The sequence below is a fragment of the Glandiceps talaboti genome, chromosome 4 (genome assembly GCF_964340395.1).
Source record: "Glandiceps talaboti chromosome 4, keGlaTala1.1, whole genome shotgun sequence".
In the NCBI taxonomy this organism is placed as follows: Eukaryota; Metazoa; Hemichordata; class Enteropneusta; family Spengelidae; genus Glandiceps; species Glandiceps talaboti.
In genome coordinates this window covers 15,984,132-16,039,693 of record NC_135552.1, presented here as the reverse complement: position 1 = coordinate 16,039,693, position 55,562 = coordinate 15,984,132, and the positions used below count along the sequence as shown (strand labels likewise).

General features: G+C 36.5%; 2 protein-coding genes and 4 non-coding genes across 6 annotated transcripts; all 6 read right to left on the bottom strand.

Annotated features, from left to right (window-relative positions):
* Positions 1–2,346: 2,346 nt before the first annotated feature.
* On the bottom strand, positions 2,347–3,698 carry LOC144434226 (carbohydrate sulfotransferase 9-like). The gene is made up of 2 exons (XM_078122681.1): positions 3,639–3,698; positions 2,347–3,258 (listed from the first exon to the last, which is right to left on the bottom strand). Exons 1-2 carry the CDS (start codon positions 3,696–3,698, stop codon positions 2,347–2,349), a joined length of 972 nt encoding a protein of 323 aa, XP_077978807.1.
* Positions 3,699–16,470: 12,772 nt separating this feature from the next.
* LOC144434737 (U1 spliceosomal RNA) lies at positions 16,471–16,634 on the bottom strand. Its single transcript, XR_013480855.1, has one exon. It is a non-coding gene; the product is annotated as a U1 spliceosomal RNA (small nuclear RNA).
* A 1,504-nt stretch (positions 16,635–18,138) lies between these two features.
* LOC144434735 (U1 spliceosomal RNA) lies at positions 18,139–18,302 on the bottom strand. Its single transcript, XR_013480853.1, has one exon. It is a non-coding gene; the product is annotated as a U1 spliceosomal RNA (small nuclear RNA).
* A 1,558-nt stretch (positions 18,303–19,860) lies between these two features.
* Positions 19,861–20,025, bottom strand: LOC144434738 (U1 spliceosomal RNA). The gene has a single exon (XR_013480856.1). It is a non-coding gene; the product is annotated as a U1 spliceosomal RNA (small nuclear RNA).
* A 2,032-nt stretch (positions 20,026–22,057) lies between these two features.
* LOC144434723 (U1 spliceosomal RNA) lies at positions 22,058–22,221 on the bottom strand. Its single transcript, XR_013480842.1, has one exon. It is a non-coding gene; the product is annotated as a U1 spliceosomal RNA (small nuclear RNA).
* Positions 22,222–23,206: 985 nt separating this feature from the next.
* LOC144434225 (coagulation factor IX-like) lies at positions 23,207–35,337 on the bottom strand. Its single transcript, XM_078122680.1, has 7 exons — positions 35,200–35,337; positions 27,936–28,092; positions 27,359–27,493; positions 25,863–26,231; positions 25,521–25,633; positions 23,805–23,951; positions 23,207–23,344 (listed from the first exon to the last, which is right to left on the bottom strand). Exons 1-7 carry the CDS (start codon positions 35,335–35,337, stop codon positions 23,207–23,209), a joined length of 1,197 nt encoding a protein of 398 aa, XP_077978806.1.
* Between the last annotated feature and the right edge of the window lie 20,225 nt (positions 35,338–55,562).

The window sequence follows — 55,562 nt, the reverse complement described above, 5'->3', positions numbered from 1 at the left end:
ACTTCCATCAATTCACCTGTCTGTCTTTGTTTGTCTGTCTGTCTTTGTCTGTCTGTCTGTCTGTCTGTCTGTCTGTCTGTATGCCAAGTGATGAGGGACAAGTGCGTTTAGTAACACCCGTGAATGTTTAACCATTAACCATTAATGTAAGGGGTCAGACTTGATTAGCAAAGCTATTTTCTGACTCCCATTGCCTGTATAAATTGTGTATATATATCTGTAATTATTTCTTGTACAGGTAATAAAAATCAATCAATCAATCAATCAATCAATGTCGACGGAACTCGAAAGACCATCCTTACCCATGCCACTCTTCATACAGTTATTATAGAAATCAAACCGAAAATCGAAATATTTCGTCGTAAGTAAATAACGCCTCACTGCAAATAAAATAGACAAGTCGAGTTGTTCGAATTCAGTGGCGTTGCCTTATAGAACTATTTTAAAAAATCATTAATGGTACATGACAAACAGTTGATTCTGTATAATCCGTATGGCTCCAATGATATAGAAAATCATGGGCCTATAAATTTTCAATTGAAAAATCCCATATGTAGACATTTTATTAAAACCATCTAATCTCCCTCTAACGACTCCATTATATCCAATCTGATGGTCTCGTAATTACTGACATTCTATACTAGTACGTCACGTGGGTTTCGTATAAGTCGGTATTAAGCGAGACTTTGATGTTCGTTGTTGTGTGCACTCCTATATTTAGCTAATAGGTTTAACAGATAGAAGCGCCAACAACGATGAGTCTTTTCGTGTAGTCGGTATGCATATTTCATCGTCATAGATACATATGCCAACAGACATAGTATACCTAGCAGCCAACAAAAGTACAGCCCGTTTCGTCGTAAAGTCACATGATAAAAACCGCGGCAATAGTAGCGCAAGACCGAGCCTCACTTTTTACTTGGATAAAACACATATTTTCTACTTGCTTCTACTCGTTGCATTTCTAGTCACATTTGCAACTATAAAATGATGTAGGCTTGGTGCTTCACTCGTGTGATACGACATTTAATGCACACATCAGACAACTTCTAATGCAAAAGAAACAATAACATAGGTTCCTTGCACAGTGGGGATGTAGAAGTAATCAAGTTGATATGTTGATTATCAGTTAGGAAATAAACAATTGAAGGCATTAAAATCATCAAGTCCATATGGAATGTTTTCATTAGAAGCCAGTTTTTTACTGCACTGTGAAAGAATAGCAATGCTTATCAGTGTTCAATGTGATCAGGCAAAGGATCCTGCTGTGTTTATTGTGTCTCTATTAATTGTTAGTAGTCTAGAGTGTCAAAAACGTAATGTCCCGTAAGTGAAACACCAAGCCAACATCATTTTAGCTGTACATCAAAAGTGTATCCAAATGATGCAATGCAAAAAAAAAATGCTTGAAGAGGAAGGTAAATTTTATGAATTACCATTAAAAATGTATTGAATAATTAGTATAGATGGATAATGGAAATGTTGTACTCTTCAATATCACGTAGTGACCAGCTTGGGTAGTCTTGATCGATAAAACGTGCCAATTAATGACCCAGCAAGTTATGTTTTGCGCATGTTCAAAGTCATAATAGGTGCGACTCTTTTGCAATCGTTTCTCAAATACTATATTCTTATCTGTATGGCTTTCAACAAGGTCAATTGAAACATTTTTTTAAATCATAATGTAATCTCTTTACAAAAGCAAATGATGAAAATTTATAGACGCAAATACTATCTACAGCTGTAAGTGCCTTGTACACATTCCACATGCATACCTGCGAGATTTGTCTAGCGAGTCAACTTCAGAAAGCATACGCGAGATATTCAGCTTTTAAATGTACATGTGTTGCGTTACAATTTTGATTGGCACCTGGTGACTACATTTTGGTGACAGCATCATTTCAAGTGTCAGAGTAGCCAGTGGGAAACCTCAACATGTGTGTCAGTTTGTACATGATGCAAGTTTAGCCTATTTAGGCAGTCTGTCCTGTTACTATTTTGAGACAAGTGCTGGTAACCAGCATGTATATATATATACAAACTCAACATCAAATATGCTATTCACGTATATATTACAAGTACACCTATTTCGATGCATGGTCGACCAGGAGCTAATTACAAACACGTTCATCATTATGCATACAGCTTACTAATCGATATATAGGTGAAGGAGCAGACGACAGATGCCAAAACAAGATAGCAAACACAGACATGTTGGCCTTGGAAAGATAAGGAAAATATAGTATGATTATTTTTTACACATGTTTGTAACTAAAAAATTAATTTTTATTTGAAAACAAATTGCCCTTCAGTAAAAACATGATATGATAATAAGATTGATATGTTTCAAGTCATTTGATAACCAAACAAATCAAAATCAAGTTCGTAAGTCTGTTTTAAATTTTTCAATTGTGTGTCTGATAGTTTTGCTAAGTAGTTTTCTAATGAGTTGACTGAGGTATGAGTGTTGTGATCGTTCAGTCGCATCGACGGGAAGTGAATTTTTTGAGCGGCGTTCACCTGTTCTAATACATAGTTTGAATCTCGTTCTATAGTCTCGTATTTGCCGATAATATCGTATTCTATTTCGCAAGGACGACAAAGTTTGTGATACTGCTCCCAGTGCATATCTATTCTCTTCGTATTTGCAAAAGCAGTCACGTATCCGATAAACTCGTCAAATGTGACCTTAGTTTTTTGCGCTGATAACTCTCTCCCTGACATCTCTGGATGTGCCCACTTTTTTATAGGGATGCCAAAAGTTTCCATATACCACCATTCTGCATGTTTCACTCCCATCTCAAACTTATCCCGAAACGCAGACAACAATCTTTCGTAGGGATGTCTCACAAACATAAATTTCTTGTAAGTATTCAGTCGGTGAATGCGTTCTTTAGGTGTGTATTTCCTGAGAGGTCTGTGTTTTGAGGTATACGCGAAATAGTGGCTCGTACCGACCAAACTCTCATTTTTAACGTCCCCTGCAAGAACCATGAGAACTCTCCTCCAGTTGGCAGTGGCGACTTTGTGGATCGGACAGTACAGAAATTTGTACTTGTCGTCCACGTAAATCGTCGTGGATCCTGTGATTTGTTCTAAAGTTGCCTGGTCTTGTTTTATGTCGGGAAATCTCGCGCAAACTCCATGAACACGTTCTTTTGTTGCTTCTAATTCATCTTGTAAAGTTATTGGGGCTGTTGCTACCACGGCTGCAGCTGCTATCGTCTCATTCAAAGGAGTGTTATTGTATGCGATATCCTGCAAAAATGAAAGTGGACAAATAACAAAGTTTAGCACTCAAATAAAACCTACCATAATCCCCCCCCCCTCCAACCATCAACCACTCACCCACCTTTCGTTCGAAGGTCAATATGTACATTGTGTAATGGAAGTGCGTTTTTCTTTCGAATAAACTTACTATACGTCAGTCGACAGTCGTGGGTGTATTTCCATGCTGTTTTCGTCCTCGTTTTCGGCTATACAATCGGGTCCATACTTGCTTCTTGTTCATATTTGTCTAGTTCTCGACGACCGTATTCCGGTGTTACACTACGTTATATTCAAATCACACATTGCCGTGTGAAGACAACCGTAGTGTAAAACCGGAATACGGTCGTCAGGAACTAGACTAGGGATACTAGACCTTTGAATTGATCATGTGGATAACTGTCGATGACGTAACCTGTTTTGCAAGACATTCCTATATTACTTGTCTGTGCTATAGTATAATGCAGTCAACGTTTCATGTAGCAATAACCTTGAATTTTAACCCAGCTTTAGCCTTAGACTTTGGCTAGTAGGTCAGTCAGTCAATCAGTCAGTCAGTCAGTCAGTCAGCTAGCCAGCCAGCCAACCAAGCGACAATCTAATTATATTAGTCTAGTTTCCTATGCGCGTTACGACCACCACGAAAACGTCGAGCGACATGCATAGGACCTTGATAGTCTGGATGCCAACGTGGTCTCTCTATCTAACCCATATGGTCTCTAAACCACCTGCAAGATTCAATGAGGGATATTCACTAGGCTACGGCCACGAGTTGGCAATTTTTAGCAGGCCGAAGTGCATGAAGTAGACAACCTTGTAATCGATACTATTACCTAATCTTACAAGTAATCTTCATCACATCATTTCTTTATGCAACAACGGAAAACAGCACATTGTATTTTTTCCGTCGCAATTACTGGTGACGATATTTGGAATGTTGTCAAATGGCTAATTCATACGCAAATATTGTGCACTTAGTAGGATATCCATGCAGTGACTCTTAAGCTCACAATGACTATAAAACTGCACTTTTTTTTACTATTATAGCGTTTCTACTCCAATTATATTGATGACCGTTAATAAAGCGAAAGGTATGTATTGGATACCGTTGTACCTACAGATATAAGTACAGCCGAAAAGAGATAAATGTCTTTGGCGGAAATAATCACATTATGTCAATTATAGTTGCCGAGGGTTTTTTTCAAATACCACTGACCAGATTTTTCACAAGCAAATTAGGCAGCTTTCACATAAACTTGTTAGGGGGGTCGGGAGATTTTAGGGGGAGGGGACTTGAAAATATACGGATAGTGTGTGTGTGTGGGGGGGGGTACCTCAAAAAAATGTTATGGGTTGTAGGGGGGGGACCTGAAAATAAATTGACACCATGACTTTTCAAACATGGGAAAATAAGCTTTTAAAATGTTGGTCTTCCTTTTTCAACAACAACAACAACAACAACAACAACAACAACAACAACAACAAAAACAGCGGCTACAAACAACAGTTGCTCACAAGTTAGTAAAATGAAAAACAAAAACAGTCAAATTTTAATTTTCTTTTAATAAACTGTTAATGTAATGATAAATTGAAATGGGCGAATTGAGTGGTACAGATTGTTTTTTGTCTGAAAATACCAGTGTCTTTCATGTACACTACTATCTACTGAAATTTGGTTCATTTAATTTGTGAAATTACCTTTACACTGTACTGAAAATATTCTTTGTGACATGACTGTGTTTTGGTTTGTGGTTATCACAATGATATGTAACTTTTTCATGTAATTCTTACTAGTATTAAATGACAGACAAATATGACAGCATTTTACATTTGCAGCTCTTGGAAGTGAAAAAAAAAGAGTTGGAAAAGGTTCATCTCAGCCTGCCATCAAAATGTAAAAGATGCACCTGCACTAAAACATACTTGACAAGTATCAAAAACTTCTGTGCAAGGTATTTTTTCAGCCTATAGATATGACTATAATTTTTAACACAAACTTTTAATAACACATTCTAAATATTTTCTAAAATTAGCATATTGGCAACGTCTGCTACATGTGAAACAGAAGACAATATCTCACAAGCTGAGTTAACAGAGAAAAAGTAAAATAAGATTTTTGCACATACTTTTCAACTTTGCATGAATATACTATTACTTGTAAATATAAAGATAAATAAATAAAACTTTGACACTATATATATGGATGCACATCGGGCAACCCCTACCATGTGAGAGGAGTCCAGTGAGGGCAGAACGTTACGACGTATCTTACAGGCTAGTATCTCACAAGTTATTCTACATTTAGTTTTAGTAATACTATGAACAAGTCACCCATGGTGACCCTGTATCTCGCAAGTACATTAGTTTCAGGAACACTTTGAGCAAGTTCTCCCTATTTCTACTAAATTGTATTCACAGGTGTACATTTACATGTTGTAGTAGTACATAAACAAATCCTATAATCTACTGTGAATACTAAATATATGGATAGGTTCTTTTTTATACATGTTTTGTACATGTTACATTTGTATGTGGAATAAATGATACAAAAACTAGTAAAATATGGCTTTATGGAATGCCATACTTTCAACCACATGTTAGCACATCTATCTATCTAATAAATTTATATAGCGCCAAATATCCAAAGAAAACAATGTTCAGTGGCGCTTAGAGTTAGAAAGGAGATGAAAAAGCTCTCTGAAATATGTGGGTTTTCAAGCGTCTTTTGAAAATGTTAACATTGGGAGAGGTTTTAATGTCCAGGGGTAGAGAGTTCCAAAGTTCAGGGGCTGCTGAAGAGAAGGAGCGGCGACCATAGGAAACCAGATTCCATTTGGGTGTATGCAGAAGGCATTTATCCGATGAACGAAGAGTGCGTAATGAAGAACGAGGTGTAATTAAGTTCTTGAGATATTGTGGAGATATTCCATTTAGGGCTTTATAAGTGAAGAGCAGAAGTTTGAAAACAATACGATGAGATACTGGAAGCCAATGAAGTTGTTTTAGAATAGGGGTTATGTGTTCGAATTTCCTGGTGCGCGTAATAATCCTAGCTGCCGTATTTTGGGCACGTTGTAAGCGCTGTAAGTGAACGTCAGGCAGACCATATAGTAAGGAATTACAATAGTCCAGCTTCGATGATATGACAGCATGGACGAGGGTGGCACAAGAATCCTGAGAGAGGTATTTCCTGATGTGTTCAATTTTACGAAGGAGGAAGTGAATGGTGCGGCAGGTGGTAATTATGTGTTGTTGAAATGTATAATTGTCATCAAATATGACACCAATGTTTCTCGCAGATGAAGTAGTTTCAATAACACTTGAACATATGTTGATGGAAGTGAGTGGCAACGGCGAATGATCAAATTTGGAACGAATTAAAATGACTTCTGTCTTAGAATCATTTAACATATGTACCATACTATCAAAACTGGTGACACATAATACATACAGCTATTCTTAAATTATAAATGAATGGAATATACATACTTAGATTGGAACAGCATAGATCATATGTCACATTGTGTTTATTTACTGGATTTAATTATCATGTAAATTACATGTCAGGGGTTGAAAGGAGTGGTGGTATATCGTATGACCATATTTTAGAGACTGAAAGGGCAATAGATTTACAACAGTTGTGACCAGAGAAAAGACAAGGGTCCAATACTGCTTCAGCACTAGGTTTTGATAGAATATCACACCTGAGTTCTCCAGAGTTCAGGAATATCAACCAGTCAGGGATATTTGTGGACATCAAACTTGCATGTAATATTACCGATACATGTACTTGATAAACTAATGAACAAGAATGTTCTTAAATGTTCAGCTCCAGAAAGGAGCTGACATCTGTGAAAGACCACCAGATGACTTCCAACCCCGTGCACAACTAAAACACCTGTATAGTAAAGGGTTAGTGTCAAGTAAAAATGTTGAGAAACTTGACGAATTGAGGAAGAAACTGTGTGTCAAGAAAGAGATATTAAAGGGAGCAATCCTTCATTTAGAACAACAGAGAACACTTGCCTCTATGAGGGAAAGAAAAAGAATGAAAGAAAGGGAGCAACGTGCGTGCTGAAAAAAATTTGATGAATATGACTGGGATGCGCTTGTCAGAAACAGTGACATTTCCAAATTGAAAGTGAAAGAACTTGATAAGTACCTTTCCAACTATGAAATTCCAGCTGTGGCAGGAATGCACAAAATAGACAAAGTTGAGGCTGTAAGATGCCACTATTATCAATCTAAAGAAAGTGAGAGTGATTTGTCATCTGATGACAGTGACAGTGAGAATGATGATACAGCTAGTTCCAACTCTGATGAAGTTGAAGGAGAAATTGGGTCTGATGATGATGATGATGACGATGATGATGATAATGCCACGTTTATATACACAAGATCTGGAAGGAGAGCTACCACTTGGAAATCAAAAAATTAAATAAACACATTCTGAGACTTTGTTTAAAATCCTGCATTCACCTTTGTAATCTAAACCAGTCCAGTAATCAGGCTCTTACAAATGTATTACCAGGTTCATTAAGATATACAATTACAATGATAATATGGCCATCTTAATTATCATTACCACTAATATATATCACTTGATTCCTATTCTGTTAGATGAAATGTGGCTGACATTTTTGAGTCATACATTTATTTTCTTTTGACATTATATTGAACTAATTTATATCAAACAAGAACGGGATACATGGCAATACATTTTATTAAGAGTTTTTTTCAGTGTTATTTAGACCAATTTGATTTCTTTTAGCACACATTTGGGAAACTGAACTGGAACAATACAGTATAAAACTCTCTTTAGATAACATGTGCATCACAATATTTGCAAATACAACTAAAATGACATTCAACTGTAACACTACTAGTATAATGTACTAATACAATATTGAACAGAAAACAAAGACTCAGTTGGTCTGCTGATCATTTTACAAGAGTTATTCAAAGTGTAATTCATTTACAAGTATATGTTGTTTTTTGGAAAGGCAATGCACTGGTTAACATAACATTTTGTTTTAACTGATGTTTGTGTAAACACAATATACAAATTGATTATATATACAATGTATAATGGACAAAGTTGGTATTAAGTGTATTATGTACAGTTTTGTACTTGGTATGGAATGTTAACGCACAGGAAGAGTATTCCCCAAAAAAATTTATTCGGGTGGGGGGTACTTGAAAATTTATTTGGGTAGGGGGGGGGGTACTTGAAATATTTGGGGCTTTGGCAGGGGGGGTACTTGAAAAATATTGGAATATGGCAGGGGGGGGATACTTGAAAAAAATTAGGGTTTTACAAAAAATCTCCCACCCCCCCCCCCCCCTAACAAGTGTTTGTGAAAGCAGCCTTATTGAGTAACAAAAGTTGCGATTTTTTTTGTGTCAAGAAAAAAATAAATATGAGCATTTAAAATGCAGTGCATTATATGTCCAGATGTATTGCCACGGCTATTCCAAAAAATAGTGCAAAAATATGCGTAGTTAAGAAGCGCTTGTCGGCTAAACAGACAAGCAATATACCTAGAAATTAAAATGTGGACTAGTTCCAAATTTGAACGGATTGATTGACAAAATATGAGCCAGCTTCGCAACTTATAAATTAAAGGCAATGTAACAGGAGTTGATGATGGTTCTACGTACCTTGATGTGCAAGTTGTCGCTTCCGTTGATGGCATCATGCTGGTCAACTAGGATATGTGATAACCGGTGAGGACGAGACTCTGTTGTATTGAATAGACCGTGACGAACGACGTTGTATAGTTCTTTGTCTTGAAAATACCCTGACAGACAGACAGACAATACTAGTTCGTGAATTATTTTAATAAAGTGTACTTTGGCAAAAAATAATAAAACGACATAGCATGTTTCAATATATACAGCCTATATAGTCAATGGATGCAAGAACAAAAACAGTTCGTGCATGAATATTAGCTCATCGTGTGTTACAGTGTTCGAAAAATTGTAAAGAAACTTGAACTGTGGTATCGTCACAAAACATTCTTTTTCATACAGGAGTGAAATATTACGTATGTCATAAATCTAAGTGATTAATTACACGATAAACCCATAACACCAAAGTAAAACGCTTTCTGTATGTACCACAATCATTTATAACATCCATATCAACTGTACGTAAACGTATGCTGTTTCATTTGCTAATTGGCCACATTAGAAAGGCCACATGCTGGGCTTGAAAATGAACCAAATGAAAAAGTTTACTTTTTACACTTGATATAGCTGTCATAAAAGAGTGTAGCACATAGACAAATTTCAAAGTGCTTTACTTCAGTGTTACCCGTTGTATTTTTTTCTAATCCATTCGCGGCCAAATTGGAAAATAACCCGGACAAAATTCCCTATAGATATGGCATAACCAAAACTCGAATATACACTGTCAAATCCTTCATATAAGTACCACTCGACAGACACCATCGACAGCGGTGAATTCCACAAATTCAATGTAGGACTATTTTGCGAACATAAGTCTGCTAATAATAGTTTTCTAACCAATTCGGCCGAATTGGAAATTATACCTCCAGACAAAACCACCCCCATTGAATGTAGGACTATTTTGCGAACATAAGTCTGCTAATAGTTTTCTAACCAATTCGGCCGAATTAGAAAATATACCTCGAGACAAAACCACCTCCATTGAACGTTAGTATAGCGCATAGAAAATATATACGGATTATTTAGTCAGAAATTCGGTAGAGAGATTTATATCAGCTGTTAAATCACGCCCTCTCATTATGCAAATGTACATTTAGTGAAATAAACACGCCAGTTTATACAGCGGGCGACTAAACAAAGACATGCACACGGTATTTAAACACAGCTGGACAGTGTGACCTGCACAAGTCGATAACCGCCGGGTAGCTTCACACTATAATAATGCAGATGTGATATCTCACGTCTAATTCCCAATACACAGTAAACTGAGCAATGGGTTCACATCACGATCGACCAAATGTCGTAATTGCTTGCTTACTTACTTACTTAATTAATTAATTAATGTACTGTCAACATTATCATATATTACATAACTTTATATATATATTCATACATGTGTGCAAATATGGAAATTCTATTTCTGGACTTTTATTTGCTTATTCACCATGTTCACCGATGCTAGTTGTGGTAATCCAGTCTAGTTCTAGTATAACCTGTATCTGGGAATTGGTATATATATATATATATATATATATATATATATATATATATATATATATATATATATATATATATATATATATATATATATATATATATATATATATATATATATATATATATATATAAGGATGTAATAAGTCGTTACTCAGAGTTTCACGCTTTGAGCGATCTTCAGACAACAATATAGTTATATATATATATATATATATATATATATATATATATATATATATATATATATATATATATATATATATATATATATATTGTTGAGTTGGGGAAGTATAAAGAGCCGTTGTGCTGCCATTGATCCGTGCAAAGGGTAATAGTACTTGTGAGCGCCTTGAGCTCTAAGGAATAAAGGCGCATTATAAATTTGCGTTATTATCGCGTCTGGACTGGACTAGAAGTACGAGTCCGCGATACGACACAATTACGAATATTCACGAAACATCGTCACCTCTCTTGGTCACTGTCGATATAATCACATGTCATGATATTAACCGGTGAAGATGCTTTGTTAGTGTTCGTAAATGCCAATAAAATACGTTGTATCAGGTCAATCCTTGAATTATATATATATATATATATATATATATATATATATATATATATATATATATATATATATATATATATATATATATATATATATATATATATATACATGTATGTATATAATATTAACGCCATTCTGTGAACAGAATTGATTATTTCATTCCTTTCACACACACATTCGTATATACTCTTCAAGGTTATTGAGATAATATTCAAATTACGTTCACGGTCAATTACATGCAGGATTTGTCATCTCATAGAATGGAAAACGTGTGACCACACATAGTCTACATCATTTACACAGTAGTCAAGGTGTTTCACAAACTGGATCTTTTGTCACTCAACTTGTCAGAAGGGTGTCGTTTGACGTCAATACATCTGGCACGAACAACAAATGAAATCTCTTATCGTATTGTGACAACATAATACATGGGATGAAGGCTAAAAATGGGTGGTTTTGAGGCTGCAATAACAAGAGGCATTTGAACCTTTACATGTAAAGCTTGACCTTGTGCGTTGTTTGTGTGAGGTTTCATTATAGGCTAATGTTAGAAACAACACTTCCGTCCACCTATACGTGGGATATCCCAATCCCGCTTAGACTTCGGGTAAGATGAATGAAGTACAGAGACGATATACAATACTTGTTTTTGATTGTCCGAAGACCTCACCTTTGGATTATTATTTTCATCGGATTAGTTTTATCATCTGGCCGATGCAAGGTCTAGTAAGGTCTAGTCTTGCTGCTAGACGTTCGGGCTTTCTTCCGATACGATAAACGAACGAAGTTCGCAGTAAGGGCTTGACCGAACTCGGATGTTCCATCCTCGATAGCGCGATGTTCGGTCGTGTGTCGTATTGTATCGGAAGAACATCCGAGATCTAGCAGCTAGACTAAGTAGGGTCCTGATGAATACACAGTTTATACAACTAAAACTTATAGAACACGCAAAAACAATGAAAAGGGAACAAAAGGCACATGGGTAGTCTGTTTTTTGTTTGGAAAACGAAATAAAATATTTACTAGAGTTGGGTTTGAATATTACAGAAAATGAGGAGTGAGTCACTACTTTTTTAATATGTCGGATTTGCTTTTACTTCAGGAGTGCTTTGAGAGGAAAGCATGCAAAGTAAACTAAACATCTTTAAAAAAAAGTCCCGTGAACACATCACTAACCACTTTATGCGTCACTCTTTTTTTTTTAAATATCAGTTGATGTCAACCAAACCTGGCACAAAGGTAACATGCTACATGAGCCCATGCAGGTAGTGACGTCATATACATGTCACTTTGTTTTGTGACTGAATCATCAAATATGGCCAATTGGTGGCCATAATTGTTGTCAAAATTTCACAATATGCATTATTTGGAGGTGTAAGACGTAGTGACTCCTGCCTGCACCCATATTACCAAATATGCATTTTCGAATTCTTTTTTAAGACCTTGACCTTGGACATCATCTTCAATGTCAAATAGCCAAACCTGGGTTATTTTCATAGCTTTTTTAATCAAAACATTTTAAGTCACTGTGATAATATTTTAATATACCTGGGTTTGACTATTTGAAGCATATGCAAGTCGCTTGAATTTTGTGACCCTGACTGTGTAGCAAAATGGTGGCCACTATTTGTGATGATAGAAAGGCACATTTTATGTTATCTCCAAAAGTTTGATAGGTATGGACACCATTCAAGTGTCTACCCTCACGTTGTCAATGATGAGCTTTCTAATGAGACTATGACCTTTGACCTTGACGTAAACGTTTTCAAGGTGAAATGACCAAAATCTTTCTTTTTGACATTAACTCAAAAAGTTGACTCCATTTAAATGTCTATACCCCAAAGTTCAGCTTTCATTTTATACCTTGACCTTTGACTTTGACCTCCATATTCAAAGTCAAATAGCAAATTATGAACTTTTGTATCGAGCGACACCATTCACATTTATTTGCACAATGACTTTGCCATAAAACACACAAGTTGGGAGTTTGTCTTCGATAAGGCTTGTTTTTTGGGGACATGGAATATCTTTGGTCGTTTCTGTACGTAACTCTTACTTGTCCGTACGATTATCAAATACTGAACAATACAATGTCTTTCTGCTGCATACACTACAAAGAGCGTTGAATGAGCCACGTGCGTTCCTTCTAGTATCTATTAATGCTGCAAAGATATGCGTCCACACATCGACGTTGAAGAAAGACGACTTCTCAATGGTAAAAGAGGGACAAATGTTCGCTGTATCAAGTTCTATACTCTCCTGTGGCCTATGATGTAACGAACTTGTTTTCGTAAATCACGGCTGTCTCCAGACCGTCTAAATATGCATGTGTATACTGTGAATGTTACATGTAGATCGGCAACCGTCTATATCCCTCGCGATAACGCTGATATACTTACGTAAGAAAGTACGTATAAGCCACGGACAAGTCGCTCGCTATGAAATGCAAACCACCTCGAGAGAAACAAATATAGAATGCGTGTTATACCTTTGCATACGGCAAGCAGAAGAAGATAATGTAGCGGATTATTGATACTGTGGAGACGATAATACAGCTACAGTTCCTATATGTGTTTCTGACTGTCGGTGTCTAGATCTGCTCCACGAACGAGACAGACTGCGTTCACGACGCTTCATATAATATTCTAGTGTTCGCAAAAGCTGCGGTCAGACAAAACCCTTCAAGATATAACGTGCCTTACCTTTCAAAACAACAATGGCAGTCCCGAGAACAATTACAGAAAAACACCGAAGCACAGCACATTTACTGATCCTCATGGTACTGGAGAGGGTCAGAAGCAGCAGCAGCAGCTAGCTATGTGTGATACGGCTAGCGACGCGATGTGTCGACAAGTCATTAATGCCAAATGTATGCGGGTGACGTCACAGTGTGTGTTTAACATTATCTTATTGTCATTCGTGAATCACAGTCCATGTAGTCATGCACTTTCTTCCTTGTCTGTGCACAGGGAACAGCGAGCATGTAATTAATTGATCAATCGATACAGGGAGCAGCGAGCATGTAATTGATTGAGCACTCGATTTATTGATTGGTTTATTATTTGGTTGAATAATTGATCGAATATCACACACAAAATATGTTTTATTTCACCACAAAAATTAATCATTCAATCGATCAATTATTCAACTAAATAATAAATCAATCAGTAAATTGATCGATCACTTGCTCGCTCAATCAATCAATTACATGCTCACTGCTTCCTATAGTCTGTGTAGGGGCGATGAGCTCGTCACTCCGTGGATGTATTAGAGGACATCCATGATCACTCAAACCTCCTCGTTGACAACCCCCCCCCCCCCTCCCAGTGACACCTTGTTTACTGAGTTACTCTCTATCAGTTATAAATCTACGCTTATGGCCATGGTGACCCCGTTCGTAGCAGTGAGTGCCGAGATTCAACGCCGTCTCGACACAGTCATTCGTAAGTCATGGCGTATAAACCCCGTACATGTATAACCTTGGATGTATTAGGGGAGATGTACATCCATGGTATATAACAATGGAGGTAGGAATACATTACATACACAGCTGCACTCTACACCGTGTGCTATGTTTAAACAGGTTCATGTCGAAAAGTGGTAGCGAGAACCCCCCCCCCCTTGAAAATCGTTCACACTGATACTTTATCATAAATCACTTCTATTCAAGTAGCTTCATAACCAGCCAAGGTATAATGCAAATACTTCAAGTTTGCAATACCTACAGCGCAGTAATACAGGTATTACTAACTACATGTTCACTCTCTTTGTTTCAAACAACCTCACAGAAACCAATAATATAAGAAACGGTACATTCTACGCTTTAAGATAATAGCAAGGTCGTAATTTTTTGCTATATTTAGTGTGAATGAAATAAACCATTAAACCTCAGACTACTATTAGTGGTCTGAGATTAAACGTACAGCAGCTACATACACAGCAGATACGCGACGGGTGCCAATGTTTTGATGTCTGTATAGGGTCAGCATGGGCCGTGGCTTCTTATAGTTCAATTGACTTAGAGCAAAACTGCAGTTTCTTTATTGTGTCTGGCGTTCCAAGTTGTATTAGATCATGGAGGTCCTTCCTACCTCCATGATCTCTTATTGTTATGTATGGACGCTGAAGTTGATTTCCATTGTTAGTTTAATGTAGTGTACCATACTGTACATCGCTGAAGTGGGGCGGGGTACTGTATAATTACACATTACAATATGTGTAGCCGGAAAGGGGGAAGGGACTACGAAAATTCTTGGTTCATTTCGGGGGCCCATGAATTTTTTTGAGAGGACGAAGGGGGCTGCGAAAAATGTTTTGACCAAAATTTCTCATCAGCCCAACCCCCCCCCCTTCCGTAAATTCTGGCCCCAGCCTAAACGCTGAAATTGTTTAACATGAACAACAAGATTACCAATATGGTTAAGTGTTGACAATCAGTACAAAAGCAAGAACGGTACGTCATATGTATTCTAATTATTGTTATTATATCTTTAGTTTTCACACAGACAACCCGCGAAAAAAAAACACTGGTGCGTTTGTTTGTTTGTTTGTTTATTTGTTTGTTTGTTTGTTTGTTTGTTTGTTTGTTTGTTTGTTTGTAAAAAGGAATGGGACAAGGTTCATGCAATGACATACGTTGAATGTGATACAATTAGTGTCAGTAACTTATCTAAACATCACATGACAGTTTACTGTTCTCCGTACTCAATCTTTTCACTTTAAAATGCATAGATAGAGGGCGACATTGCGAAAGTAAATGTGACGTTGGCATATGTACACGTATTATATTTAGCAATGAACATTTACAATGAAGACGCACTTTACTTGTGTTTGCTTTCCTCAATGGAAACCTTTCAATGAAAAAAAATCAGTACGCGTGCAACGAGAAAACGATTTGGTGCTAATAAAGGTGATTATGTGTTCATCACTGAAATATAAATTTCGATAAAAGTTCTGGGTTTTACAATGTTATTACACCGTGCAATGACGAAGGCTAGCTACCTACCTACGGATTCTATCTACGACACACATCGCAGAATGTACAGTCCACACTTTCTACCGATTACTCTAAGTTTGATGTAACTGGTGCATGTCACGTATGGACTCCAACCAAAACCTGTAAACAACTTTGATGTATATTCCGTTTCCTCAAGTGCAAGTGCAAGTGCAAGTGTATCTACAACTCAATCGATGCACCGTAAAGTGAACTTCAAATGATAAAACTAATACATGGCTAACCATGGCTATACAAACGCTAAATATATCATAAATCAACGATATAAAGGAAACACAATACGCCTCAGCGCAATATCACTTTGAAATATCACTTGTTAATAATGTTGTAAATTATTATTTCGTACTGGTTTGAGAAAATAGAATAATGAACTGTATAATTAATCCAGTGCAATGCTTTCAAAGATTGAGAATTTCTGACTTTCGATTGCATTATGAGAGGGATAGCGCGAACGCAGTCCCCCACTATCATAAATTATGCACCCGAGTCACCCACATTTGGGGTGATCGCAAGGGTCAACCTGCCCGGAGTGCAATGGACAAGCCTCGCCCTGGGCCAACCACCTTCATGATCGTGGTTAGACCTGTGCCAGGTAAGTATGCTGCAATTGTGGCGTCTTGAACTCAAACCAGTAAAAGACAAAGATCAGTGACAGAAATAAGGGTTGGTATTTGAGATGAACACAGACTGAAAAATATGAAAAATACTACTAAAGTTTATACTCTTCAATCAATCGTTACACTTTCTTCAACATTTGAGTTATATGTTTAATACAGTCACTACGCATAGCTAATGGCAACCTGGATTTTATGCCAGAAATTCTCCGTTTTGATGATTTCCTAAACGTAATAAAGACGTCGAATGTAGAATGTATTCATGAATAATATTAGAAGATGGTGAAGAACGAACACATTAAGTGCGCCCTCTGTGGCAGGCATAATAATTAGTTGATACCAGTAATCTCATTTGTGTAACATTATCAAATAATTATTGTTGGATTGAAAAAAATCTTTCATTTCGTTTTCCACAAATTAATAATCTCTTCATTGTAAATGTATCGATGACTTTCTTTCAAACTATAAATTTAACCCCATGTACTCGACTTTGGTAAAAAAAAATATTCCGTGCATGGTTTCCAAATGTACCATATCACGTGACATTTGAAATTCTAAAGTAAAACTGTAAAGGCAATCCTTTAATTTATTTAATTCATGAAATATGAATAATAATAACAACTACCATGCATTGCAACTACCAATTACTATTTTACAGCACAGCACATTTACTGATCCTCATGGTACTGAGAGGGTCAGAAGCAGCAGCAGCTAGCTCTGTTCTCCGTACTCAATATTTTCACTTTAAAATGCATAGATAGAGGGCGACATTGCGAACGTAAGTGTGACGTTGGCATACATACACGTATATTATATTTGGCAATAAACATTTACAATGAAGACGCTCTTTACTTGGGTTTGTTTTCCTCAATGGAAATCTTTTAATAAAAAAAATCGGTACGCATGCAAGGAGCAAACGATTTGATGCTAATAATGGTGATAATGTGTTCATAACTGAAATATAAATTTCGATAAAAGTTCTGGGTTTTACAATGTTATTACACCGTGCAATGACGAAGGCTAGCTACCTACCTACGGATTCTATCTACGACACAGATCGCAGAATGTACAGTCCACACTTTCTACCGATTAATCTAAGGTTGGTGTACCTGGTGCATGTCACGTCTAGACTCCAACCAAAAGTCCAAAACCTGTAAACAACTTGCAATTGCGATGTATATTCCGTTTCCTCAAGTGCATTGTATCTACAACTCAATCGATGCACCGTAAAGTGAACTTGAAATGATAAAACTAATACAGAGATTGTGTTTTTAACCATGGCTATACAAACACTAAATAGATCGTAAATCTACGATATAAAGCAGAAACACAATAGGCCTCAGCGCAATATCACTTTGAAATTTCACTTGTTAATGTTGTACACTATTATTTCTTCGTACTGGTTTGAGAAAATAGAATAATGAACTGTATAACTAATCCAGTGCAATGCTTCCAAAGATTGAGAATTTCTGACTTTCGATTGCATTATGAGAGGGATAGCGCGAACGCAGTCCCCCACTACCATAAATTATGCACCCGAGTCACCCACATTTGGGGTGATCGCAAGGGTCAACCTGCCCGGAGTGCAATGGACAAGCCTCGCCCTGGGCCAACCACCTTCATGATCGTGGTTAGACCTGTGCCAGGTAAGTATGCTGCAATTGTGGCGTCTTTAACTATATAACTCAAACCAGTGAAAGACAAAGGTCAGTGACAGAAATAAGGGTTGGTATTTGAGATGAACACAGACTGAAAAATATGAAAAATACTACTAAAGTTTATACTCTTCAATCAATCGTTACACTTTCTTCAACATTTGAGTTATATGTTTAATACAGTCACTTCGCATAGCTAATGGTAAACTGGATTTTATGCCAGAAATTCTCCGTTTTGATGATTTCCTAAACGTAATAAAGACGTCGAATGTAGAATGTTTTCATGAATAATATTAGAAGATGGTAAAGAACGAACTTTACATGATAATAGAATGATTAACACATTAAGTGCGCCCTCTGTGGCAGGCATAATAATTAGGCGATACCAGTAATCTCATTTGTGTAACATTACCAAATAATTATTGTTGGATTGAAAAAAAATCTTTCATTTCGTTTTCCACAAATTAATAATCTCTTCATTGCAAATATATCGATGAGTTTCTTTCGAACTATAAATTTAACCCCATGTACTCGCGATCGACTTTGGTAAAACAAAAACAAAATTCCGTGCATGGTTTCCAAATGTACCATATCACGTGACGTTTGAAATTCTAAAGTAAAACTGTAAAGGCAATCCTTTAATTTATTTAATTCATGTAATATGAATAATAACAACTACCATGCATTGCAACTACAAATTACTATTTTACAGCACAGCACATTTACTGATCCTCGAGGCCTCATGGTACTGAGAGGGCCAGAAGCAGCAGCAGCTAGCTCTGTTCTCCGTACTCAATATTTTCACTTTAAAATGCATAGATAGAGGGCGACATTGCGAACGTAAATGTGACGTTGGCATACATACACGTATATTATATTTGGCAATGAACATTTACAATGAAGACGCACTTTACTTGTGTTTGCTTTCCTCAATGGAAATATTTTAATTAAAAAAAATCGTGACGCGTGATGAAAGGAGCAAACGATTTGGTCCTAATAATGGTGATAATGTGTCCATAACTGAAATATAAATTTCGATCAAAGTTCTGGGTTTTACAATATTATTACACCGTGCAATCACGATGGCTAGCTACCTACGGATTCTATCTACGACACAGATCGCAGAATGTACAGTCCACACTTTCTACCGATTAATCTAAGTTGGATGTACCTGGTGCATGTCACGATCACGTCCGGACTCCAACCAAAACATGTAAACAACTTGCAATTGTTTGATGTATATTCCATTTCCTCAAGTGCATTGTATTGTATCTACAACTCAATCGATTCACCTTAAAGTGAACTTGAAAAGATACAACTAGTATAGAGAATGTGTTTTTATATGAAACCATGGCTATACAAACACTAAATAGATCGTAAATCAACGATAAAAAGGAAACACAATATGCCTACAGCGCAATATCACTTTAAAATGCTTTAATGTACATTATTATTTCGTACTGGTTTGAGAAAATAGAATAATGAAATGTATAATTCATCAAGCGCAATTTAATGCTTTCAAAGTTTAGAGAATTTCTGACTTTCGATTGCATTATGAGGGGGATAGCGCGAACGCAGTCCCCCACTACCATAAATTATGCACCCGAGTCACCCACATTTGGGGTGATCGCAAGGGTCAACCTGCCCGGAGTGCAATGGGCAAGCCTCGCCCTGGAGGAACCACCTTTATGATCATGGTTGACCTCTGTGCCAGGTAAGTATGCTGCAATTGTGGCGTCTTTAACTATATAACGCAAACCAGTGAAAGACAAAGGTCAGTGACAGAAATAAGAATAATTGAGTTTGGTATTTGAGATGAACACAGACTGAAAAATACAACTAAAGTTTACACGCTTCAATCATTACACTTTCTTCAACATTTGAGTTATAAGTTTATTACAGTCACCACGCATAGCTAATGTAAACCTGGATTTTATGCCAGAAATTCCCCGTTTTGATGATTTCCTAAACGTAATACAGACGTCGAATGTAGAATGTATTCATCTACCGATGAATAATATTAGAAATGGTAAAGTACGAACTTTGCATGATAATAGAATGATTAACACATTAAGTGCGCCATCTGTGGCAGGCATAATAATTAGGCGATACCAGTAATCTCATTTGTGTAACATTACCAAATAATTATTGTTGGATTGAAAAAATCTTTCATTTCATTTTCCACAAATTAATATAATCTCATTATTGCAAATGTATCGATGAGTTTCTTTCAAACTATAAATCTAACCCCATGTACTCGACTTTGGTAAAAAAAAAAATATTCCGTGCATGGTTTCCAAATGTACCATATCACGTGACGTTTGAAATTCTAAAATAAAACTGTAAAGGCAATCCTTTAATTTATTTAATTCATGAAATATGAATAATAACAACTACCATGCATTGCAACTACCCAATTACTATTTTACAGCACAGCACATTTACTGATCCTCATGGTACTGAGAGGGTCAGAAGCAGCAGCAGCTAGCTATGTGTGATACGGCTAGCGACGCGATGTGTCGACAAGTCATTAATGCAAAATGTATGCGGGTAACCCCGTTCGCAGCAGAGGATGCAGAGATTCAATGCCGTCTCGACACAGTCATTTAATTTGTAAGTATAACCCTGGATATATTAGGGGAGATGTACATCCACGGTATAAAACAATGGATGTAGGAACACTTTACATTCACAGTTGCACTCTACACCGTGTGCTATGTTTAAACAGGTTCATGTCGAAAAGTGGTAGCGAGATCTAGAGCTCCCCCCCCCCCTTTGAAAATCGTTCACACTGATACTTTCTCGTCAACCACTTCTATTCAAGTAGCTTCAAACCACCCAAGGTATAATGCAAATACTTGAAGTTTGCAATACTTACAGCGCAATTGTTTATTGTTTGCTTGTAGTAAGAAGGAATGGGACAAGGTTCATGCAAAGACATACGTTGAGTGTTATACAATTAGTGTCAGTAACTTATCTAAACATCACATAACAGTTTACTGTTCTCCGTACTCAATCTTTTCACTTTAAAATGCATAGATAGAGGGCGGCATTGCGAAAGTAAATGTGACGTTGGCATATGTACACGTATATTATATTTGGCAATAAACATTTACAATGAAGACGCTCTTTACTTGCGTTTGCTTCTCCTCAATGGAAATCTTTTAATAAAACAATCGGGACGCGTGCAAGGAGCAAATTGGTGCTAATAATGATGATAATGTGTTCATAACTGAAATATAAATTTCGATCAAAGTTCTGGGTTTTACAATGTTATTACACCGTGCAATCACGAAGGCTTGCTACCTACGGATTCTATCTACGACACAGATAGCAGAAGGTACAGTCCACACTTTCTACCGATTAATCTAAGTTTGATGTAACTGGTGCATGTCACGTCTAGACTCCAACCAAAACCTGTAAACAACTTGCAATTGTTTGATGTATATTCCGTTTCCTCAAGTGCAAGTGCCAGTGTATCTACAACTCAATCGATGCACCGTAAAGTGAACTTCAAATGATAAAACTAATACATGGCTAACCATGGCTATACAAACGCTAAATATATCATAAATCAACGATATAAAGGAAACACAATACGCCTCAGCGCAATATCACTTTGAAATATCACTTGTTAATAATGTTGTAAATTATAATTTCGTACTGGTTTGAGAAAATAGAATAATGAACTGTATAACTAATCCAGTGCAATGCTTTCAAAGATTGAGAATTTCTGACTTTCGATTGCATTATGAGAGGGATAGCGCGAACGCAGTCCCCCACTACCATAAATTATGCACCCGAGTCACCCACATTTGGGGTGATCGCAAGGGTCAACCTGCCCGGAGTGCAATGGACAAGCCTCGCCCTGGGCCAACCACCTTCATGATCGTGGTTAGACCTGTGCCAGGTAAGTATGCTGCAATTGTGGCGTCTTTAACTATATAACGCAAACCAGTGAAAGACAAAGGTCAGTGACAGAAATAAGAATAATTGGGGTTGGTATTTGAGATGAACACAGACTGAATAATACTACTAAAGTTTACACACTTCAATCATTACACTTTCTTCAACATTTCAGTTATATGTTTATTACAGTCACTACGCATAGTTAATGTAAACCTGGATTTTATGCCAGAAATTCTCCGTTTTGATGATTTCCCAAACGTAATACAGACGTCGAATGTAGAATGTATTCATCTACCGATGAATAATATTAGAAATGGTAAAGTACGAACTTTGCATGATAATAGAATGATTAACACATTAAGTGCGTCCTCTGTGGCAAGCATAATAATTAGTTGATACCAGTAATCTCACTTGTGTAACATTACCAGATGATTATTGTTGGATTGAAAAAAATCTTTCATTTCGTTTTTCACAAATTAATAATCTCTTCATTGCAAATGTATCGATGAGTTTCTTTCAAACTATAAATTTTACCCCATGTACTCGACTTTGGTAAAAAAAAAAAATCCGTGCATGATTTCCAAATGTACCATATCACGTGACGTTTGAAATTCTAAATTAAAACTGTAAAGGCAATCCTTTAATTCATTTCATTAATGTAATATGAATAATAACAACTACCATGCATTGCAACTACCCAATTATCTATTTTACCTTGATCGCAAGATATGTCGTTGGCGGCGCCCTCACAATGTCTCGCAAATAGCGGAGATTATGGAGAACGCTCTAAAGAACAACCAAATTTGCAATCTACATTTTAGATTGCAATTAAGCCAACTTCTTAATTTTTATGAATCTGTTGTTTTTGACAATGCCTAATCTGTTGATTCAAGGATTCTTTCTAGGTAGACAGTGAATTATTGAAACACTACAACACATCGATATACGCCGTGTCCGATTTTCTTAGGTACGGTGCAGCAGCCTATACCCATCATCACATCGTTTCATCAACTATAGTTCTCCGAATCCATTCATCAAATTTAGATACGCTTGTATACACACCAGGATGGTAGGTGTCGGCACAGTCAACACCCCAACTTACTAAACCAAGGAGATACCATCGAGCTTCTATCTGCAGGCATTAAGAACAGATTTCATACAAAACTGAAAGAGTTTATTTCGTTTAGGTTATATAGTTAGATGATTATAAATGATGAGCTGATTGATCAAATGAAAACTTCTGACTGATTTTCGCCCTGTTAACAGAGCATCATCAGGTCACTTACTGTCAGAACACCAGTAATAAATGCACACACACACACACACACACACAAACACACACACACATATACATACATACACACACACACGCGCGCGCGAATCCTATATATATATATATATATATATATATATATATATATATATATATATATATATATATATATAGATATATATCTATATATAGATATAGATATATATAGATATATATATATATATATATATATATATATATATATATATATATATATATATATCAACATTACGTCATCTACATTCGATATTCATAATGAACATATAATACGAATACTCACTTTCTTGACGAAGGGACTTCCGCTATCACCTTTACATGCATCTTTGCGTTTGTTTGCACTCTTTGGGTAAGCACAGAACATGTTGTCCGTTACAGGGTCAAAGAGTCGTTTAGCACATTCAGTATGATCAAATATTTCTAGTTTCACCTGTAAAAGAAACACTCAATCTGTGACAAAATAGTTGTGAATTTGGGTTTTTGTATTCAGACGACATATTGTCAATTGACAATATAGGATTCGAACGCGGAACAGTGGTGATAATATAGACTTTGAAGTGTATGAACGGGCAATATACATTATACATACGCATGCTGTAAACCTGTACTGTATCGACACACAGACAAGCACTTGTCTGTGATCGACATGAGAAATTTTACTATTTTACAATCTTCAACTAGTTCTCAAAAACCAATTGGTACGAATTACTAAGCCTGGTGCACATTTTATGTGCAAAGAGGCATTTTAATCTCTACTTATGTTCACATTTTTCTCATGCAGAGAAAAAAAGCGAAAATTACCAGGTTTACAGTAATGCCGGTGCAAAGTATATTTTGTATTGTTTTCCAATTATGTGAGGAGCCTGTAATAAATTTACAATTTATCGCCTTGAAATACGTGTATCTGTATGTGTAGTCTGTGTGTGTCTTACTCATCAAAGTCTGCAATATTTCTCAATTCAAGGTCCAGTGCTATTATTATTATTAATATTAGCATGATTATCGGACCTTGAAAACAAAATTTTAAACATTTTTTTTGTTTTGAAACCACGCCAAGTATTAATAGGAAACATCACATGCACCAAGGAACAAAACTCAAATTAGCAAACCGAGAAAACACTGAAACTGAAACTAAACAAAAAAACTGTACATTAACGACTTTAATGGCCCGTTTTAGGATTAGGATTAATATCTAGGCATGGAAAACTATTATTTGGAGGAGTAAAGAATGACCACATAGATGATATGCATCCTTATTAATTACGATAACTAATGCGATGACCCGGGACTGAAACATTAGCCTTCATGACGAAAAATTCACTTATGACGTTTGACAGTTATTTTGAACAAGCAGCAACACGTACATTATCATTAAAAAGGAAAGGATACGAAGAAACTATACTATTGTACACTTACATTCAGGCTATGAGGGCACTGGTAGATGTATATTACCCCGAGGGCTATTATGTAGCAACTATTTCCCGAGCCTGAGCGCCGAGGGAAATATTTGCTACATGATAGCACGAAGGTAAATTGGACGTCTACTAGTGCCCGAGTAAGGCCAGGCAATAAGTATTTTATATCATATCCCATTCTCAGGCATTCGTCGAAGCACATCACCGATAACAAGTTCGTGCTACATGAATAGTGCCTTTCGGAAAAGAGAACGCGACTCGTACTGCCATATGCTAATTGAGGTCATTATGGGTCAATAATTCGTAGCGCGTGTTACGATCTCAACCAATCACTAAAGGCTTTATGAAAACGATATGTTATAATACCAGTAAGTACATGGTTTGATACGACTATCAGTGATTCCCAATAATTCTCTCCTTCTTCGTTTTCCAGTGAACAGAGCTTGTTAATGACTTTCAGTTGTTGTAAATTTGCCACCGATATGGCAGAGAGCAAAAAATGACGGGTCTTGAAAACAACCACCTCATATTACATGCATTTTCTAGCGTTTGTAATTGTAATGACGCATCATTATTTAATCTACCTTTTGAAGTTTTGCAGCTGTATTTTGTGTGTTAGTTTTTCCCCATCCTGTCACCCAACCAGATGCAGTTGATTGAAGAACTTTCTTTGCAACATCAACGTCAGGTAAACAAACTGAAAAGAAAAAAAACAAAACAACAACAACAACAACAACAACAACAACAACAATTAATAATAACACTGTTAACAGCAGCAACAATGATGAGAGACATGATAGCAAACACCACTGTGACAAAGAGTGTAGATTGAAGCTAGCATTGCTTTTTTTTTACTTTTCATTCTTTAGTTCTCAATCCAGAGTAGCTTTACTCTAGTGATGAGACAGTACTGTAGGTGAACTTACCAGGTCCGATGTAGTCGGTATAATTTGCCTTTCCACGAACTTTAATCAGGGCTATGTCCGAATCGAAGGTCTTTAAATCATAATCGGGATGTACAAGCATCTCTTTAACCTTGAATTCGCTTTCTTCTAGATCGGACTTAGTCGAGTGGTACTTCCCTAGTAAGACTTTAATATCACTTTGGTCTGCTCTGACTGCCTCAACGCAATGTGCTGCAGTTATAACCCATTGCTGGTTAAGCAAAGCACCTCCACAAAACGACTTATTTTTTCCAGCATGATATAACATTACCATCCACGGCCATTTTCCCTTCTTTGTATCTCTACCTCCATATATTCTTGCCTTGGCACTGTGACGAATGCCACATAATTCTGCAGAAATACATAGTGTGAGAAAGGACAATAACTTACAAAAGTATTTCCTTAAATTTTTAAACCACACAAAATGGAAATCGAACCTAGACTATGATAAACGGTTTGTTACGTGGGTGACTGGAGTATGGTATTTTGATTTAGCACCATTTATATATCTGTGAATACCCAAACCCATCAGGTGACCGTCCCATACTTTATTACTACTCTGCAATGGGGGGGGGGGGGGGCATGCATACATTTGAATACTGTCGCAAGGTACAAACTTCGGAACTTATCCATGGTCTGTGCTATTTGACCTTGAATGAGGAAATCAAGGTCAAATGTCAGAGTCTGATTTGAAAGTATACTTTCATAAACATAGGTGCAGCCATTTTAGTAGTGTACTTTCCAGGTACAATATTTAGTAAGTCACTGATCGAATCATCCTTTCATTGTCAAAGGCAGTGTCTGAACGCTAGCCTCTAAAGATGTGGGTATAGACACCTGAATGGAGTCTGTGTATTCAACTTTTTTGAGTTGGTTAATACAGCTCATGGTCAAGGTCGCGAAATACAGTGACGTGAACTTTTCCCCTGTGAGGTATTTGTGTCAGGTTGCACGGGCATGAGTGTCTTTCTATGGACGAGCAAATGGAGCCGCAAGAAATTTCGCAAATGAGATATGTACGTTTTCAAAGTAAACGATGGATGCTCATATGGCTTAATTTGGTGCAAAGAGTAACATATCATGCAAGAGTAAATATTTGCCCTCCCCCTTTTAGACCCATGAGAAAGTTCAACCTCGCCCCCTTTGCTTCCTAAAATATTTTACACTTCAGAATCTGTGTCCCCTCCCATTTTCTCCTCACCCCTCCTCTCGTTCCCTTAGGTTATTTCTATAGACTTTCTCCAGGCTTTACCATATTGGGGCCAAACACTGGAAAGAAGTAAACTGGTATATACCTAACATTATTCAGTGTATTCGAAGCGAAAAAAATTGGCGCCAAGTCTGTAATTTACTGAACATTTTGTACAAATCTGTCTAAATAAGTAGAATTCTGTGTGTAATTCATAACTCATTACGCATGTACCGTCTGATGTAACCTTCAGTAAGACTACACTGTATGACAAAAATCAAGTAAATACCTTGGTTGCATCGATCTCCTGTCCAGCCTGGTTTACAGGTGCAGCTACCATCTACATGGTCACATAATAAAGTATTATCAGGATTGCAGGCACATCGTTGGATGCAATTTTCTCCGTATCTACTAGATGGACAAACTGGGATAAACAACAAAACATGCTCTTAGACTATCTTTTGTTTGAAGCTCTTCCAATTTAGTAGTTCTGCTTTGGAAATATTTATAATCATGAAGCCAGTTCACGTTTTAAGGGATCTTAATTTCGAAAATGACCACTCTTTCTAAATTTAAACGTTTAAAAATTATTACACCAAAATAGTCGCATGGAATTGATACTAAAAACTACACCCTTTGTCCTTAGAGGATGAAGGACCCAACTTTAGATTATGACTACTGTTGGACAAGAACGTCACAACCATTAATTAACTAAAGTACATTTTACACCCCCCCCCTCCCTTCCCCTCTCCTCCCCTTGTCTATGTGAAACGAAAACCATTTCAAAAGATTGAAATACATGCTTATGGTAAAATTATGGGTAAGTCCCCTGAAATGGCCTTTGCTGGGCAGGATATCTCATTTACTCACTATATTGACACGCATTTCCATGCCATCCAGATTTACAATAACACTTTCCATCGGATTTGCCACACGAAAGTGAGTTCCTGGTAAGACACTGACATCTCCTGCAATTGCCGCAACTTTGACAGACGTCCTGTGAGAAGAACCATTCATCACAAGCTGGAACGCAAAGATATTAATGGTGGTGTGTGAGTTTAAAAAAATACTACATGTATTATGTATGGGCGAAATTAAACCAAATTAATTTTGAGTTACATGGTGAATTTAACACGAAGGTGGACACGCAAGAACATTCAGTTGCAATGCATTAGTAAAGAGGCGTGACACATACATACATACATACATACATACATACATACATACATACATACATACATACATACATACATACACACACACAGACTGTAAAAGGTCGCACCTACTTCTTTGTAAGACATATCTTTGAATACTATTTTTATTTGATGAAATAAGAGTTACAACTAGAACTATATATAGCTCTGCTGTAAGTATGTGCATACGCGTTTTACAAATTAGTAAATATTTAAACGGGCTTTTCAGTAATATTTCGTAAGATTAATACGAGTTTCGTTACCTGGACATAAAACTGTTATCTGTTTGTACATCTTCCTATATTGTCGTTTGTATATGTCACGAAGCCTGTAAGAAAATATGTTTGTAAATCACTTTCCACTCATTTGTTAGACTCTTTCACGGACAATGCTATCTGATAGGGTGACACAACACGTCATACAGTACATACTACTTCCTTGTCCACATGACAGAAATGCAGCAGGAAAGTTTGTGTTTAATTTAGTATCTTATGATATAAAGAATGTAACAAGAGAACTGATTGCCCAGACACAGACACAGACACAGACACAGACACAGACACAGACACAGACACAGACACAGACACAGACACTCAGGCCCACACATACATACATACATACATACATACATACATACATACATACATACATACATACATACATACATACATACATACATACAGACAGACATACACAGACAGACAGACAGACAGACAGACAGACAGACAGACACAGATACACAAACATACACACACACATACATACATACATACATACATACATACATACATACATACATACATACATACATACATACATACATACATACACACATACACACACATACATACATACATACATACATACATACATACATACATACATACATACATACATACATACATACATACATATTATATAATACTTAGTTCTTCACCTGTATTTACTACAATCGACTCTACCAAGATGACTGTAGTACGTACAAGGTCTTACGATCCTTTGAGTGACGGTCCTGCCTACCAGTGATGAGGAGACGGTAAAACTACCAGGAAGAGTACGGAAACAAAAATATATGATCAAATCAAGAACATAAGTTATTCGTAACTCAATTTGATTAAATACACGTTATATGTCGTATGTGGAGATCTAGTAAAGAAGAATGGTCACAGTGCAAACAAGTTTATGAAAACACTTTCTGGGTTTCATTTCTCCTCGTGTGTTGAAATTTGAATGAACTTAATATTAAAAGACTGGAAAAGGGTATAACAGGCGTACGTAAAATGGAAAAGAGTGGTCTAAATGTCATTATACTGTACTGTACTGTACTGTACTGTATTGTACTGTACTGTACTGTACTGTACTGTACTGCACTGCACTGTACTGTACAGTACTGTATTGTATTGTATCGTATCGTATCGCATTGCATTGCTGCATTGTATTGTATTGTATTGCATTGCATTACATTTATTTTATGTATGTATGTATGTATGTATGTATGTATGTATGTATGTATGCATGCATGCATGCATGCATGCATGCATGCATGTATGTATGTATGTATGTATGTATGTATGTATGTATGTATGTATGTATGCATTGTATTGCAATGCAAATGCAATGCTTCGCATCGTAACGCATTGCATTGTAGGTATTATATTTAAGCAATAAACCACCCCCTGGGGATGGTATACCAAGAGGTTTTGACCAGTGAATGAAATATATGCACGAGCGATAGCGAGTGCATATATTGAGTTCACTGGTCAAAACCGAGTGGACTTAATATTAAAAGTGTCTGCGTGGGCGTCTTGTTAACTCTCAAAGGTGGGACCAGAGTGCTATTGTGTTTGGTTATGGATCGTAGTCACTTTTGGTTTCACCTCACTCGTAGTATGATGTATATTATACAGCAATAGTATCAGTTTAAACAATTAGAAGATTGATTAACCTAACTATTAGGAAAGTAGAGATAGTAAAATACAATAAAATGACAAGAATGGGGTTTGTCAAGGCATTAAACGCATCATTCGTTGACCCAAATAAAGTTGAAGTTTATACGTGTTAAGCTCTTTGTTACAAGGTAATACCTGGAAATGTCGTATGAGGCAAACTATACAGCAGCTATTACAATTACTCGCCCGGTGAGTTCTGACACAATGTGACATACGGAAATTGAAACATCATGAATAAGCAAGAAAGTTTTATCATTACAGACTTACTCTAACACTTTTGGTGACACACTCAATGTGCTTTTTTACGAAATAATATACATATCAAATTAATTTTAATTAAAGAAAGGTTAAACTGACCTGATTGAATGACTGCAACGAACATTCTCACTTGTAATACAATATGGCAGGTATACAAATGCGAAGACTGTTAGAGCAAATGAAACCGTCATCTCCTTACAACTCACGCGTTGAACACTGGCTTTGGATTTTAAGACGACTAAAGTGATGTGATGTGATATATATGCAGCAGGTGATTTAGGTTAAAAACAGCAGATCACCTAGGCCCGAAAACATATATATTTTCTTCAGAACTCGCACCCACATATACAACACTTCGGGGGTTCACGGTGTCAAATTCCACTTTTGACATGTAAAATGTAATGTAAAGCGTGAAGGACTCATTTACCATACCATTCTACTGTGTGATTTTACCTTCCTTAAGGGGGAGGTGTCAAATTCAAAAAAGTCGATAGATTTTTCTTATACTTTGCATACTTAAACATTGATATCTGAATATGTAAAAATTGCAGAGAAAATACTACGTCACCACCTTTGTTTTCAGGATAATTACCATTTCTTGTATGTACATATATATTTTGGGTCAACATAACAATTAACTACAACATGATTTTTAACAATTAAAGATTATCCCAGAACACCAACTTATGTATTTAAGTGCAATGTATAGTAGGTCCAGACATACTTTTTTGAATTTATATTCGTTATTTCATAAAACATTATACTATTTTATCTCCAGCTGCTTTACTATTTTTAAGAAAAACATAAGAAAATTGCAAAAAAGGATAAAAGTCTAGATTTGTTTTATACGCTGTATTTGCACATTGTATTACTCCAGCTACTTATCAATGACAAAAATATATGGGGTCACCACATCCGTTTAAATTCTAGAATTGAAAATGTCACCCCACGCCCATCTAAATTTTGACATTTTCGACAGAAATATCTTATGAAATGTTGTTGAATTTTAACAAAAATTAAAATGAGCATGTTTATCTTTGCACCTATGTATAATGTACCAACGCCCCTTCATAATTTGACAACAAAAATATTTGTGTGTATGCTAACTTGAAAATGCCTGTAAATAATGTGACCCCCCCAACCCCATCAAAATTTCAACATTTAGGAACAAAAATCACATGAAATTGTACAGTATTGGAACACACAGGCACTAAGGTATATTTCTATCAGTACATATGTATGATAAATCAACTGAACTATTCATGTGCAGAGTTTATTTCTTTTTCCAAAAGCCAAAGTTTTGGACAAAATTCACATTAAAATGCATAATATTGGAACACATAGGCACCAAGGGGTAGTTGTCAGTACATAATTACGTATGATAAATCAACACATTAGGGGCTAGGTCAATTGTTTAATGTAGGATAAACAGCTAAACACTTTTAGTGAACCACACCTCTAACTTAATAGGCCAAAATTAAAAATGTCCATTCAATTTCAAATCAGTATGTAGTAATGCTATGAATACAAAGCCGGTATGTAGTTAGGAAAAACAGTTCTTTTGTTGACACTTTATTTTAGTGCTGTGCTATAGTGAAAATTCTTCCATTTCTTAATTTAAGGAAATTTTTTTACAAGAAATAATTGCGTGTTTAGGGATACAAACAGACCCATTAAAAGTAAAATCGTTTATGTAGGATGAGAGCTAGACAGCTAAAAAAACACCCCAATTGTAAAAGAATTTAGATTTTCATCCTACATTGAAATATATATTGATCTCACACCTTATATCTCCATTGTTGAAACAGTTAAATGTTGATTTCATATAAGGAAATTGCTAGTGTTTATTGCGGTGTGTGGTCACTATGAAAAATAGGAAATAACTCATCAAATTGAACTATAAGTACAGTCACTGTGATACTATCATTAGCTGTTGATCCACAGAACTCGGCATCCAGTATATGTATCTCTAGCTCTGCATATGTGGCACTGCACTGTGACCAAAAGCTACATACAATGTATGCAATAAATACATAAATCATAAAATAAATACCTCTAGTAAGATGTATTTATTGATTTTGGGTACAGAAATACATGTAGAACCCCTCATTGAAACCTTTATAGTAATGTTACCATGGATACTTCTTTTATGAGGAGACAATGTAAATAGTTTTTATACAACTTGTATGATTTGTTGCAATTTGAACTGTATACACTCGAGTCAGTGTGCATATGTGTGTGTGTGACTATAGTACTAGTATAGTTGGCGAGACAGATGAAAAATAATATATTTTTGGTTGAATACATCTACTGAAAAACAAACGATAAATTCATTAACTTTAAACTGGCAGGACGTTACTATACTGATACAGGGATGTATAATGTCCGAGGGTTCCATTGGGAATGAATACATGTGTCGGAAACTGTAGTCATAGACCCCTAGTCCTGCTTGCAGACGATGCACGCTTGGAAGGGACGACTTATGCCGTATGCAAGCAGGGCTACTAGACCCCTAGCGAAACCAAACAAGTGCACACCATCGTGGGAGAGCAGAATGCCGACAACTATGAGGTGAGATTAGTGCCAAAACACTTGTCTTAACATTATTTTTAGTTTACATTTTCATTTTATTCTCCCATTTTGTCTGCATTTTTATCTTATTGTTCACATTTTTATTTCAACCTCTCATTTTGTTTGCATTTTCATCTCATTATGTTCGCATTTTTATTTCAACCTCTCATTTTGTTTGAATTTTTATCTCATTGTGTTTGCATTTTTATTTCAAAATCTCATTTTGTTTGCATTTTTATCTCATTGTGTTTGCATTTTTATTTCAACCTCTCATTTTGTTTGCATTTTTATCTCATTGTGTTTGCATTTTTATCTCATTGTGTTTGCATTTTTATTTCAACATCCCATTTTGTTTGCATTTTTATTTCAACCTCTCATTTTGTTTGCAATTTTATCTCATTGTGTTTGCATTTTTATTTCAACATCCCATTTTGTTTGCATTTTTATTTCAACCTCTCATTTTGTTTGCATTTTTATCTAATTGTATTCACATTTTTATTTCCACATCTCATTTTGTTTGCATTTTTATCTCATTGTGTTTGCATTTTTATTTCAACATCCCAGTTTGTTTGCATTTTTATTTCAACTTCATATTTTGTTTGCATTTTTATCTAATTGTATTCACATTTTTATTTCAACCTCTCATTTTGTTTGCATTTTTATTTCAACCTCTCATTTTGTTTGCATTTTTATCTAATTGTGTTCACATTTTTATTTCAACCTCTCATTTTGTTTGCATTTTTATTTCAACCTCTCATTTTGTTTGCATTTTTATCTCAACCTCTCATTTTGTTTGCATTTTTATTTCAACCTCTCATTTTGTTTGCATTTTTATCTCATTGTGTTCACATTTTTATTTGGTTGTCATTGTGTTCACATTTTTATTATCTATCTCATTATCATAATTTATGTATCTCCCTAGCCTAGAGGTGGCTTTCCTGTCAGTGTGAAATTCTTAAATTTTACATGAAATAAATACTTTCGCTATCGTTTTAGTTTGTTGGACAGATTTAGGAAGATTTTGACACCTGTAAAGGTGACTGGACTCTTTGTTCAGTGTCACGCTTTCGTGAAACTTTCAATCATCTGTGATAATAAAGTACTAAGTTAAAGGGCACATGTTTCCGTGGTTGAAAATGTCGTCTGGTCATCGTGGAAGTGTCCCGTAGAAGTGGGGCGGCGGCCACTCCAATACTTCTAGTACAGATGGATTCGCTTCTCTGAACAGTGCCATGATATCTGAGGCATGTCAGGCACTGAATGAGGCCAGCAGCTTGCTTAGACAAGCTCTATCCGGAGGAAGAATGCTGCTACCCCCTTTGATCACACCACCCACCGTCTCTCAATCACAATCCGGCGAGCGTCGGGCATGTTGGGGACTTTCCATGCAATGTCCAATCATGCCAAGCTCTATAGACACCGCCAACCCGTGCCCAGATTATGACTACAGCTACTCCAACATCGCAGACACAAGTGCTAAGGAGTGAGTTGATCGAGTAGGTGTTTTCGTTCTAGGAGTCGTCCTCGTCATGGCAGGTCTGTGAGGGCACTGCATCTGCATCCCGCGCATGGAGTCGACCAGCCGGGCGTCCAACTTGGCCACACATTTGGGTCGCGTTAGGATTGGGTTCTTTGCAGGAAAAGAGGGAATTGGTGAAAGCTAGCCTTGGTGAGAAAAAATTACACATGCCTGTAAATTTAAATGGCTTGGAGGTTATTGAGTTTTTGAGTGATGCGTATCCCAAAAATGCAGGTGGTGTAGAAATTTGCCGAACATCTCGAGGTTCAAGAAAAGTTGAGGTTATAAAATGTTCTGCAGCTATGCATGATTAGATGGGGGATGGGGCTCCGAACATGGACAAAATTCATCCAGGTTGTATGGTATTTTGGTTAGAGTTAACCAGCCGTGTGGTTGTTATGTACAGGTTGGAACCCTTACAATTTTGGGTTGGTTTGTGTAGGGAAACTTTTAGCGATACGTTCCCGGATCGGTAATAGTTGATCCTTCTAGATGAACGTTTCGAAACCAACTATAGGGTCTCTTCATCAGTCGCAGTTTCACTTATCATACTATGGCTATGGCTATTATAGGCATATAGATATATTATGTTGTTTCCATGGACATATTTTGGAGTATTCAGTTTAATCGAATGTTCTACCCGATGATTGGGTGTTGTTGAGAACACAGTTGTTTCTTCATGTTCTTGAACTAATGATCCAACTTGGGATGACAATCGAAGGGAATCAGTAACTGCTAGCAGTTCATTAGCCCGTGTCAAACCATTTGTACCAGCCATTTTGTGTAAAGGATTGTGGGACAGGCCTTAAAGTATACTTATGTAACATTAAAATAATAATAATAATAATAATAATTAAATAAAAAGTATATAGAAATAATAATTCTTATAATAATCAAGTTTAATAATAATAATAATAATAATAATAAAAATGTGAACACAATAAGATAAAAATGCAAACAAAATGAGAGGTTGAAATAAATATGCAAACACAATGAGATAAAAATGCAAATAAAATGAGATAAAAATGCAATCAAAATGACAGGTTGAAATAAAAATGCAAACACAATGAGATAAAAATGCAAACAAAATGATATAAAAATGCAAACAAAATGAGAGGTTGAAATAAAAATGTGAACACAATTAGATAAAAATGCAAACAAAATGAGAGGTTGAAATAAAAATGCAAACAAAATGAGATAAAAATGCAAACAAAATGAGAGGTTGAAATAAAAATGCAAACACAATGAGATAAAAATGCAAACAAAATGGAAGGTTGAAATAAAAATGCAAACGCAATGAGATAAAAATGCAAACAAAATGAGAGGTTGAAATAAAAATGCAAACACAATGAGATAAAAATGCAAACAAAATGAGATACAAATGCAAACAAAATGAGAGGTTGAAATAAAAATGAAAACAAAATGGGATGTTGAAATAAAAATGCAAACACAATGAGCTAAAAATGCAAACACAATGAGATAAAAATGCAAACAAAATGAGATGTTGAAATAAAAATGCAAACACAATGAGATAAAAATGCAAACAAAATGAGAGGTTGAAATAAAAATGTGAACACAATGAGATAAAAATGCAAACAAAATGGGATGTTGAAATAAAAATGCAAACACAATGAGATAAAAATGCAAACACAATGAGATAAAAATGCAAACAAAATGAGAGGTTGAAATAAAAATGCAAACAAAATGAGAGGTTGAAATAAATATGTGAACACAATTAGATAAAAATGGAGACAAAATGGGAGAATAAAATGAAAATGTAAACTAAAAATAATGTTAAGACAAGTGTTTTGGCACTATTCTCACCTCATAGACAACAGGATAAGTTTTTTTAAGCCTTTTACAAAAGAGTACTGTTATCAATTTGTTATATGGTGTTGATGACGATGTTGTCGGGGTTGCATGATCAACTTCACTGGAGTTCAGGGACTAAAGTTTCTCCACCGACGCGACGCGACGTGGCAACTGATTACTAAGAAAGTAGCAACGGAAAACATATAAAACGCTAAATAATGTTTCAACTAATAAAATGACAAATTGGCTTCGCAAAACATCTTCAGTGTGCTAGTGCTAGGGAAGTTTTTGTAAAACTTTGCGTAGTCCGATGATTTTATGTTCTGCTTCTATCGTACCTGAGAGTTGATTGTTTACGTACATTTGAATAATATTTTTGTTGCAATTTTTTCGCCATTGTTGTGTCTATGTCTAGTGTGGAAAATTATCAAATGCCAAAGATAATTTTATAGTGGGCAATATGTCACCTTCTCACGTCAAAAAAACCCACACTGACAAAACCCGTAACCGGTATTAAAATTATATTCATGACAGTGTAACTTCCTCTGTAGGTGTGAATGGTTTGTGGGCCACGTTTCCAGACAGGCAATATAGCGTACGGATTGTGGTTGATGATACATTTCATCAAGTCTAAAATTGGTAGAGTTGACTTCCAGACAGAGGGCCCTCTAGTCACAGAGGTCGCAGAGCCTACAGAGCTTTACATCAGACCCTGAGAGGTTACTTAAAAGATACTGTCCAAATCAATCATTTCGTAAAGTTGAAAGCTATCCTGATGACCTTTTCATCATGTACGAGTTAAAACGTCCATGTATGAAGATGTACACGAACGGCCCGTTCGAAATATTCCTGATAAACTTGACTTTACTACGGTTACTACAAAAGATTTTGTAGTAATCGTGACTTTATCGATCAGAGCTGAGACTGCGCCCTCAGCCTACCTCAGAGCGGAAGAATAGAATCTTCCAATGACACTGGCACTATACTCAATGATACAGTACACAACGGAATAAAAAATAGACAAAGCTGAGAAACACTCACTCGCTTTTTTAACTCAGTTGCATTATTCTCACTGTCGTCCGACATGATGGCAAGACCGAACACTCTTTTTTGAATGTATCACTGCAAGTCAAACTCTGTCGTCGTCTATCTTGTTTAACAAACTTTAATATACATGTGCTAATAAGTCTAAATTTTATTTGTAAATACGTTTTCAGTAGGGAATTACGTAGACGTGGTCACGACGTGCTCTTGACCGGAGACTGTCAGCAGACTCGGCCGAAGAAAAAAAAGTTGAAAAAAAGTTAAAAAATAAAAAACTTTAACAAAAATATATTTTGACTTTAAATTATAATATAATCATTAAAATAATTCTGGTTTGACGAAAAATAAAACAATAATCTCAAATAAATGAAAACTTGTTTCAATTAAAATAATGTGAACATGGAATAAAAGTACATAAACGGTTAAAATTAGTTTGTAAGTACGAAAAATATAAAATACTACAGCTAAAATAAAATAATAATTTTGGCCTGAACGGCTTGCCATATATACGGCTTGCCATAAAATAGAGCCATTGAAATATGATTTATCTATTTAACTAAGTGTTGTATAAATTGCTTGTGACAGACAATTTGTACAAAACAAGTTTACGACAATTCATTTACTTACATATTTAATATTTTCATTCTTACCCACATCTTACTGTTTACTCATTCATTTCCGCTTTGTAGTCAATATATTATATCATTATTCATCAGCTGGCAGTGCTTTCACAAATTTTCTCTATGAGCCAATAATAATATATGTGTTTGAGTAAAATGTTGACTAAGCCATCCATGATGCTTGAAGTTTAAAAATAGAACGCCCGATGAAAATGAGAACTATGTTTCTTCTAAGACGAAAGAAGTCCCGTGTATTTGAAACTAGACGCCGTCTTCTGTTGACTCTTATTAGACACAGAGGGCGTCATTCTTAGTGTTTGGCACCGGGCTTTGGCAATGACAGAGGGCAATGAAATATCCTTCGTATTTGAGTTGTTAATATTTCCGTTCTGATAGATCATTTGTTCTTAAACGTGTTTACATGCACTCTGAAGACACGAGCTTTATACAGCTATACAGCTAATTAATATGTGTTATTTTGAAATAAAGATTTGTTCATGAAACGTATCCTAACATCAACATTGTAGACATGTAAGCTGAGTTGTACACAGTGCTAGCAAGGGAACATTGTAATGACATTAATAGGTTTACCTACTGACAGATATTACGATAAATTCATGGGCTTCTAGTATTCAAAACAAATGTTCTGCCGGTCGGTAGAAAGGAGGAAGTTGTGTTAATCTTTACGGTCCGGATATGGGGTTTGCCGACCAAGATTGTACGGCGGAAGGGCCCAACTTTAATTACCCGTACTACCGAGATCCGCAAAATCCATATCTACATCCATATCCAAACCATAACATTGTGATATGTCGAGACATATAAATAACTATTATCGTATACTCAGTATCGATTCCAATGTAATTCAATAGAGAGGTCTAATATCGTATTACCGTAAAGGTTTTATAATATTCCCCATGTAGTGACACGAAACATCATTTGAATCACAAAATCACGTGAATAGGCAGTGAAATATTATTTTATACGCAAAAAACGCCAAAAATAGTGAAGAAATTATTAAAACAAAGTCAATTCACTGCGCGAACGGATGTCGACGTGCGCGCCAAGCTACTTGCCATATTTGAGGCAAAAGTATGCTGGGGCGTGATACAGAAAATTATTGCATGGGTTCGTAGCACGCGCTCTCCATTGAATTGCGTTGAAATCGATACTGAGTATACGATAATATATATTTATATGTCTCGAAATATCACAATGTTATGTTTTTTAAATGTCGTGTTAGCTCTGAACTGTAAAACTGAGAAAATTTAGTCCTAGATCTTGAATGTTTGAGTCGCTCACTACGCTATTATGGGTAGCCATGATTAAGTTTACTTGTTCAAGATTCACGGTCTATGGTTATAATTGCCATAGCTAGATAATATTAGTGAAATGCCTGAATTATTATCTGCTGCCTAATACTCCAATGTTACATAGCCAGTAAGTACAACTTGATCAAATAGTGCCGAAATTAGATCAGTTGCATGTATTTATCGCCTTCGTAAGCTTGGCGTCATGGTTAGTTAAACCGTGTTATGCGCATATGCCGTGTGAACTAACACACATTGCGGGAAATGATTATGGGGTAAACCGATTTTTTGACAATATAAATCATTTCATTTCGGAGGCATATTACATAACGTCGAAGCTGTCGACAAATATAAATCTTAATGCCTTCGAAATTATTACTTTTTGTTCATGAAAGGAATACTATGACGTCATATGTTGCTATGACAACCGAGATATAGTCACGTAAATATCATCGGCATTCGATCAATACGAATGTTTCTCACCAATCCTATGAAGGGTATTTAACACCAGTTGCTCGAAATGTTCTCATTTCATGCAATATTAACTCTTATTATTAAGTTAGAAATTACATGTGTGCATGTTTACAGTTTTTTTTCCCTTACTACAATTTACATTAGCCAAAAAGACGTAACCTCAAAAAAGGTCATTAATATCGTAATAGTCTCAATACCTTTTACATGTCTGGGTCACGAAAGGTCATTTTAATACTTTTCCACAGCGTATTAATGATAATACATCATTACAATTGGATACAGATCGAGTTCGACTTTAACCCTTTATACTAAGTGCAAATCGTAGCTGGATAACATGTTTTGATGTAGAACGTTGTTTTTATTCAAAGTCTCGGGTAGGCTGCCTGTCCTCAGTATAATTTCGTTGGAAATATTCGCGTGCAGCCACAGCACATAGCAGCCCGCGCTCCCAATCATTTTCAAATTTGAAAATAAGCAATTTATAATATTTATATTGGACTAATATTAAAATGGCCTATTTATGGTTCAACAGTTCGAGATAAATGTACAAAATTTAAACCATTATAAACATTAAACTGTCACGAAAATACATTTCTTCTGACAAGACTCCAATAGCATACTCCAGCTGGCCCAGTTGTAGGTTCACCACAGAGAAGATTACGCAACAGTGCCAAGAACTTGTCCCTTTTATAGTATATGTAAATTAAATACACTCGTTTACTACTAACTCAGTCATAGTACACAATGTAGTCGAATATGCTAATTCACTACCGTACCTGATTTACATAATGTAACAAGGGAAACACTCAGCCATCTAGTAGTTCAGCGTAATTCACAACTATCCGATTTACATACAAAGTAAAGATTCACTTATTTGCATACAAAGTAAAGATTCACTGATTTGCATACAAAGTAAAGATTCACTGATTTACATACAAAGCAAAGATTCACTGATTTACATACAAAGCAAAGATTCACTGATTTACATACAAAGCAAAGATTCACTGATTTACATACAAAGCAAAGATTCACTGATTTACATACAAAGTAAACATCTTTTACCGAGGTCAACCTAAAGTCAAGGGCCAGGTCAATATATTTTACTCAACATGTCACCACTTTGTGATATGCATTTTAGCTAGTGAATATAAACATGCCGTGTTAAGTTTTGTAGATATGGAATACATTGTCTCGTTACATCCATTTATAGTCTATTTCACGTTAGGATTATGTACGTGAATTGTCACCATTAATTCACAATTGCAATAGATAGAAATTTAACATTTCCTTATATTAGAGGTGGTGTTGGTGGTGGTGGTGGTGGTGGTGGTGGTGTGTTATTTTATTCTATATAGTAAAAAAGAACAGCGTGATTGGTTAGTTTTGCTGATCACGACTCATATCACAAAACCAGATTGCCTCCATCGTGAAATTCTCATCTCTGTCTTTGTTTTCATCCAATGTTTGCCCTTTAAAATACTTCATACTGCAGTCCTTCCGTCTGTATTCATGGCATTAAATCAATAAGAAGAACAAAATTGCCATCATTCCGTGCATTATTGAGATTACATTGCTGTACAAATCAATGGGCTACTGAGTGCATTGACGAGTTAAAGTACGTCACCGCTATCGATATCATTTACCTTCACGATCGTGAAAGATGTGTTTTGACAGGACGGGGGAATGTATTAAATAGTTCCATTCGACATCCGCATTTTATACACACTATGATCATGCTGTGGCTGTGAATGAGTTATTGCCGCCATTAAAATCGCATTGTTGTTGTTTTCGTCATTGGATCACTTGACCCAAATGAAGAAAGTACACCGTGATTTAATAGAACTATATCATTTTTAGCACAACTGAAGTGATAACGTTCAGTAGTGCTATAGGCATGGCAAAGTGTCTGTCTGTCTGTCTGTCTGTCTGTCTGTCTGTCTGTTTGCATTTAGTACACTGACCTTAAAAGTCGAAAAAGGTGGAGTCAGTTGAAAATGTGGAGAATGCTGCATTCCCTCTCATTTAAAAAACATTGTATACAGATAGTATTGTAACAGGTATCATTATTTTATTAATAAAGTTTATCTGAACACCTCAAAATCTGCGATAACCCTCAAAATGATACAGCTTGAGTTTCATGTGCTTCACAAATAGTATAAGTAGTGATCGTGACAAGTATAGTGACAAGTGTGTCAACATTCATTCATTAAAGGTCGAAGCTTAACTTAACACTTAAAAGTATTCAGTGTTACAAAACAACGTTTGCGGAAATATAAAAAAGATGAAAATAAAGATATCCTCCCCAACATATAATTCGTGAAAATAATGGATATGTTGCAATCAATATTACTACTTTAAAAGAAATACAAGTATTGCCAACATAGAAGTAAATCAGTGTATCGATTTTACATCACTTGTCTCAGAGTGTCATGCCTGCGTTCTCAGCATGAGACAGACGTGTATGTTCTCTGCATCGATACTCAGTGTTAGTCTCGTAACTATATTGGGTAAATACAGTCACGACTTGCCTGGTTTTCAAACGATCGTGCATTCCTACGCTTAACGATACTCTTTAAAATAGTGATCACAGGTACTGTGCCAAGCTTTCCTAGCTTGACATCCACCAAAATAAAATGTCTTCCCGAATCAAAAGAAATTGTCTGTAGTTGTCTTCGTATTCTCGCCATGTCTTGCCCATTGACTTGTTACCATCGCAAGAAGCTATTTACATCGAGCCAAGACTTTGCCTCCTTAGAGCACAGTAACAGAAATATGTCCTGAATTTGAAATTACAGTACCACCAAATAGCAGTGCTAGATTTACATATAAAGAACCACTGAGATTTAGCAGAGCTGTTGGTTGTAAGTTTACATTTAGAACAGATTACTCGGCTTTCAAGGGCAAAGTTTTGGCTTGGTGTAGCTTCTTGAGATAGTAACACCAAGAAAAGTCTCTGGAGTACGCTATATCGCCCCATCAAGGGATGGCGTCTTGAACTATATAGCCATTTCCCCTTGTAAAATGATTATCACCATAAAAATTCAGAAAAATCAAATATCGCTAAGATATCGGCAATATCATTGACATCGAATTCATTAACATATCAATTCATCAACATATTACTCACCAATCATTTTCTAAAAATCATTTCAGTTTCAAACGGTAAAATTTATCCTGACAAATGTTAAAGTATCACACTTATATTTACATAGCATGCTTATTTACATAATTTACAGAAAAAAGTACGGAGAGTGACAGCCTATGAACAACAGAGTAAGTTCAACATTAGAAGTTACAGGTGGTCGCTGCTTATATGCAAATCATACTACTGGCGTTCCATTGTTTCCACAATTTGCATACACTACATATTTATAAACCGACAAACATTATGATTCGCGGACCACCTTAATCAAAATACCTTGGCACGCGGTATCACTTAACATCAGTGCCATATGGTCTTGGAATACATATAAGAAATGAAAATTTGATATACTGATAATCTTTTAATTAATGTTCTGATTAAGTACCCAAATGATTCAGCACACACACATCCTAAAAGATCAAACCTTTTATCCATAAGCTTATGTATCCGCACAAAAAGTATCAAGTTATAGTATCGATTTCGGAAGTGATAAGCTGAGCGTTTTATCGTGGACATTTTTGGTATCAGTAATGTAAAATCCCTAGTCCTATGTTCCCACTGGATTATATCGTTCAAAAGTGATTTTATGCAGGTTTGTTTTCTTACTAACATATTGTGGCTACCACGAATTGTTAGTGCTTTCGCAGTAGACAGATTACGTCTAAGAGCTGTATTTACCGATTGTAGGATTTTATGAGTTTTAAAGAGAAATAAAGTTGATCTCATTCCTAACTATTTTAGTTGATGTCAGTAAGTTATGGAAAGTTCCTTTCATCACCTCTGCATTGCACAACTTCTCTAGAAAAAGCATGATAAATAAAAAATATTCAATTAGCCTTGACCCGACCTACGTACATTGGGGTAGACAATTCTGGGATAGTGCCCAATTACCTGAAGTCACTAAGAGCATTAGTGTCTGTCTGTCTCTACTGTTTCTATCTTACAGGTCGATTAGGTAGAAACAATAAACACCCTGTAAGTAAGAAGAGTGTCATTCAGTTTGACTCTACCGAAAAACGCAGGTTTTCCTCGGGTACTCTGGTTTCCTCCTGCATTAACACTGAACCCATGGGGGATTGTCCTCATTGGACTTCTTGGGAGACAAATGTTTATATACTTAAAGAACTATCCAGTATGAATAAAGATTATTATTATTATTTACTGATATATAGGGACATTGGTGACATCAGCATAGGTAATTGGGCACCACACCAAGAATTCCATATCCCAGTGTACAGAGGTCGGGTCATGGCTAATTTGAATATTAATTGCATTCCTCTTATTTACTAGAGATATCGCGCGATGTTGATGGTTGAAAAGGACTTTCTGTGACTCACTGGACATCAACTAAAGCAGCCAAGACAAAATCAGCCTCGCTTTTATTCCCCATTTATCCATCTTTATCAATTTTTGAATTTGCATACAAATTATTACAATACAGTTCTTCAATTTCTGTTTCACCATCTCAAGATTTTGCCGCCAAAAGACATATCATCCAACTGGTCTATGACTTATTATTATTGGTTAAACTTCTAACCATGCATTTCTCCGTAACTAATGAGCTTATTTGCATATTTGCTGACTGAAATTATCCGAGTAGTGGCGTAAGCAGTTTGGATGCCGTTGCTCGTAAACAAAAGCCTAAAAATACATATTTATTTGTTTCAGACACACGTACGGTGTTAGTCACGGGAGTATCTGGTAAAGGAGTACCTTCCCGGGTAATTACATTAAAGTGAGCTTTCCAGACTAATCAATGCTAAAACGCATTTCAGGAGGCTACGAAGGCTACACACGAAGAGGACAACTCTCAACAGACTATTGACCCTGTACTTCTACTGACGTCATCAGTAACGGCAAGCGTATAGTAATATTCATTGATCCAACATATTCCAGAATTTTTTTCTTTTAGCATCACATTAAACACTACCTTAGCTGTGGTTGTTTGTCTGTGGTTGACTTTGTCTGTTCTATGTGGGACCACAGTGGATATAAGTATTTAACATTTTCTCTGTTAGCCCAACATAATAATGTATTAATGTCTCTTGCAATTGCTTTCTGAATACTGAATGTGTGGGTTTTTTTGTGCTCTTTGAACACGAATCAACTTTAAGGACTTGATCACACTGCTGCCACGACTGTCACATTGATAAGTTTAGAGGCATTGGTTATTTCCCGCTACGACCATCAGAGTGAATTTGAGTGAGTATTTTAATTAGTTCCTGGTGTTTGGATTTAATTTGCAGAGCTGAAGGATCCAGAACTTCTAGAAGACTAGATGGATGCACTAGTACTGCCGATATTGTTTGGACTGTAATAGGTCAACATTCCCACACATTACAAACCCCATTATCCCCAATACAGCCCAACTAGATCCACTATTCTCCTCACACCATAACTAACAACTGATTCACTGCATGATGATCAGCAGCGATTTGACTGGTATATTCTGATATTACTTTACAATGGTGACAGTTGTGGGATATTGCAGCAGTGGGATGTGAAACTGGTGGCAGCTGTGGGATGCCAAATAATGTGAAGTTAGGTAATACAATGTGACCATCCCCTAAGTCCATTTCCTAAATTTTGGCCCTCTCAAAGAACGGTTTTGTAAAATATGCTCTCCCCCCCCCTCCCCTTCGCATTCTCTGGTCCTTCATCTTGTCATTACATTACAGCCTGTGTGGTGGCGGGGGGGGGGGGTTACTCTGTGCAAATAAAACTATTTCTCCTCAGCCCCCCCCCCCCCAGCCGTAAAGTCTGCTCGTTCTGTTACATTAGTTGGAAATGGTTTTGTGACGAGATAATGCATGGTAATTCGACTAAAGAAAATGTATCAACCCTTGCACAGTGCATACACTGTCCAACCGGACAACGAAATAAAGCAATATTTAATAAGATGTCTGTCGAATTAAGCTATGTTCTGTTTCTGGTTGACTGTTGTCAATTGTGTTTCTGCATTGAGGTGTTCGAGTCATCAGGTCTACAGTTGTCATCAGTGCTGGTGACCTCCGATGTCGTCACTTCCTTTTCAGCGTCAAGTTCTGCAGCTGCATCTTCATCATCTTCTTTTGTTGGCGATACTTTCATCGTCCTCCGTCTTTTCTTTCTTCCCATGCTAGCCACAGTTTTTCGCTGTGATTTAGACATTCCATTATCACCCATCGAAGGTCTTTCTCCTCCCCCAAATGTGATTCTTCTCCTTTCAAATGCGGTATTGACAGTAAGAAACGATAGTTCGCCAGTTGAGTTGGGTAAAGAATGGTTCTCAGCATCCGTAATTTCATTACTCATATTATCCGCGTTCCGAGAATTCATCGGACTTAGCCAGTTATCGTATCCACTGGAGTTATAAGAAATTTGTTCAAAGGTTACATTAGCCAGGGGCAAATCCCCTAACATAATCACTGACAACCTATGCGCACTTCGTTTGCGTTTTTGTTTTTCCTGTTCAATATCATTGGGAGGAACAATCGTGCTTTTCCGTCTAATATCAGCAATGTGCTCCAACTCTTGCTCTGTATCTTTGGATATGGACGTGACAGTGACCATCACATTGGGAATTTGTATATCCGCAGGTGCAACTGCTGTATGGTTCGGATGTGTCGGTACTGTTGGACAAGTATCGTTCACTACAGCAATTGACATGTCATGAGGAACCGCATTCCGACAAAACACTAACTGCGTCATACTTTTACAAAATGCGCGGTTCGCGACGGCGTATAGGAAAAAGTTTGAAAGCGGGTTTGAACAGGCCAAGAGAGCTCCGATTACAATTAGTATGCTAGGTACTGTGGCACCCAGGACACTTCTGCAAATGATGATGACATGAAATGGCAGCCACGAAACACAGAAGGTAAATAAAACAGTAAACATAAGAGTGTTTGTTTTTTGTTCGACTTTTAACAGTTTTAACTTCCCGATGTAACCGCGGTCCATCGTCTGAGAGTGATCCATAATTGCCCTGTATATTTGATAGTAAAATGTCGCCATTAGCAACAGAGGAAAAACAAAAGCTATGATAAAGACATACACTAAATAAGACACTTGCATGTGACGTCCATTTAGACACAGTATTAACTCGCCAGAGCCGTAAGTTCCCCAACCCAACATCGGTGGAAGTGAACACAGGAGGGAATAGATCCACGTTATTGGCACCAGTATACACGCTCTCTTCGTGGTAGCGAAAGTTGTACACTTGGGTTTCACAACACTAAGGTAGCGATGCATGCTGATGCAGACTTTTGTACTGATCGACGTGTTGGCGAAGAGTGAGGTCAAGAACATTCCAGTCCATCGCAAAGAAAACTCGATTCCATCTACATCATGCTCACTGATGTAACTGAAAAGAAAAGTCGGAAAACCAACCACGATGTACAAGAGGTCGGAAATAGCCAAATAAAACACAAGGACATTGTTAGAATTTTGCAGTATGTGACAGCGAAGGAAAACAATCACCGCGATGCCGTTGAGGACACACGAAATAAAACCTATGAAAGCCGTTAACACAGCGAGTACAATCGTTATCCATTTTTCCTGGTCCGATAAGCAATGAGAACTTACATCTATTGTACTAGTGTTGTTAGGAGCAGACATGTTTAGAACAGAGTATATTTAGTACAGAGTCTAGTGAGAGCTGCTTCAAGTCGCATTCATGTACAGTACTCAATTGCTAATGGCAAAATTGTTCGTGGATAGTTACTGTTAGGGATCTCGGAAAGCCTAAAAGGTAAGCAGGCCACTCTCAGGATATTGCAAATAAACCGACGATGTATACGGTTGCTTCTCATGTAATCCCTTGGCAACAACATGCAGACATACAGTAAATTGCTAGTCACGATCGCCTTCTGCCTGGAGGGAATGTAATTTCATTAATTGCCATCTCTGTTTTAAAATGAAAGTTGTTCGGTGCACTTTCCATTCTATCATTGAAAGTTTTCGTCCTGCCCACACAGTATCACTTGAGAGACGTTGTTAAGGCGACAATTGCATTGGATCCTTTTAACGTTTAGAGAGGTTTCCTCCACTGTGGGTTGTATCATTATCATCTCACCACCTTCACACAACAGTAAAGATGTTGTTAGTAAATTGCCTGCAACAAAATTAACATTAACACGTCATTACGCCACAGCTAACAATTGATTTTTACAACCTTACCCGCGTGACGCACTAGTTATCGGCCAATCTGAATAACGAAAATACATTTGGGTGTCACTCATAAAATCGCAGAATGACTTCATATACAATATAACAGACAACATTGCAATAGCTGTTCATCAGTTAAAGTGAGTTTTCTGGTAATGACAGCAACTTAGGGGCAATGATTTGTAATTTGAACATGTGGAAGTTATTTGCCTATGATAGTAGTGGGAGTTAATTGTCGTCCCTTGTAAATTGGCAAAATTACATGCTAGTCTTCCTTAGCCCATCATTTCATGGCAATTAGATCTGACTGGGTAGACTACGGTTGGTTTGGATTTAAGCAAGGTACTTTTTCTGACGATCTCACTTTCACCTGTCTTCCTACACATACACTACAAAATGGAAAGCTAGCTGAAATTCTATACTAGTATGCTATACATTATTTTATGTACCATAGGTAGCGTTACAGGATTAAAAGTGAACAAATTGAAACTGGACAAACACATATATGATGATATTTGATTAGCAGTTTTCATTTCTGCCATGTTTTCAAATGTGTGGTTGACGTCATTTTTAAATTGAGAGCGACACATCGTTTTGAAGGACAAATAACTACTCGTCACAAAAAGGTGTACACATCCAGTTACATAATTATTATAATACATTATAATATACCTCGGGTAGTTTTGCCGCTGAAAGCAAATATTTACAAAATGGAACCTTAAGCAAACCCCTAGGTTGTAACATGTTTCGCTTCAGAACACAAGGGCCTTTGGTTGCATTATAAATTGAGATTTAAAGCTCCCTAGGTTGTACAGTATAGTTAGCCTTTCAAACTCCCTAGGTTGTATAGTACAGTTCGCCCTTCAAAGTCCCTAGGTTGTGAGGTGACAGTTTGCCTCAATATGGTTGTAACCTGAAAATTCACCTTTTAAACTCCCTAGATTGTAACTTGAAAATGCACCTTTTAAACTCTCTAGGTTGTATCATGAAAATTCACCTGTTAAGCTCCCCAGGTTGAAACATGAAACTGCACCTTTAAAGCTCCCTAGGTTGTAACATGAAAATGCATCTTTTAAACTCCCTAGGTTGTAACATGAAAATTCACCTTTAAACTCCCTAGATTGAAACATGAAAATGCACCTTTTAAACTCCCTAGGTTTAAACATGAAATGCACCTTTTAAACTCCCTAGGTTAGAACGTGAAAATGCACCTTTTAAACTCCCTAGGTTGAAACATGGAAATGCACCTTTTAAACTCCCTAGGTTGTAACATGAAAATGCACCTTTTAAACTCCCTGGGTTGTAACATGAAAATTCACCTTTTAAACATCCTAGATTGAAACATGAAAATGCACCTTTTAACTCCCTCGGTTAAAACATGAAAATTCGACTTTTAAACTCCCTAGGTTGTAACATGAAAATTCGACTTTTAAAACTCCCTATGTTGTAACATAAAATTAACCTTTAAAAATTCCTCAGATTGTAACATAAAAATTCCCCTTTAAAGCTCCCTAGGTTGTAACATAAAAATCCCCCTTTAAAACTCCTTAGATTGTAGCATAAAAATTCCCCTTTAAAGCTCCCTAGGTTGTAACATAAAGAATCACATTTAAAACTCTCTAGGTTGTAACATAAAAATTCCCCTCTAAAACTCCCTAGATTGTAGCATAAAAATCCCCCTTTAAAGCTCCCTAGGTTGTAACATAAAGAATCACATTTAAAACTCCCTAGGTTGTAACATAAAAATTCCCCTTTAAAGCTCCCTAGGTTGTAACATAAAAAAAATCACATTTAAAGCTCCCTAGGTTGTAACATGAAAAAAATCACATTTAAAATTCCCTAGGTTGTAACATAAAAATTCCCCTTTAAAGCTCCCTAGGTTGTAACATAAAAATCACATTTAAAACTCTCTAAGTTGTAACAGAAAAATTCCCCTTTAAAACTCCCTAGGTTGTAGCATGAAAAGATGAATATATAATATCATATTAAGTATGTGCGTGCGAGCGTGAATGCATGCAGTTAATGTACGAACACAATCTGAGACGTTGCGCATGAGTGGTCGAATTATTCGAATATCGAAGGAGATCATAGTCTGACACTAAGTATACAACGAGTAAAATATCGGGCAACAAGAACACACACACGCGTACGAACGAAATTATACATACCAGTAGTTATATGCGTTGTTTGTGTAAGATAACACACTGACAGTTCCTTATAACTAGAAATAGGACGGACAAAAGGATAAAATCCCGGGATAAAAGAAGTGGAAGACACGACGTATCCACGGTGTTCAAACAGGAAACAATTCCCTCTAAATTCAATCTTCGAAGATAATAAATCCCAGTAGAGTCGACTCAGTGAAAGCTGTAGAGAGATTATTATACGTACAAGCCAATAAGTAGCATTATTTTAACTGTTACAACACTATAACTATAAATCATCCATTCTAAATAAGCTTGTCCTTTGTGATGTATCGTAAATCTTACACGTTTTGTAGTCATCAATTTAAATCACAAACCCGCACTCAATGTAAGAAGGTTATCAAATGCAAGTAGCTTTCTTTTGATAGTAAGAATTTGTAATAATATAGGCCATTAAGCTTATAAAATGCACTAGCAAAGATTTTTTGTATGTTATAATGTAGGCCATTAAGCTTATAAAATGCACAAGCAAAGATTTTTTTGTCTTTCAACAGAAAATATGGATTGTTCTGGAGTGTTCGAATTTTTAATAAATTATACTTCAGGAGGTATAAATTATATTAACCCCCTCCCCTGATATTTGCCTTCATTGAACCTGAAAATACTCTTGACCTTTAGAGTTGTCAGTAATTGTTCTGCGACTCATAATGATAAGGCCCCTTAGGTAACTCGTATGTTCTTAGGCTGAACAAGAGAAATATTGTGGAATAGTATATTCAATATTTAATTCAAACTCCCTGAAAATACTGAAAATACCCGCACATAGTGTTACACTAGTCGAAACTTCATGCAGTTCTTGTATCGAATCACTATGCTTAGAAGTATGCAAATGCTGACATCTGCCGTACTTTTCGAAAGAGCATTTGCATGTAGTAGTAGTAGTAGTAGTAGTAGTAGTAGTAGTAGTAGTAGTAGTAGTAGTTTTCAAAGTATCTTTAATGCCAGGCTGCTAAAAGATGTACATTTCAGTAATTAAATACATTATTTACATAAGTACATTGAGGGAAAAAAATACTAGGTCATCAAAAATATATACAGACTGGAATATGACAACTTAGCTTAATAGAAAACGATGGCAATGTTACTCAGTTATAACTAATTCTTCAAGGTAGTTTACATAACACAGTGCATTATTTATTGCCCATATGTTGTTGAAAAGTTGAAGCTGATGATTCAACTTAAAAAAACTAAAATCAGTTTGTAACCGGAGTTTTAACCGGTTTTTGAAAATGTGTAAAGGGTCAATTGGGAAACTGTTGTTCTGGCGTTTGTTGCGGCGGCTCAGGTATATTGATGTTTTTGCAATTGAACATAATGTTACAAATATGTGAAAGGACTGTTTGGGGTAAAACTTCTTCGATTTGTTTGGCGGGTTTAGAACAAACCAGTGTGGCGGAATATCAATCGTTGTATTTTGAAGTAAACGTTTGGCGAGGAGAGAAATGTATTGGAGAAGGGGTATGTTTTCTGTACATTCGTAGAACGTATGAAATAAAGTGTCTTTTTCGTCACAGAACGTACACGTTTCGGTATTGCTGAATCCCATTTTAGCTTGTATGGATCCTGTCATGAAGATGCCATGCGCAAGTCGCCATTGTATATCTCCCTCCCGCGAGGATAGAAGGGGGAGGTAGCATGCTTTGAAGTTTGGCTTTATGTTGTTTGGGAGACTTAAAATATCACGCCAAACGGAGTCACATTTTCCAGGGAGTCGATTGGCGTGGAGGACAAGAACCAAGTATTTATAAATCACCCCTTTTTGTAATTTATACAAAGGGTAGTTTAATTCGTCGGAGTGGTGCAGTTCGAAGGTGTAGTTTACAGGATTACTGATATAATTTTCGTCACTTTGTAGGTGTGAGTCAATTCTTTTTTTCCATTCATCGGGAATTGCCTCAAAAATTACATCCAAAGTCAGTTTGGTGATGCGTTGGGATCGAATGTTAATTTTTTCATGAATGTCAGCTACATTTAACCAGCGTTTACTGCGGAGGTCAACTAAGTGTTTAATTTTACAGATACCCGCCTCGATCAAATGTTCAAGCCGAAAGGGTTCGTGTCTAAGTGGATGTAGAACCAGGTTATTGTTGAAAAGTGGTTCGTTTAGAAGTTCATGAATATTCATGTGATTATCTTTTCTGATTTTGTTGGTCTCTTTCCAACTAGTCAATATGTCTTGGTAAAATATTGGGATGTTATTAAAGCTAGTGTCACCAGTAGTGGTCAGAAGTTCTCTTGTGTATCCAAGGGAACCAACATGTTTGAAGTAGTAGTCAGTAAAACGAAAGCAGATGTGATCATTGTCCTGATACAGGTAACGCTGAATAAATTGTAGACGGAACGCTTTGATGCGTGTCGGCAGGTGGATGAGATTTTGGCCACCTTTGTCAATAGGTAAGTAGAGAGTTTCAGCTGGTAGCCAATGTTTGCCTTGCCAAAAGAAGTCTAGAATTACCGATTGGATATAATTAACAGTCTCTTTGGGTGGACTGAGGCAAGTGAAACGATAGTGCAGTTTCGACGCGATTAGATGGTTGACAATTAAAACTCTAGCTTTGTAGGATAAATTATTTGCGTAGTTGGACCAGTAATCAAATTTATTTTGAATTTTATTTACAAGTTCAGTCCAATTTTTGTCGATATAATTTTGAGTGTTTCCAAGGTGTACGCCGAGTAGTTTTAAGCCAGTGCTGTTCCAATTTATACTTAAGGGGTTGTCTATACGTCCTCTCCAGCTGCCCACCCATAAACCTTCCGTTTTATCAAAGTTGAGTTTTGCATTTGATGCCCTCTCATATATTTGTATCCATTTGTGAATTTTTGGAAAATCTTCATTTTGTGTAACAAAGAGCTCGAGATCGTCAGCGTAAGCGGAAAGGTGGTTTTGTTTCCCATCACTATTTAGCATGTCTAAACCGCGAGCACCGCTTTCTGATCGAATTTTGTGTAGGAGTGGTTCAATCGCTAAAACGTACAGTTGGCCCGAAAGGGAGCACCCCTGACGGATTCCTCTACCAAAATCAATCGGAGCAGTAAGAGTGCTGTTTACTCGGATAAGGGATTGGGCTTTAGTGTAAAGGATTTTTATATAGTTAATGAATTTGTCGCCAAATCCAAAAGCTGACAGGGTATGAGACAGGTAACCATGGTGAACTCTATCAAACGCCTTTTCCTGATCAAGTGCAATTATTCCTAAGGGTATTTGCATATCATTAGCATACTGTATACTATCTCTGAGTACAGAAATGTTATCATAGATCTGACGTCCTGGTATACTGCAACTTTGGTCAATGTGTACAACAGAAGCTAAGACAGATCGAAGGCGGTTTGATAAAGTTTTAGTGAAAATCTTATAGTCAGTACACATTAAGCTAACTGGCCTCCATGCTTTAACATAAGAAATATCGCCCGATTTTGGTAGTAGGGTTATTACAGCACGCCTACAAGACAAAGGTAACAGATTATCTTTGACAGAATGTAAGAGAACCTCATGGAGGTCTTTTCCCAGTATTGACCAAAAGGTTTTGAAAAACTCGTGCGGAAGCCCATCAATTCCAGGAGTACGATCATGTGTAAGCTGGTTTACTGTATGTGTAAGCTCTTCAAAGGTTATGTCTTCGTCTAATGATTCTTTGTCAGTATTTGCAATTTGGGGTAGATTGTTTAAGAGGGCAGACTCTGATTTATCGTCAATCGGATCGGCTGTGTACAAATCTTCGTAAAAAGAGCGAATCATGTTGCGAATTTCATTTTGATTTTCGGTCAATGTGTTGTCTGATCTTTTGAGTTGAATGATGGGTTTCCGTTTCCCCTTTTGTTTTTCAATCCTGTGAAAGAAACTGTTCGGTAAGTCATTTTGGTTTAAGGATGTGAATCTGGCTCTAATTGCAGCACCTTTAGTTTCGTGGTTAACATGTTCTTTTAACAACTCCTTTTTTGAATTGTACAAAGAAATCAGTGTGGGATTGTCTTCTAATTGAGATTCAAGTTGCTGTATTTCTTTTTCCAGACTAAGTTTCTGGGCTTTCTTATCATTATGTTTCTGGTAGCTGTATTGTTGTGTTAGATGTTTAACTTTCATTTTCCCAATGTCCCACCAAAGTTGAACTTTCTGAAAATTTGACTTTTCCTTTTGCCAGTCACACCAAAATTGTGAAATTAAATCAATATAATAGTCATCTTGTAAAATGTCAGTGTTCATACACCATACTGGGTTTTTGATGTTAACTTTAGTTTTTGATAAGCGGAGTGTGACTGCTGAGTGGTCTGAAAAGGCAAGCGAAGAGTTAAATATCTTACAAGATTTAATGCGGTTCGTTAAATGTTTGCTCACATAAATTCTGTCCAATCTCACCCGTGAATTTTCTCTGCTCCAGGTGAAGTTACGTGCACTTCCATGTTGATTCCGCCAAGTGTCAATTAATTTGAACTGTTGAAGAATGCTATCTAAAGTTTGTGAAGTGCGCTTGTCTGGCTCATTAGCGCCGTTACGATCAAGCTCTGGGTTGACAGTACAGTTGAAGTCTCCTGCAAGGAAGATAGGGTCGTCGTTTTCTTTCAGTCCGCTTAAAAGTTTTTTCAATACTTTAAAGCAATCTAACCGTTCAGTCCCGTTGGTTGGCGCATATACATTGATAATATGTATTGGTTGGTTGTCAATCTTAACATGAGCATGAAGCAGATGTCCGGCAACCAATTCATTCTTTGATATTATGTCAACTTTATTTCGAGATGAAAAGAGGATTGCTATTCCACCTTGCCTTGAATTATTGTGGGAAAGGATACAGGGTGCTTTCCAAATAATCTGCCAGACTGCTTCATCTTGTGGTGTTGTATGAGTTTCTTGTAACATGTGGAAATCCGAGTGTACTTCTTGCTTCAAATATTGAACGACTTGGTAGCGCTTGAGGGCGTCACGGCACCCTCGAACATTTAGGGTCACACAGGATAAACTTGCCAATATGACTAATAGGATGAGTTTGTGTTTTCTTTCCATTATCGAGTTGTCTAAGTGTGGATGTTACTGTGTATTTTCAAATGGTTCCTTATCTTCACGTTGATTTTGTAAACTCTGGCTTTTTGTGATCCGGTCAATAGTTCCGTTTGTCTATATGTGCGTAGGTCGTTGCTGAGTTTTTTCAAGTCGGGGTAAAATTCCTTGCATCTTTGTATAATTTTCTTTGAATGAAGAGTGTCTTTCAAAAATTCTCGTATTTCTGCCGAATTGTTGAGTTGCTGTGTAGGTTCAGTAG

Excerpts from the sequence above, each read along its gene's own strand:
- LOC144434226 (XM_078122681.1), bottom strand. The coding sequence starts at position 3,698 with ATGTCTTGCAAAACAGGTTACGTCATCGACAGTTATCCACATGATCAA. Across the intron at positions 3,259-3,638 it reads ATGATCAATTCAAAGGTCTA|GATATCGCATACAATAACAC; the intron begins GTATCCCTAGTC and ends TCATTTTTGCAG.
- LOC144434225 (XM_078122680.1), bottom strand. The coding sequence starts at position 35,337 with ATGGCTGGTACAAATGGTTTGACACGGGCTAATGAACTGCTAGCAGTT. Across the intron at positions 26,232-27,358 it reads AGGAGATCGATGCAACCAAG|AATTATGTGGCATTCGTCAC; the intron begins GTATTTACTTGA and ends GTATTTCTGCAG. Across the intron at positions 23,345-23,804 it reads GAAGTCCCTTCGTCAAGAAA|ATAGAAGCTCGATGGTATCT; the intron begins GTGAGTATTCGT and ends TAATGCCTGCAG.